At 33.7% G+C, this 72089-nt stretch overlaps 4 protein-coding genes and 1 long non-coding RNA gene across 7 annotated transcripts; 1 reads left to right on the top strand and 4 right to left on the bottom strand.

Moving 5' to 3' along the window:
* Positions 1 to 16053: 16053 nt before the first annotated feature.
* Positions 16054 to 18350, bottom strand: LOC142622225 (uncharacterized). Its single transcript, XR_012841879.1, has 3 exons — positions 18194 to 18350; positions 17204 to 17271; positions 16054 to 16362 (listed from the first exon to the last, which is right to left on the bottom strand). It is a non-coding gene; the product is annotated as an uncharacterized LOC142622225 (long non-coding RNA).
* Positions 18351 to 25895: 7545 nt separating this feature from the next.
* On the bottom strand, positions 25896 to 30833 carry LOC142622492 (mitochondrial dicarboxylate/tricarboxylate transporter DTC-like). Its single transcript, XM_075795974.1, has 6 exons — positions 30447 to 30833; positions 30132 to 30215; positions 29568 to 29629; positions 27264 to 27409; positions 26233 to 26484; positions 25896 to 26118 (listed from the first exon to the last, which is right to left on the bottom strand). Exons 1-4 carry the CDS (start codon positions 30564 to 30566, stop codon positions 27400 to 27402), a joined length of 276 nt encoding a protein of 91 aa, XP_075652089.1. The 5' UTR covers positions 30567 to 30833; the 3' UTR covers positions 25896 to 26118; positions 26233 to 26484; positions 27264 to 27399.
* Positions 30834 to 34810: 3977 nt separating this feature from the next.
* Positions 34811 to 41531, bottom strand: LOC142638198 (uncharacterized). Of its 2 annotated transcripts, none has more exons than XR_012844993.1 (9): positions 41216 to 41531; positions 40784 to 40986; positions 38381 to 38562; positions 37996 to 38280; positions 37848 to 37906; positions 37701 to 37737; positions 37500 to 37571; positions 35580 to 36018; positions 34811 to 35377 (listed from the first exon to the last, which is right to left on the bottom strand). XR_012844993.1 is itself a non-coding variant. In XM_075812217.1 (9 exons), the coding sequence occupies exons 1-9, from the start codon at positions 41451 to 41453 to the stop codon at positions 35018 to 35020; spliced, it is 1761 nt and encodes a 586-aa protein (XP_075668332.1). In that variant the 5' UTR covers positions 41454 to 41526; the 3' UTR covers positions 34811 to 35017. The 2 variants fall into 2 exon arrangements, 1 of the variants encoding a protein (XP_075668332.1); XM_075812217.1 differs by having other exon boundaries at positions 35694 to 36018; positions 41216 to 41526.
* Positions 41532 to 47688: 6157 nt separating this feature from the next.
* LOC142622348 (uncharacterized) lies at positions 47689 to 48264 on the bottom strand. Its single transcript, XM_075795798.1, has one exon. The coding sequence runs from the start codon at positions 48262 to 48264 to the stop codon at positions 47689 to 47691; it is 576 nt and encodes a 191-aa protein (XP_075651913.1).
* Positions 48265 to 53267: 5003 nt separating this feature from the next.
* On the top strand, positions 53268 to 58241 carry LOC142622693 (dynamin-2A-like). 2 transcript variants are annotated; one of them, XM_075796219.1, is made up of 4 exons: positions 53268 to 53400; positions 53542 to 53798; positions 55135 to 55192; positions 57705 to 58241. In XM_075796219.1, the coding sequence occupies exons 2-4, from the start codon at positions 53676 to 53678 to the stop codon at positions 57794 to 57796; spliced, it is 273 nt and encodes a 90-aa protein (XP_075652334.1). In that variant the 5' UTR covers positions 53268 to 53400; positions 53542 to 53675; the 3' UTR covers positions 57797 to 58241. The 2 variants fall into 2 exon arrangements, with proteins under 2 accessions (XP_075652334.1, XP_075652335.1); XM_075796220.1 differs by having other exon boundaries at positions 53514 to 53798.
* Positions 58242 to 72089: the final 13848 nt, after the last annotated feature.

The following is a 72089-nucleotide window of genomic DNA, read 5'->3' as shown; positions in this document are numbered from 1 at the left end:
TGGGCCAGACTCTAAATTAAATGTGGCGAGCCTTTATGCATTCCAGATTTATTATTATTATTATTTTATATTATGGGTCACTTCTTCTCTCTATCAGTACTTTGTCAAAACAAAAAAAATATAATATATATATATATATATATATATATATAATTTAGATACAAAATTAAGTTACAACCTTACTAAATAATTTTTTCAAAATTTTTTATTGAAAGTAAATTTTAATAAATCTATTAATAAATTATATTTTTTCTTATATCTTTCATACTTGTAAAATTTATAGAAAATTATGCCATCAATAAATATTTAAATTGCAAGTTTTTGTAATTTAAAATTTTTCATAAAATATAAGCTTATCTATAATAATATATGATTGATACAAAATTTGATATGTGTATTTGACTGTTAAATTGCAGTATAAAAAACATGCAATTTAACTGTTAAATTTTAAAAATATGTAATAATATTTATTTTATTGAGTAAGATTGGAGCTAAACTTTGTCATATATGTGTGTGTATCTGTGGGTCATGTTAACGAGTGTCATAGAACAACTATTAATAAGCTAGTGTTTTAGAAAAGTTTTAACATTGCTTTTATGTTAAACTATTAACGTCACTTTTAAACTGTTAACGTCACAATATTAGTTGCTTTCTTTTTCTTAAAAAATTTCGAAAAAATATATCTCAATCCAATTCCCTATATGAATATATTTGTTACCATATGAATATATTAAAAAACAATGGAATGAATTTTTCTTTGAATACATTTTTTATTTGAATTGATTGGGAGAAATTTTCTTTGACTTTTTATGTGGTAATTTATAAATTTATTTTTGTATATTATTTTAAGAAGTTACATGACTTATTAAATAGGTTATGGGGCTAAAAATACATATAAATTGAAGATATATTCCACAAATTAATTTGGAGATAGATTTTTTTATTTCTTAAAAAAATTCTTTTCCGTTTTCTTATTTAGGATGATTTATAAGAGTAGGCTATCTAAACTTAATAATATGTCCAATTAAATAAACAGGTTTAATGGGTAAAGACCGTTTTTTTTTATGCCTAGAAGACCAGATTATTAACCATGTTAAAGGACTTGAATCAAACACCATATAATTTTATTCTCAAAAAAAAAAAAATTGCTATATAATATTAAGAATAAAAATTCAAAATTTTAATCATAGAGAAGCAAAATCAAAATGACTTCAAACTTTGAGGCTAAAAGTTGCAATATAATCTAAATTCTACTAATCATTATGTAGTATGCAGTATGCTTGATAAATTTGAAATTTCAAAATGTTCAACTGCTTATTTTAAAAGTAGTTTTGCAATGTTTGTTATGCTGTCGGTTTGAAGCGAGAAAAAAAGTGAATGCCAAATATGGAATCCGAGCATTGAAGCATTTTATTTGAATATATGTTTCTTTTTTATAAGGGAGTGAAATGAGGTAGAAAATTACAGGAAGCTTCCATCATTCACTTCACATGTTTTTACAAGTGAGTTTGTAATTGACTAATTGGTAAGAATGTCTATATTGACTTGCACAACATCATTAGTACAACGTAATGATAGTAATAGCTTAATACATTTTAGGTTTGCAAAACAAAGTCTCATATCTACTTTTCTCCCAATGGCTCAAATGTCACCAAGTTCACAACATGAGGAAGGAATGCACAATTACAAAATTAATAAATTTTGAGTACAAAACATATGCTTAGCTCATAAGCTACAAAATTAGCATCCTTTTTTATCAAACAAAAACAATAACCCACAAAAGAATTAGTCAAAACTAATACACCATTCAACAATGCACTAATATTGATTAATAATTTAATATCTAGGCTTCTCGCACAAGGGTTTAATATTGACTTCAATTTTGTTATTAGAAGAGTTTGTAAGAAAGGCCAAAACTCTTTTTTGCAACAGGCAAGCTGGTAAATCTATAGCAAGTTAGCGACCAACCTCTTAGTATTACATGTTTGTCCGTTTGGCATCAGTTTTAGTTTTTCTTTTTAAACTTATAGTTTTTTGTTTTTATGTACAGCTTTTTAAAAAATCTTACTTTTTTCTCGCATTCTCTCACTTTTCAAAAATTTTCAAGATAACAAATACATTTTAGTACACTTTTAGTAAAAAAAAATTTAGTAAAAAACTAGATAAACTGTTTTCAAACAAACATATTAGCATTCCTAGAAAAGCTTACTTTGCAAAAAAAATAAATATAATAGATACTTTCTCCGGAGATCTGTTGCTTTTTGCTCAATTATCAACAAAAAAAAAAAAATGATATAATTCATCAATGTTTGGGTCATTTGGGATTAGAAGTTAGAAGCTACTCATGATCCATGGACACATCCCAGATGTCTGCAATACAATTTACTAAATCCCATTATGTTCGCATCAAGCTAAAGCTCAAATGGCTGTTTTTTAAAGACCAATTCAAATTAGTCAACGTGTCTTGCAATTAAAGCAGTAGACAAATTACTTATCAAAATTCAAAAGTTTTAGGTTTGACTAATTAATAATTACTTAATCGTACTTTCAATTTGATGACATTTCTAGAGTACTAGTAATTTAATTGCTTTGCTCCATTCCCGTCGGATAGTCTTGGTCAAATGCTCAACACCAGCCGTCACGAACGACCTGAGATTTCAATGTTTCGAAGGGCCAAATGGTATCTGCGTGACACACATGGGTTTTACTCTGCCATAGATCGCAAGCAAACTAATGCAGGCCCCTTGGGGGGTAGGGGAAGGCTCCCCTTCTTTGGTTGTAATCAGTAGCGAAAAGTTATCTGATATTTTAAGGGTATTAGTTTAGAAAGTATTTTTAGAAGCTTTTTATGTGAAAAAAAAAAATAAAGTAATATGGGTTTCAGTTAGTTTAATTGGTAAAATCTTTAATGTGACGTTTAGTACAGGGTAATGTTTTAGGATTCTCAGAAATGTTTAAAAATTCTCATGTTTGGTTGCAAATCACGTTAGGGAATCAGATGCCAAAGGAATGTAGATTCCCTCCTTAAACCCCTCTCAGTAGGAATGTGGATTCCCTTTAAAACAGTTGGGAATCTAAATTCCCAAGTTTAAAGGAAATTATATTTTTTATAAACTGACAATTTTAACCATTTTTTCTTATCATTTAAACAATTAGAATAAAATATAAAACAAATTATTATGGATTAAAATCTTTTAAAAATTATTATTAAGAATAAAAGCATTTGAGAATTTAAATAATTATTTTTGTATTGTACTTGTCATTTTGAAATGTTAAACTATAATTTTAATGAATTTGTCATAATTAATAGTTTATATTTGGTTTTTCATTATTTATTTAGAAGACGATTTTTTTTAAAAGACTTGGTAGTTAACATTCAAATCTAAGGATAAAATGAGAAAAATAAATAATTTATTTAAGATTCCTGGGAATAAATCAAATATTATCATCTCACATTCTTAGGAATCTTAAGAGATTTCCAATGAAACCAAACATAGGAATAGCTACATTTCTAAGAATGTGATTCAAATCTGGATGCCAAGAGTAATGTGGATTCCCCCATATCAAACGCCACAATAGTTAAAAAAAATAGTTAGAGTTCAATCTTTGCCTACACCAAAAATCAATCTAGAACTACTATCAAAAGCGGAAACCATAAATTAAAATCCTTTGACAAAAAAAGTAATTATATCCCCCTCCCCCCTCTCCCTCTCTTTTATTAACAACACTAGATTAATACCTTTCGAACATAAAGATGGTATTTCTTTCTCAGCAAAAGTAAAATCTCCCAAAATTTTGAGATTTGAAAGACAACACCCACTATGGCTGTCATATGGGGAGGGGGGGGGGTGTCTTTTAAGATCAATAGAAAGCTGGTGAGCTACATTGAGATTTCAAATCTCTAAAATTTTCCAACAAGTCTTATTGTTGTTTGATTCCCCCAAACCCTTTTTTAATATGTAGTTGATGGATGAAATTAAAGGATTTTTACTCTTTTTTTTTTATATATTATATATATAAAATTTTCCTAACTAGATGGCTCTCTCGAGATTGGATTGTCCAAAAAAAAAAAAAAAACTGAGGATGGTTTCGCCCATTTTGACTGACAGTAGCGTGTCCAAAACATGGTCAAGTCAAGTGATAGGTGCACTCCAAACCCAACCAACCATTGAGCATTCCTATTTGAATGAAAAAGTAAAAAATAATTATAAACCAAACCTTGGATATCATATATAATACTCGATCTCAAACTATTCATCATTTTTGCTTTCACATTATACTATTTAAAATCGAGGTTCTTAGTTCTTACCTAATAAAAATTATTAATTACAATTTATTTTAACTTAAAATATCTTTTTTTTTTTAATAATAGAAACAAACACATCAAGGGTCTATTTGGTTAGACGTTTTGGGAGATTAAAATAGCATTTTTAAAACCCAAAACTCTGTTTTGTAACAACATCTCCTTCTAGTGTTTTTTTTTTATTTTTTATTTTTACAAACACTTATATCTTGAACTCAAAACACAATTTTCCAACAACTTATACAAATGCACCCAAACAAGAGAGGGGGATGGGATTCTAACAAAATGCCATTTTTTAATTACTTTTATACAAACTTCTTTTTAAAATAAAATCGTATATTTACTATCTAATAAAAATTGGGTCCTAGAAGTTATGGTTGCAACAATTGACTATCTTTTCCCAAAGATGAGTTAAGTTTGTTGGTAGCTGATATTAAAGATCAAGGAAGCAAATGGTACCAGAATATGTTGTTAATAGAACTACCTCAAGAGGCTCCTCTTGAAGAAATTCCCTAACTTGCGAGTAGTGCACATGTATGGGGAAGCTAATCAGTGCGCAAACGCTTTGGCAAGAATTGGTAGCTCTAGCAATGAGCCTTTTATTTTGTTTGCTCTTCCACCTGTTGTGGTGGATCAGCTTTGCACCCTAGATATGGAAGGGGCCTTTTGTAAGAGACTCATTTAGTTTGTAATGCATATTATCCTCCTTTACCAAAAAAAAAAACTATATTTTCCCTGCGACAAGTGACTACACTCTTATTAATTATTAAATTATTATTTTTTTATTATATAACACAACTCTTTTGTTCTTATAAAAAATATTGTAACCAGTACTGGATTCTCTTTCAACTCTTGAGGATAACTTTTGGATAGTTTCAGTTTGTATTTGAGGATATAAAATGATACATAAACATAAAATAAAGCATTTCCTTTTAAATATGATTCAATATTTAATATAGTTTTTTAATTTATTTAATTTATAATATATTAAAAAAGAAAATTTTTTTTAATTTTATATAATCATTAATTAAACCGTGAATCTTATGGATATATTTATTACTAATAATATAACTTGTTCAAAAATAGACGGTAAGTAAAAAAAGAAAACACACCAAAATATTATATGCTAGTAATGAATTAATAATAATTATTGTCACAGCTATCTTTTTTTTATTATAAAAATAAAAAAGATAGTAGTGAGTTGTGACAATGGCCGGTAGGTCGAATATTTTGGTATCATGCATAATTGATGGTATTTTTTTTCCCCGGAAGATTTTGTTTTATAAATTCAAAGGGATAATAATTGATGAAGATGATTGATCTCGACCTTATCTTTTGTACAAGCAAGCTGTTAAAGTCTTTAATTTAAAGAAATTTGTTTGTTTTTTTGAGATTCAAGGTTTATTAGAAAGCAGCAATACTCTTGCATTGAATTTTTAACCTTTTTTTTTCTTTCTTTGATAGCCATTGCATTTTCAACTTATAATCGTATCAGAAACCTTAATCGGCAAGCACTTATCCTATTTGAAGTTTCAACATCAATAATTTTGTAGGCTTCTCTCGAATTTTGGCAAACTATTTTATTCATACAACTTGCAAACTGCTGTCTTTTAACTTTTCTGGCAATGGCAAAGATCAATAAGTTTCCAATCAGAAAACACTAAATTTTTTTAATAAATGTGCCATTCTTTCGCAGAGATCAATACGATACAATTTTTTGGATACCTGGGTGTCTCAGAAAGAATGGAAGATTTCTAATTATCTATATTAGATAGGCCCTAATATTTTAATTAGAGATAATATTTAAGTGAGAGAGGCCAATTAACTTATGCAAAGTGTAATGAGTAATGACAAGGCTTTGCCATTTTTTTTTCTTCTCCTTTTGAATCTTTTACAATGTTCTCAGACAATGCTTTTGGGTCCTGATGCTAGGATTTAGGAATTGTAACAAAGTGCAAGCAGCTCAAACAAGCTCCAGTGCCTTTGTTTAGGATAAGTTAATTGAACTGTATGTTTTGACTTTGTTTCGGGTACTTTGGCTTTAATTCAAGATTTTTTTTTTGTTTGTTTATTCAACGAATGAGTAAAACTCACGTCTAAGTTTAGGCTCTATTATTAAACGAGTCAAACTTAAATATAATAATGTGTTTAAAAACAAACTCATGAGTCATGAGTATGAGACTAAATTTAAGTTTATATATAAAATATCATTATCTTTCTATGTATAAGTGTATATAGATGTACTTCTAAAGGCTTGATATTAAATTATGTAAATTTGTAGATAAGTTAAAAAAATATCAATTTTTTTTTTTGATAATATAAATAAAACAAAATTTGGCTACAAACTTAGTTGTAACCTAAAGATATAATTGCACTCAATATATTTTTATTGCATGTAAATTTGACAAATCCACTATTGAATTACATTTTCTTTTTATATCTTTCACGCTTGTAAATTTTTTAGAAAATTAAATATCAATAATTAGTTACGTTATCAATTGATTGTTTAAATTGCAAGTTTTTTTTTAGAAGGTAAATTGCAAGTTGTTGTAGTCTAAAATTATACATAAAAAATAATTTTATAGATCATATAGTAAATAACATCCAATTTGCACACAATTTGATATGTGTGTTAAGAGTATAAAAAATGTTATCCAATGGTTTGATTTTCAAAATATAGAGCCATATTATTTTTTTTTTAAAAGAAATTGTAGCCAAATTTTTTCCATATAAATATTTTACTTCATATTAAAAATTATATACCAGTTAACAATATAAGGTTGGTGAATCTAATTCTTGTAAGTTTATAAAAAAAAGTCATTTTATCTAATTAACTCAAATAAGAGATAAAAAAACTCAAATAATATCCTTTTAACCATACTTAATTCTTTAATTATTACCATAAATATGTGAACGGTTTAACAATTAGTAGCCATGGTGTTACTATATACAAGGAACGAAAATTAAAAGTGGCTAGTCAATAAGGTCGAGATTATTCAATAAAAAAAAGAATAAAGCTTAAATATGTAATTTAATTTGGTGATAAATTTGAGTTCAATTACAGTTTGGAATAACACAAAATGAATTAATAAAAAATACTTGGTTTTTTTTTTATAAATTATTATTATTATTATTATTTGAGTAAATTATATTTTTTTACTTTTAAAGTATGGAGTTATTTTCATTTTTAATCTTTCAAGTTTGAGATTTTTCATTTTGTCTCACCAATTTTGATTGTTTCTAATACAAGCATACTGCCCATTTCCATGAATAATCTGGCCATTAAGAGTAAAATGAAAAAACATAATAATGCTATTTTAATGGCACTTCTTGGCCAAATCAACTAGGGAGTTCGACAAAAGGAATATTTTGAAAACGAAATCAAACTTCGTGGATTAAAATGAAAAATCTCAAACTTAAAAGAATAAAATGTAAACCCCAAAACTTTAAGGGGCGAATGTATAATATAATCTTATGGTTATTTTTTTTTCATTTGTCTTTTTTAAAATTTGGGAGGTTTAATAGTAATTCAATAATTTTGGAGATTTTGGAGTATTTTAATACTTTTTTAGGATTTCAATGATTTTTTCAGTCATTTAAGTGATTTGTGGATATTTAGGTCTTTTTCTTTTCTTTTTTTTTGGTTGAGATTTTGGGGTGTTTTGTCATGTTACACTTTTTAGGGATATTAGTGCCATTTTGAAGGATTTGAGATTAGGTGATTATGGGACTAGGCTTTAGAACCGGAGAAAATGAAAAAGAAAAGATTAAAAAAAAACAAAAAAAAAGATGGATATATGATGAATGAGAATGAGTCTTCAAAAAATCTTATTTGAAACGAGTAATATATGAGTCTTTACCTGTTAAAACTTTATTTTTTAAGGTTTTAATTAACATAATAATATATTAATTGGCGGATTAATAAGGTGGATCCCCACCCCAACGCCAACTAAACCCAGTCTGTTGTCAGCAATTGGCACTTCAAAATTTTAAAACAGAGAATAGATCAAAACATGATGAGGCGGTGAAGTGGACATAAATATCAAAAGCCCAAATGGACATATATAAATTAGGATACATTCCATCAAAAAAAAAAAAGGATACATGTGGGCCCAAACCCAGTACAAGGTTGTAAAGCCACCGATGTTTTCAAGTACTATACAAACAGTTGAAGTTCAGCTGTTAGCCTACCCACTATCCACTGTCTCTAAATATATATATATTAAAGATAATTTCATCATCGTTTCTTAATAATCATTCTTTATTATTCGACGATAAGAGATTTTAACATCATACTTGTAAGTGCACAATTGCACTTAAGAACGGTTATTGCAAAGAAATTTTAAACAATATGAATTTGTAGAGTGTGAAAACCGGGTTAGAAGTGTGTGAGGATTAAATGACAAGTCAAAGATTGTTAACACTTGAAAACAACAAGGAATATTGTAAATCAACCTCCTCGGACGTAAGCGAGAACATGTTCTTATATTATATCTTTCTCTTAGCCTTTTTTCTTTTTAGGTTACAAAAAGTCCGTCCCCTTTCTGTCTTCGATTCTTCTTTAAATACTACTCTTTTGAATACTTTGTACACGTGTTGCCCCACTTCCCCCTTAGCCTAGATATTTATTTTCTCAGTGCCTTTGAATAGTAACCAGAAGTTTCCCTTCCACTGTTCAAGTGTCACTTCCCCATAAATGCGGCCAGGGTGGTAGGTGCAGGATCTTTAATGTGGAGGCAGCAGCCTTTATCTTTGACATTTCTTCAACACCGGTGCTTCTGGGGCGTTCTAGGGCTCACCCCTCTTAACCATTGGCTTTAACCGTGTCATCCCCTAATCTTTACTATGAAATCCCGAGTTCTTCGGTGTTCATCCGAGGGTAAAGTCACCCTCGGCTGGATCCTCGGATCCTCGGCGTATGGGCCGACCCATAGTACTAACAAATTCTAAACCCAGGATCAGGTCGGCCTTCTTTAACACGACCCAAAAGGCCCATGTTCCCATCAGGATCTTTTTGCCCCACACAATACTTACAAATCACAACCTTATTTTTCATCATTTTTTATACTGTTTTTCAATTGTCTCAATTTATATTTATTGGTTTAAAGTCACAAGTAAAAATATAATGATTTTCTTTAAAATGTCATTTATTTTATGTTACAACCGGAACTACTTTTGATAAAAATATAATTTAAAAAAAAATAAGAATAGAAGAAACCTTTTTTTATAGATATAATAATTGAAACATTTAGCATCTACTCTATGATTATTCTTATTTATTATTAGGTAATGACACTAACCTATTTGTGTAAAAATATTTTTTAATTTGTGAGAAAATGATTTGAGTCCAAATTCTATATTGATGACAATAAATTATACAAATTAGGTTAATTAGAATTCACAATAATAATAGAAGAAATTTAATAAATATTTACATTGTATGTTACAACGAATCTAATGTTTTTTTTTTTTTCCCTTTGAGAAGGTACAGTGAATTTAATGTGAAGTATTTATAAGAGGTTAAACCTTAAGTTAACCATATGTTAAACAATGGATACTAGGCTTGTAGTACAAGAATACAAGAAAGGGTTTATCACTTGTTCCGTGATACAAACTACCGCATGCAGTTTTGGTGTTGGCGTGTGAGGATATTCTCTTATCTCATCCCCTTCCCTTATATATGTGTGTGTGTGTGTTTCTCAAAAAAAAAAAAAAAAAAAAAAGAATACTTTGCTTGCACACCAAATAAAAATGAACTTGGGCCTTCACTTAAAAATAAATGAATAAATATTTTGATTTAAAAAATATGTATTTTATATTAAAGATTTCAAGCCCAATCCAATCTAAACTTGGACGGAGAGAGTTGTACATAATTATTCATGATAAAACATTTTTATCTTTGCATGTAAATTAATATGCCCATATGGTCTAGTAGTATATCACTCATTTGATAGGACTAATACTTAATTGGTTGGTATCTCCTGATATTTCCATTGAAAATATTTGAATTCATTCTTAGCTATCGAATTAATATAAAAAATAAAAACTAAAGGGCTAAATATGTTTGCTTACATTCAACAAAACTTAGCATTATACGTATAAGAAATTATACACATAAGAAATCATAGTTAGTATTCATATAATAATAGTAGATTATAGTTTGTTTATCTAGAGAGAAAAAATTCATCATCGCAATTTTTTTATGTTTTCTTTCATAAATGCTCATTGCCCCAGGAGCTTCTTCCATCAAAAGACTCAAAATTGTAGTTTTAAAAACTGGAATAGAGAAAAAATAAAAGAGGATTGGTTCTTGGTTCTTTGGTTTGACTGGAATCTAACCAATAGTCAAACTGGTGAAATCATAAATATTTTAATTAATAGTTTTAGGAATATATATAATATTAAGTTCATAACAAATAATATGGTCAAAAGAATCAAACAACTGCTAAGTGCTAAATATGATAAAAAGGAAGTTCATTTTAAATTTTAATTAAATGAACAATTTCACTTGCACCTATCACTTGCATTCCGTTATAAAATAAACTCAAATGTTCTAAAAATCAATACATGCATGCGGACTTTTTTTTTTTTTTTTTACAAATTTTTAATAACTATTAACGTGGATTGTTGAGATTGGTACGTAATAAAAGTGATATCAATGATAGATCCATATAAAAATAATATTACTCCAACCATAATTTACCACCTTAACGAATTATTAAAATATAAAATAAAATATTTTGTATCTCTAACCGCAGGGGAAATGGGAAAAATATGATGCAAGAAAACAAAACTTTCTTTAATCATTCTTCATTCTTTTATTATCAAAGTAAGAGTAGTCGTATGTTAAACCCACATTTACATATATTATTCCTTAAAGAATTGTCATTCATGATTATGCGTTGATTTAGGGCCTGGATTGATTAAAATGAACCTGCACATTCAAATGGATCAGAAGACTTAGGTAGCACTAGCGTAATGCTGACCTAAACTTGTTCGATACTTAAGTCAATAATCTCTTATTTTTGTGTGAAATTGAGTTGTAGTAATTGTTTTCACAAGCCTAGGATTGGCAAAGTATAACTAATAATATAGCCTGAACTTGGCTTGTGTCCAGTGGCCAGTTTTACTGGACACGCTAGGATATGCGTATTCGCATTTCAATATATTTAATAAAGCTGGCTACTAGATACAAGCGCAACCCATATAATATAGCTTTCGCTCTTTAGGATGCTTCCCCTTTCTTTACAATTCTTGCCATTTTAGTGTTATTGGGGTTATGGCAATGTTCATGACCTGAGATCATCTTCGAATAATGCGTAGTTCCTCAATCCCATCACTTCACAATTATACTATTTCTCCTAATTGATAAAAGGTTGCACTTGAAAGCAGTTAAGATGCTACTAAGAAAACAATTTAATTTTTTTTTATATTTCCAAATTATTCATGGCTTCAGTCAATCATTCGTACAACTAATTTTTTGATGTCAAAATATAGATAGGCCCTGAAAACTTTTAAATACGGTGTCGCATGTATAAAAATATTCCATAAGCGACTGTATGAGTAGTGGGATTTTTCAGAAATGCCCGTTAAATTTGTGAGTTTGTTCTATCCAGACACCACAGCTGTCATATATAAAAAATGAAAGCTCACCCTTTTAAATAAAAAGAAAAAAGAAAAGCTAATCAAATTTTTAAATAAAATCAACGATTTCACTTATACCGGTGACACTTATTTCAATTTAAAATATGAGTAATGTTACATATAAAAAATAATTAATTTTTTTTTATAGCAATTGAGTTGACAAGTTTTTATTGGTTTTCAATTGAACTTATCATTAACATAACTTTTTACCTATTATTAACAATCTACCATCTAAACATATGTGAAAAATTGTCAATTTTTTTTTGGTCTATAAACTTTACTCTTAAGATATACTCAAGAGTAATGAAGAATGGCTAGACCTGGTTCCGTGACTGATACAAAATTAATACTTAAGATGCTTCTGCAAAGAGTCAATGACATTTTATTTTATTTTTAAAAATAATTATGGCCCTAAACAATCAATAATGGAGTTAGCTAACTAATTTTTTTTAGAAGGGATTTTTCAAAGCCACCCCATCACTGGCTACCATGTTGAGTAGTAATTAATGTTCATCAATAATTCAAATTGCATTTCCAAAGTCCAATATGAAAGGAAATAACTAAAGGGCTAAAGGCATAAGTGGGACACTTATATAGGTGGATACAATATTCGAATAGAAAATTTGTGAACACAATTTTTGTCATTTGATAGGCTGTGAGGGAAAATACTTGGGTACTCCCGAAGCACGGAGAAATGATGCTTCCTCCTCTCACATTTATTGTGGACTCCATCATGAATTTAATGAGCGAACCCCACCATGAATATGGGAGGAGGGAACATCATTCTTTATACTTTGGGAGTACCTAAGAATTACTCGGCTGTGAGTAACAGAGAAAAAAAATTGATGATAGATTCATGTGAATGTGATTGTCAGTCAATCACAATATACCATATTATATCAAAATTGCTATAAAAATTTTGTTTCTAGAAGAACTTTGAATTCAAATTTTGAAGAGTTTATTTTATACATTATAGTTTCACATGGATGCAATGCTGTCAGGGTTTACCAAAAGGGCACCAACAATCAACTTGGGACATGCACTAATAAATTGAAGCACAAAACGCGTTTTGGTCGGCCTAAGCACTAATGTGTCTTTATGTCAACACTATAGTTTAAGTAGCTTAAGCTTCTAACCGTTTGCCTTCTTTTTTTTTTTTTTTTAATAATAAATTTGGCCCACTCCAGCATGTTATAGTGTTGAACAATATATCGATCATTCATAGATGTAACGGTTACTTCTTCTCACCAAAATAATATATTTAAATGTTGCTATTAGCAACCATATAGTAGTATAGGGTTCCTCTAATATATTTAAATAAAAGGGTATTTTTCTTCTATTATTCTAATTATATTTAAAATTATTAAAATATCAATTTAATGGGCATTAGATAATACTTTCTATTTTTTATTGGTGAAGGTTCTTAAATTCTAGTGTACTTTTGATTTTATTAGACTTTTAGTTTTGGTTAATACTCTTCAACAAAGGGTTTATTCCTTGGTCTTATAAAAAAAAATGTTTTATTCCTTGGTGGAAGAATTTGGAAGAAGGCAAAAAAAGGGGGCTATGTTTTAGTTTTATGAGAATAGTAGAGACACAACTATTTTTTATTAATTTTTTCTCAATTTGTACTGACTTTATTTTTTATCAAGTGCCAATTATAACAACTCACATCATTAGTTTTTTTTTAAATTGTCCCTTAACTTATTTATGTTTTATTTACGCTCTTTTGGATATTGCTAGATTAAATTAACTTAGAAGCCTAGGTTCTTGTTCCTGTTTCTGTTACATTAAATTAACACAATCATCCATGCTTAAGCATAATATAACCTATAAAGTACAAACAAGAACCACCAAGAATGGAGGAATGCCATTGAGCTATAAACCCATTCACAATATAGGTTCTTTTGTTTTAAAATTTATGGTCAACAATCAAATTAAGCCTTAAGTATTTTGTTTTTGGGAAAGAGTTTTAACATATGGCGTTTGCTCCTGATGATAGTTTTTTATCATCAGACCAAGACATCAATTAGTTTTTGGTGTAGGTGAGGATTGAACCCCAAATCTCTTATACAACCATCAGAGACTTTACCAGTTCAGTTACTTGGAACCTACAAGCCTTAAGTTTATCTTTTCTTCTTCCGCTCTTTTTCTATACTTCCTTTGAAAATTCTTATGCTTTCTTTCAAGCCCTAGGTTTGTCTTTTCTTCTTCCGCTCTTTTTCTATACTTCCTTTGAAAATTCTTATGCTTTCTTTCAAAAACTAAAAAAATCATTATGGATTCCTATTCACCTTCAGCTTTAGGCCTTTCTTTGAAACTACAAGGATCTTTACATTGAGTTTACTGTAGCAAATTGTTAAGGAGGTTCCTTGGAGTGATGGATGTTCTAATTCATGTGGACATTTTCTTTTTCTCTCTCTCTATCCTTCTAGTGGTCCCCCTTTAAGCTGTGCAGCACACCCATTGGTGCATGCACAACTTCCCTAATCCTTCAGGAAAAATGAGCAATGACATTGAGGCCAAAGAGTATGGATGGACTGAGAGTAGTGATATCAACTATAGTCTAGACATGGCCATGGAGGAACGGGAATCAAATCCGTTGTCCAATGATGACGACAAGGTCCCCTTTGTAAGACATGGCCTTATTATCAACCCTGATCTTGAAGATGTTGCTGCACAATGCAATTTCTGGAGCCACTGTGCTATTGGGTTTCTCTTGGATCATCGAAAATTCTCGATGAGTTACCTACAACACATTATAAATGCTGCATGGAGAATTAGAGGTTCAATCTCTGTCGTAGGGCGAGAATCATACTTCTACGTGCTTCATTTTGAGTACATGGAAAATCTCTCACACATATGCAATGAGGCCCCTAGGCAATAGAAGGGGCTTTGTTTATGCTAGAGAAATGGAGACCAAACCTAGTGTTGAACTGGTTTCAACTAAATTGCATATCTTTGTGGGTCCAGTTACATAGTCTTCCCTTAGAATATCAATACCCTAATCTAGCAAAGCATTTGGTACAACTAATGGGTATTGCGGAGAGGGTTGATTGGGAAGATAAAATACCTAGAAATATACGGTTTATGAGGATTAAGGTGAGAATAGACCTTTGGTCACCAATTCTTGCAGGATTTATGCTATGAACAAAGGAAGGTTCAAGTTTTTGGGTACAAAGTAGATATGAAAGAGTACACAAGTTATGTAGTAGATGTGGGCTAATAGGACATACAAGAAGACAATGCACTCATTGCATGGATGATATTGAGAGAATGCTGTATAGGCAGAGAATGAGAATACAAGAGTTACACCAAGTTCAATTTAGGTTTAATGTTTTAAACCCCCAATTCACTAATGATCTCAAAGCTTTTCACAGGAGAAGGTGGACCACCCAGGTCAGACTTGGCCACATAGACCATAATATAGGACATGCAAGCCCACACAATCCCTCTGTTGAGTACTTTGACCCTAGTACCCTAAGCCCCCCACCCCCCTCATGGCCCTTCCCCTGGAACACTAAACTCCCTCAAAGTAACACTTCCATTCCCACCTTAACTTAGCCACTGAATCCTAACCATTAAACACATAACTCTGAAACCTCTCTCAATGCAGCCATAAATCTTCTAAACCTACACACTAGAAAAATACCCCTTACCCCTGCAAACTCCTTGGCCTCAACAAACCCTACTTTGAATGACTTAGATAACGCCAACAATAGTGAAGCACCTCTTCTTTTTGAACCCAACTCCCCTGTGCAAAATTAGTTAGGTGATATAACACGTACCACCGGCATCTCCACTCGATCTCCCTAGTTAGCATCTGAGGATTCTTCTTTGAAATGGGCTTGGATTGAAGGCCATGTTCCATTTATCTGGAATGGACAAAGCCAACATCCCTACCTTGAAGATTTGGAGATTGAGAGTGACATTACTGCTATTGTCACGACCCAAACCTGTACTTCAGAATTTAGAGCATGACCGGCATGTTAATATCAAGTTTACCTCAATACTAACACGAACCAACCTAAACTAAAGATGCTTATCAAGAATTGTTTCCTGTACACCTGCTTATTTTCTTGCATAAAAGCCATAATATACAAAAATGATGAAAAACTTGAAAATTCATTTCATTTGAACTTTGCAAGATTACCACTTGGCTGAAGCTTCAGGTATTTATGCAATTATTACATAGCTAAACATTTAGCAAAAAGTCTTATTTACAAATCTAACCCCAAAGACATATAACTGGGGTTCAAAATAAACTAAGGTTCCGAATTACATCTGTGCTCAAAGAATCAAGTACATCTTGATTCCTCCTATACAACAAAAAAGACTATACAATCTAACAAACGAGAATCACAGAAGCCTTGCCACCTCTAATACTCTCGCTGCTTCTAGGAAAAACCTGTGCACTGAAATATAATAGGGTGAGCTGCGAAACCCAGTCAGGTTTTAAGCTCCATGGGCCTTTGATAAGAATCCATGTAAATCAAATATTTTATGGATATGACAACTTTGATAAAATAGCCTTCATACTATTCATATTGTAACTTATGAACTTTCAGATGAAAATAATTCATTTTACTTTCATATAATAATAAAAGGACATAGTAAGGAACTTAAACATAATTCAGCATACTTTTCTTATTATCATACTTTTCTTATAACTTCCAAATAGCTTCATAGTTCATCTATAATACATATTAGTCAGTCTAATTGTAAGTCTGTCACAATTTTGGGAAGCTTCCAACACTTAGTGCCAGGCATCTAGCATTCCCCACAATGCTAGGTAATTCCGGAATCATATCATAATACATACTTTCAACCATGGGGGTAGGTTGACATTTCCACAAGTTGGTGGTTACTAACAAGGGCGGGTACAACAGAGCCAGCCCCACTTTTAATGGCCAATTAGAATCTCCATGGAAATACCAGTACTATAATCCCTACTGGCTGAGTTTAGATCATAATAATGGAATAACTGGAAACTATATTTTTCAGATATTAAACTTTTACATAAATACTTCATATCAGTAGCATATCCATTTCATTCTTTAAATATTATGTTTGTGATATGAGTAATAGCATCAATATGCTAAAATTATCATATATATAGGATTCAATAAGTCACAAACATAAATCTTTACTTAAATCATGCTTATATGTAATATCTCTAATTAAAAGGTTTTGATGCATAATAATTTTCTAATTAGTTCTTATACTTATCAAACGCACATGTCACAAATCTCTTACCTGAAAACAGAAGACGCAAGAGCTTTGTACAAGAGGAGCTCAAGTGTCCGTGTTCTCATTCTCATCACCTAAATGAAAGACCAAAACTTATTACTAACAATACTTCCTAAATATATAAACTTATACCTCAAACACAAACTAACTCCCAAACTTAATAAAATCTTAATTCCCATCACATAGAGTTTTCCAAAAAATAAGGTACAATCATCAAACGCGTTACATACCAAAACATAGAGAAACCAAGGCATAAAAATTCATCTATGATCTAAACATACCAAAAGATAAGCACATTAAATTATAGCTCAAAACATTCACCCTAACTTCAAAATTAAATCCACAAAGTCAGAGTTATCCTTCACAGTTCACTGCTCATTTCAGCAGCAAATGCCTCATTTGTAAAATACAAATGGGCTATCTAAACACATCCGAATGTCATGAAATTTTACAGAGCTACTCCCCTGTATTTCTAGTATATACCGTATCAATTTCGAAGTAAAAAAAAACCATAATTTATCAAAAATCGTACAAGGGAACATGCTCAAATATGTCCTGACAGAAATTCATGCAACTTAGAAATTACACCATTATTTTTGTATTAATCCAAATGCAGTGAAACCACTTCCATTACAACCATATGTGTCTTAAGATTCATAAAAACTACTTCTAGCATCCTAATTCACAGCAAATGATTTAATACATATTTTTCTTGTGGTGAACGTCAAATCTGTTACAGTGACAGCTTCAATGCATGTTCTTACAAAATTCATCAACTAAATGCAAATGGTCTTCATTTCATTTGTGTATTTTTATACAAATACTATAAACATTAAAATAACTTATTAAGCATCCAATAGATCATAACACCATCAATCTTTCAACTTACTAAAACAGAATCACAATTTCAGCTTCTAAAACCGGATTAGAGAAAAAGAAGGAAAACAATTAAACTATCAAAATACTCTAAAATCAAATAAGGTTTTAATTACTTACCCACAAATTTGAAGCTGAAACTTTAGTTTTAGGCTCTTAATTCCTTCTTAGAGAGAGGTATTTGTTGTTTGGTGAGAGAGGGAGAGAGAGGTCTAGCTGTGTGAGAACAAAGAGAGAAGAAAACAAAGGACAAAGAAAAGGAGTTGAGAAAGAAGACAAGGGCTGGACTTTCTGATGCAGCCAAGAAGATAAGATAAGGGAATTGACTTTTCTGGGGCACGTGTAATGCTAGGGAAAGAAAAGATCACAATCTACTTTTCTCAACTTTTGGCATTTATACTTTTCACCCCTTATAAGCTTATATTTCAAGAAACGCCCAAAGACAAGATAACTTTGCATATATATATATATATATATATATATATATATATATATATATATATATATATATATATCCTTAGCTTTATAAAACTCCTTTCTAAAACATTAAAAGAGCATATATCTTCTATAAATCACAATATCAAAGATTTTATGCACTTAAAGTAATTAAGATGATAACAAGCATATAAACCCATAAATTAATTATGCAATTAGGTTGGGGTGTTACAGCTATAGTGTTCAACTTGGATAGTCTCAATGAGGAAAGGCCAGAGATTACATAGAATTATCCTTGGAGGAAATGTTGCATTCAAGAATCACCAGACTCTTTTATAGAGACTCTAGTCTAAAGAGTGAATCGCGGGATATTTAGATTTGAATTAGGAGGCCCAAGTGATGGGCCAAGCCTTTTGCCAAACCAAACTAAAGAAGCCCAACCTTTAGCAAATGAATCATGGCTTGTCAAACATCAAAATCAGAATCGTCCACACATTGAACTTGAGCCCAACCAACATGCAGCCTTAGTGGACACAACATAAACAAATAATCTTGGGGGTGGAGTACAAGACTTAAGGCCCTTTGAGCTTCTGACACTTGGCCCAGGCCCACCACTCCCTACAAGTCCTATAACTTCTCCCTCGCGAAGCATCAACCTAAAATCCTTTGATAATACTAATCTCAGGGTGGAGAATGTTACCTGTTTAGACTACTCAAGGAAAGACTCAGATTTGAAATTGGGAAGTTTGGACGCAACATCAAACAAAGACTTTGTTGTGGTCATTTTGAAAGGAACACTACACAAAATGAAGAAATCAACACTAAAGTCTTTCAAGCAAGCGTCTCAACAACTCACTTGGAGGATGAACCAAAAGATAGGCCTCGGGAAGTTGGCCTGCAATAGCTTCCCCAATAGCCATGAGAATTTTAAGTTGGAGCTGTAGAGGGTTGGGCAAACCCTCTGCAGTTCTGCAATGCCAAAAAAAGACCCAAGATTATAAACCAAATATTTTGTTTTTAATGGAAACCAAACTGGAAAAAGATAGGGGTTTTGAAATTTTGAGGAGATGTGGGTTTTGGAATGGATGAGAGGTTCCTCGTGTGGGCCTCAGTGGTGGTTTGTTGCTGGGATGGCTCCCTGATTGAAATCTCCAGATCCAACATAGCTCTAAAAATATGATCCATGCTAATCTTCTGGATCACATAGGTACCCCTCTTTCAGTTACGTCTTTTTATGGTCATCTTGAGCAATCTAAAAGAAGAGAAGTTTGGTTGGAGTTAAAACAACTTTGACACATTGCAAATTCAAATTGGTTGTGAATAGGAGACTTCAACCAAATCTTAATTGATGAGGATAAATTTTCTTTTCATAATAATAGTATTGTTGGAGCAGAGCTATTCCGACAAACTTTGAATGATTTGGAACTGTGTGAACTTGAGGCAAATGGCCAAAAATTCACCTAGATGAATAGAAGGGAAGATGTCTCCTTTGTTATGGAGAGACTTGATAGAGCATTTGCCTATGTGGAATGGATTAATTTATATCCACAATATGCTCTCCATTATCACCCCATCCCTTAGATTTGACCAAGGGTCCATCTTACTAGACTTTGAAGTACACCAACCTTTTAGGAAGAGACCCTTTAGATTTGAAAGAATGTGGAGTACATACAATGAATGTGGTGATGAAGTCCAAAATGCTTATAATGTTAGTACTTTTGACTCTAGAGCTTTCAAATTACAACATAAGATAAACAAAGTTAAGAAGACCTTCACTGAGTGGAGTAGAAGAGTTTATGGTAAAGTGGAAAAGGAGATCAGAAACAAGCAGCAGACTCTTCAAACTCTTCAAAGATTAGTCCAAACTTTATAGGATGTTAGGAAAGAAAAACAACTCAGGGAAGATATAGAAAGTTTGATGAATAGGGAAGAGATCATGCAGGCTCAAAAAGCAAGAAGCAGTTGGATTGTATAGGGTGATAAAAATACCAAATACTTCCAAACTGTAGTTAAATAGAGGAGGGCCAAAAATAGGATTGTACAGCTCAAAACAGAGGATGAAAATATCATTGATAATATTGAGGAGATTGAAGGAATGTTAGTAAGACACTTCAAGGATGGATTTACTGAATCTGATCTCAAACCCTTCGTAACGACCCAAGGAAAAGCGCTATCCACATCTGCGCTATACCTCAAAAGAACTAGTTACAATTGAGACTCATTATAGTTGTTAATAAAACCCATATCTACCCAGTAAATACCCGATGTGGGACTCTTCACACACTCACACACATCACACAATCAATTAAATTGGGGCATCACAATCTCCCGCACTTAAATCTCTAACGTCCTCATTAGGGCCCACTTTGTAGGGTAGCGTCTTTGAGCCCACACGGGGTTACTGGGCCGACTTTGATACTATATGTAACGACAAAAAAAAAAAAAAAAAAGCACTAGCCATATCTGCATTATACCTCAAAAAGACTAGTCACAATTGAGGCTCATTGTAGTTGTTAATAAAGCTCAGATCTACCCAGTAAATACCCGATGTGGAGCTTATCACACACCCACATACATCACACAATCAATCAAATTGGGGTATCACATCCTTTGAATCCATTCTTGAAAATCTAAGTACATTGCCTATTCCCAAATTAAATCAATAGCAAGTAGACCAACTGGATAGACCAATTTCAAATGATGAAATAGAGATGACAGTCTTCCAATTAGGATCTCACAAAGCCCCTAGGTCTAACGGAATTCCAGCTTTTTTCTATCAAGAGTATTAGGTAGTGGTGAAGCAAGATATCCTTAATTCAGTTCATGCTTTCTTCCATTCAAGCTCCTTACTTAAATCTTTCAATAAAACTTTCATCACCCTCATACCTTAGGTAAATGTTCTAGATGAGGTTTCTCAGTTTAGACCCATAAGCCTTTGTAATGTCACATACAAAATTATTACAAAGATTATGTTGACTAGACTGAAACCACTCATGAATACACTCATATCCCCCTTCCAAAATGTCTTCATACAGGGTAGAAACATCACTGATAACATCTTGTTAGCCCATGAAACTTTGGATACTATGAGGAAGAAGAAGGGTTGGGAGAGAGGGTATGGAGCTCTAAAGATTGACATCTCTAAAGATTGACATGTGTAAGACTTATGATAGAGTAAGATGGAGCTTTCTAAAAGCTATTTTGACCTCAATGAAATTTAGTGTTACTTGGAATAACTAAATCATGGAATGTATTTGTTTAGTTCAATATGCTATCCTACTTAATGGAAGCCCCACCCAACCTTTCCATCCGTCTAGAGGGTTAAGGCAAGGGGACCGTATATCCCGATACATGTTCTTACTGTGTACCAACATCCTGTCTATAGCCCTCACCCAAGCTGAGAACCATAAGAAAATCAAAGGTATTACAATTGGAAGAAGAGGTGTTTCTTTTATACATCTCCTTTTTGCTGATGATTCTATCTTCTTTTTTCAGAATGATAGACACTCTCTATCACACCTAAAAGAAATTATTCTTTAGTACTGCTCCCTCTTTGGGCAATGCATTAACTTTGCCAAATCTGACCTTTTTTACTCCTCTAACGTACCTACCAACATTCAGAAATCTTTAGCTGAAAATCTGCAGGTAAACCTAATCCAAATGCCTAGCAGATACCTAGGTACAAATTTTAAGTTAAGAGGTAGGAGAGCGATAGACTTTCAAGATTTGGTGGATAAGATGCAAGCTAAACTTCAAGGTTTGGAAAGCAAGAATTCTGTCTCAAGCAGGAAGAACCACCCTAATTGCATCAATCTTGCAATCAATGCCCCTCAATACTTTCTCATGCTTTGAAGTGCCAGAAGCTATTTGTAACAAATTAGATGCTTTACAATTACATATTTAGACTAAGAACGCACACAGAATCAATTAATCTAATTTGTAAAACTAAAACTACTACTTCTTATTCTTTGAAATAGATATAAATCAAAGCCAAAAACCATAACACGAAAAAGGAAAGAAAAGAAAAGAGAAAGGTCTCTCTCTCTGTCTATAAATTACACCTGTCACCTGTGAGAAGTTTCTGTTCCTGTTGCCAAATCTGATGTCTCAGAGAGACTCTCTCGCTCTATTTGGAATTTTCTCGAGGTTGGTTTTTCCGAGCTCTAATTTTGCTTTGCTTTTTGTTCACTTTTCTTCTTGTTTTTTTTTTTTTTTTTTTTTTTTCAACATCGAAGTATTGTTTTCAATTGTTTATGGCTTTTTTTTCTTCCTTTATTTTTGGTCAATTTTGTTGTTTCTGTGTAGCATAGTTCTTTCGGAACTGAATTGTGGCTTGTTTAGAGAGTGTTATAGTGTAGAAATCGTAGAGAATTGGACCTGTGAGGTTGAGAGTGTTGTAATTCGGAAATTAAGGTTTTTGATGGTGAATTGAAGGTTGTAGCATAGAGAAATGAAAGCCAATTGGACCTCAAAACGCAGTGTTTTGTTTGTTAATGGCAGTTTTACCTAATAATAGTTTTTTTTTTCTTTGGAGAAGATACCTATTAATAGATTGCCTTGTTTATTTGCTCTTGTTTTAAACACATGGTATATTATCCGATAATTTTTTTTAGAAGGGATTTTTCATAGCGACCCCACCTCTGGCTACCATGTTGAGTAGTAATGTTCATCAATGATTCAAATTGCATTTCAAAAGTCCAATATAAAAAGCCATAACTAAAGGGCTAAAGGCACAAGTGGGACACTTATATAGGCGGATACAACATTGGAAGAGAAAATTTGCAAACACAATTTTTGTCGTCTAATAGGCCATGTGTGAAAAAAAAAAAATGATAGATTCGTGTGAAAGTAATAGGCAGTCAATTACAATATAACATATCATAACTGAAGCAAAATTTAGAAGAACTTAGAATTCAAATTTTGAAGAGTATATTTTATACTTTAAGTTTTACATGGATGTAGGGTTTACCAACAGTCAACATGGGACATGCACTAATAAATTGAAGCACAAAACGCGTTTTGGTCGGCCTAAGCACCAATGTGTCTTTATGTTTCAGCAGTCTCGGATTAGAATTCCCACACCAGCTGTTCGCTGTGATCTAAAAACAGCCCCATCAACATTTACTTTATATCTTTGCGTTGGTGGAAGTGTCCAGACTACTGCTTGAGCCTTTGAGGGTGTGTCAGGCCTATCCATTGCTGCATAGAATTCCTCCAGATACTGCTTAGTCCACTGCACTATTTCCTTGCCCGACTTCTGTCTTCCCCCATTTCAGATTTCATTTCTATTGCACCATATTCCCCATGCTATTGTAACCACCATCGCTGCCTTACGTTCATCATATGAGTCCGACATGAGCATATTCCACATTAATTCGAAAAAAGATCGGATTGTAGATGGTTCAAAGCTGAAATGGAATTTTGTACATCTCCATATCTCCTTTGCTCTTTGGCACCTCCAGAAAATATGTCCCGTTGTCTCAGGTTCTTCACATACCTCACATAGCTCATCTTGTATTATTTTAAGCTTCACCAAGTTCCTCTTTATTGGCAGGATTTCGCTACGTGCTCTCCAAGCGAAATGGCGAATCTTTTGTGGGACTGGGATCTTCCATAATAACCTCCAAAATCTCCTCATGTTGCTCCCATCTGAAGAGGATCCCGACTTGACTTGGCGAGGCATGTCTCTTGCTAACCTGTAGGCGCTACTAACGCTGAAAATGCCATTTTTGGTTTATCTTGTCTTCAGGTGGTTTCAAACTCAGAGGGATACTTTTAATTAGTTCAGCTTCATGCGGTAGGAACAGAGCACCAATCACCTGTGTTTTCCACTGTCCAGATTCCTGTGCAATCAGCTCACTCACCTGTGTGTCATTATGCAGGAAAAGTCTAGGAGATACCACCTTATATGTTGATGCAGATGGCAGCCATTTGTCCCCCCAAATTCTGATAGAATTCCCTTTCCCTACATTCCACCGTATCCCCTGTTTTACCAAGTATTGAGCTTCCATGATACTCCTCCATGTATATGAGGGATTATTGCCAAGAGATGCACGAACATAGTCAGTTTGGGGGATAGTGTGTACTGTTGATTTTAATAGACTTTTATTTTTGATTTATACTCTTCAACAAAGGGTTTATTCCTTGGTCTTATATATATAGAAAAAGGGTTTTATTCCTTAGTGGAAGAATTTGGAAGAAGGCAAAAAAAGGGGCTATGTTTTAGTTTTATGAGAATAGTTGAGACAACTATTTTTTATAATAATTTTCTCAATTTGTACTGACATTATTTTTTATTAAGTGCCAATTATAACAACTCACATCATTAGTTTTTTTATTTTATAATTTGTCCCTAAACTTATTTATGTTTTATTTACGCTCTTTTGGATTTTGCTAGATTAAATTAATTTAGAAGCCTAGGTTCTTGTTCCTGTTTCTGTTCCATTAAATTAACACCATCATCCGTGCTTAAGCATAAGTAACCTATAAAGTACAAACAACTGAAACAAGAGCCACTAAGAATGGAGGAATGCCATTGAACTATAAACCCATTCACAATATAGGTTCTTTTGTTTTATAATTTATGGTCAACAATCAAAGCCTTAAGTTTGTCTTTTCTTCTTCCGCTCTTTTTCTATACTTCCTTTGACAAATCTTATTCTTTGTTTCAAAAACTAGAAAAATCATTATGAATTCCTATTCACCTTCAGCTTCATGCCTTTCTTTGAAACTACAAGGATCTTTAGTTTTTACATTGAGTATACTGTAACAAATTGTCAAGGAGGTTCCTTGGAGTGAATTAACACTACAAAAAAAAGGTTCTATAGCCGCGTTTTTTTAGGCCGCGTTTTTACCCATGGCCTAAAATGCGTAACTATAGCCTAGAGGAGTCTATGGCCACGTTTTTTTAGCCGTGGCTCTAGGCCGGGACCAATGGCCACGTTTTTTTAGCCGTGGCCATAGGTCAAATATTGATTGCCTGGAAAAGAGATTAGCCGCGTTTCGAACGCGGCCATAGTTGTGAGCTGAAGCCACGTTTTTAAAAATGCGGCTTCAGCCCATTACTATGGCCCCATTTTAAAAACGCGGCTATAGCCTTGTTTTTTCCTGCTCTCCCTTTGGCCATGAATCTTCAACCCCATTCTTTTCCAGAATGAAAGACATAGCCAAAGGATGTTCTGATTTTTAACACACAGCACCACAACTTCTAAACAACTAGATTTCCAATTAAACCAAAATTTGATTGTAACAAACTCAATTGGAATCTACTTATTTATAGTGATAAGAAAAAGGGTATAGCAAATAAAAAAAGGCAAAAGGGTTCATGTTTTTAGTGTTGCAAAGACAACGAGAGACCCAAAAGGTACTAATAATAGCATTGGCTGTAGGAGAAACTATACTAGCACTGGCAATCACAATATTATCAGATTATCCAACATGCAAAAATACATTACCTCAATAATATCAAATTGCTTGTCAGCTTCAATGTAAATACAACCCTTTATATGATCAAGAGCAAATGCAGATATTATCTGAAGTTTGGTACCTAATGATTTCAAGTCTACATACTTCTGCATAAGACAAAAAGCTGAATTCCTCTCACGTCCAACCTACAGTCAACGAGTTTCAATCAAACACAACACAATGGAAAGCTGAACACAAGGGAAAGAGAAGTTTTAAAATAGGCATTGTGAATTATCAAAACAATACTCCGAGTACCACACCATGCATTTAACTTTCTAGATGGTTGGATCTCTGGCAGAAGGTATAATATTATTTCTATCAATTGCTCTTTTGTTCTCAAAATCATCCTCGCCATATCTGATGAAATTAGAACCATCCTTGTAGCGTTCTTCCATCATTTTATCAAATTCTTCCTCATTCATCTCCTCCTCTTTGGGAAAAAGGGGAAGGCTCTGGGCTTTTCCTGGTTCCTTGTCAATTTTTGACTCTATCAAAATCTTCTTCAGCAAAATCTGTTCCCAATGATTAAGAGAGATGCGGAAGATAAATTAAACATGCCCACATTGATCAAATTGCAACGTTTGAAAAAAAAAAATTTTATTATTATTTTTTGGGTGGGGGTGGGAGGGGTATTAATGAACAATAAACCCAAGTAAAATTGATCAAATTACATTGTGCCATCAGCACTACTGTTCTGGCCAGAAATCAAAATCCAGACTGAATAACCAGCAAGAAGACCATGCTCTTATTTATTTTTTTTGGTAAGTCACACATGCTCTTGGTGGGTCTTGAACCCAAGCCCTCCACCCCAACCCAAGTATTGAGCTTGAAATTATCCCAGAAGTTGATCTCTACAATTAAACCACAACCCAAGTACACAATTAACAAAAACCAAACTTTAAATAACAAATTTGTTAATTCTGTGGTCTAACTTCTTTGTTCTGTCTAGACAGAACAAAGAAGTTAGACCACAGAATTAACAAATTTGACGAATTGTAGGCTCCCTTGAGCATACTTTGCAATAGCTCCACCCTTCCAAAAAATTCACCCTATGTTTGGATGGGCCAGTTCCAAACATACCCTAAAGGATGTGGGCCAATCAAATTAAGGTCCTAGCAATTAAGGTCCCAATGAAAACTGATTCTGGAAAAATAGCTCAAGCAATTGTACTAATTTAAGGAGCACGCACTTTCAACAAGATGCAAGGGTTGAATAAGGTGAAAAGGCAGATGTCCTAGCATTAATTAAATAAAATAAGTAAAGCTTTCATAATAAAATCCTTATGACTTACTTATCACCACCATTCTCTGCACTGCGCTCTATTTCAAACTTTTTAAACCAAGGTAAAATGAGGTACTTCACATACTCCAAGCAAGGATTCCCTTCCACAATACCTGGAAGACAGTATGCTTTCTTTATCTTCAAATTCACTTCAGCCTACAACATGATGGCAGAATAAATCTAAGGTTAACCTAGTTTGATAATTGACTATATCCTTATGCTATGTGCAACTAATAAAAAAACACAATGCAACCCCTAAATGGCAATTTGAAGTGAATTTGTATAATGGTATAATGCATATTCACTTCAGCAGCTTTTCTTATGCAAAGAGAAGTACAATGGTATAAGGTATAATACATATATCCCTCACTTTATTTATTTATATATTTTTAATATAATTTCAATGATGAGTTGTTTTCAGTTCTCTTGTGATTAATTATCTGACACTCTTTGGAAACTCTATTCTGAACTACAATGTGAGAATGCGTGAGTGAATAGGAGACTAAGGATCCACGTAAAAGTCAGAATGTGCGAGGATAACTGCGACTTCAATATCCCACCAATAAGATAAAGAAAATGAACGGAAATAAGATAATTAAAAAAGGGGGAAAATCATAAATTGACAAATACGAAATGGAAGTGAAATGAAATAGAGTAAAAGGTTGGGTGGTTTCATATTCTAATTCCTATAAAAAAAAAAAAAGTCATTAAATTGTTAAATTAAAATAACAGTATAATTTAATGTACAGAATATAATAAGTGGTTATCTTTTATAATATTTAAACTATCTATAACAATGTTTTCATTGATTTGATATATTAACTCTTGTTTTTGTAGTGAGTTAACGGTTGCTATACTTTTGAGGCTATAATAAGCAATGAATTTATTAACATGGTCCCTTAGTTAATTTGGTAAAAGAATATATATGGTACCTTAAACAGTAGGTATGGGACATTATATTTATTAGATTTGTATTTATGGTATACGACATCATATGCATGCATTCTTGTCAATATCTTCTGGCTGTAAGAACTAAGGAAAAATGGTGCAGGTAACTATAGCTAGGGTGAGTAATCACTTTTATAAGGACCACAAAGATATCTACAACCCTAATTCAGAGACTTTATGTATGGTTTAATTAATGACCAAGGGTCATAGAAATTATTAATCTTATATTTAAGGTAACATGATTCTTATACACTATGATACTATTTCATACCCATAGTATAACACTCAAATCAGTGATAGCCATATAATCCATGGAAATGATCCTGTTAGAGATTATTATTCTTTTCTAGGCAACATGATTTTCATAACCAAATGATACTTTTTCATACCTATGTATTATATCACTCAAATAAGTGATAGTCATGTAATCCATGGGGTTGATCTTGTCCATTTAATATCTTCACTAATCTAAAAGGTGATGTTATGATTCTAAAATTATCTTTCATTACTTAATGGAATGAAATTTTTAAATTACATAGCACCGTACACCTTTAGATATATGAAAAAACTAAAGTTTCACAAGGAAATATACCCTTTTTATTTGGAATCAAATGTAGAGTATCCTGATCATGATTTAGGATTAAAGTCATCTGATTAGACACAAGCTATATATATATCGTAGAGTTAGATTGAATGTGGGAAAATAGTATTGATCACTGTATTATACTGAATTTCTTTCTTATTTCAAATTAGATGCTAACCTATCTTCAATTAAAAGTTATTAGTATTTAGACACTAATTTAAAAAAAAAAATCATTTACTGATTTACACACAAATGAAATAATTATGGACCCTTGTTTTCTAGATTTTCAGCTTTTCTTTTCTAATACTTCAAATATTTTATATGTTATCTCTAAGAGGAAGCAACATAGTTAAAAAATATATATTATAAGTTTTAACAAACTAAAAAATAACTAAAACTTCAAAACTTTGATGAGAAGCAATGCTTTTGAAGGAAATAAGTTGGATTAGTCCAACTGGCACCAAGCAAGGTCCTTAAGTAATTGAAGCCTCTGGGGATTAGTACAATAATTTTTTGTTGTGAGTATTACACTTTTTCAAAGATACAAATAGTAACTTTTACGTTTTACCAATTTCTAATAAACATTTTTAAGTTAAAAGATACTTTCTTAATTTTGGTGTAATTTCAAAAGTTAAACCCACTTGAAAAGATCTAGATTCACAAAACCAAATGTTCAAAAAAACCAAGTACCCCAAGAATTTTTATCTTTTAACAAGAATTAGGTAATACTTAAGTTGGTAAGATGTTTTCTAAGTTAAATAGACAGTGCTGCCAAAAACTTACTTGAATGATCCAAGTCGTGCTGTGGTATATGTTGCTTGTCTGAGTAGTCCAGCAGATAGCCCCTGCTCAAAATAATGCAATTAGAATCATTAGACCAACTAATGTGCTTTTGTGTGTGCAATGTGTGTGTTGTCAGACGGGGGTGGGAGGGACCAAATATCAAGACACAACACATAGGTACAATTTGAATCAAACAAATCACAATAATTACGTCCAAATCAAATTACACCATTAAGCATGTAACCCTTCATTAGCCTCTTATTCTGACATTTAAACAAGCACCCTCTACATAAATTCATACACCAAACTAAACAACGGGCAAATACTTAACACAATCCAAACCTTATAGCTCATTTGAAAATAATGAGGATATCACCCTAATGTACACACTATATGATAAACTTAAATCCTCAACTAAATCATTGTAAAGATCCATTTTTTAATACAGATCTTGAATAACAAGCCAAGTTCGATACTTGAAAACACAAACATGTCTTTATAGCTGAGACAAACAAATCATATTGTATAAAAATCCAAACTTTTTATTATTTTGTAGAACCAAACCTTGTAAAAGGCACCAAAGCCCTCCTCCTTAAGCATGTTCCTCGCTACCGAGCCTGCTGATCCCTGACCCAATTGAATCCTCACCTATACCAATCCAAAAACGAGAAACAATAACAAATCCAACATAAATTAGTACCCATTAAACCATACTACACAAATTAGCAAATAAAAAAAAAATCCCTTTAAATCACAGATCTAAAACCCGTCAGAGAAAACAAATATGCAGCACAAAAAGATCAAATTTTTTTTAAACGGTGTCAATGAAAACAGAGAAACAGAAACATGGGTATTGATCTAAACATGAAAAGGACTCACCTTGATCATTTCGATGGGTTGGATGACACAGGTGGCCAGCATACCAGAAGTTCCACCATTAACAAAAGGCTTCACTGTTGGCCACACACCAATGGGCTTGGCTTTCTTCTCATCACCCATTCTTGGATTTGAAAGAATGAGTGGTTTGGGAGCTCAAAAGGCAGCGCCGGTGTGTACGATCGGTGGTGGAGATTCGGTGCCTTGGGGGTTTTTTTTATTTTTTTGAGGGTAAGGCTTTTTTCCGCCGCCTCGGACTTCGGTGCAGGTGAGGGTGGAGGCGGTGAAGCGGCGCTTGGTCTGGAGGTCAGTGATGATGGTTTTGGTTTGGGTTTCGTGGGAACTGGGTTTGAAGGGCTTAGACAGAAGAGAGGAAGGGTCTCGCGTTTTGGGAAGGGGATTTTTTTCTTTCTAATTTATAGTATATAGTTTTTAGCCCCGTTTTTTAAAACGCTGCTTCAAGGATTCTTGAAGCCGCGTTTTAAAAACGTGGCTTTAAGGTGACTATGGCCGCGTTTTTTAATAAACGCGGCTTTAGTATGGGTCTGAAGCCGCGTTTTAAAAACGCGGCTTCAAGACATTTATTAAAAAAAAAAAAAAAAAATTCAGATGGGTCTGAAGCCGCGTTTTTAAAACGCGGCTTCAGCCCATTCCAGAAAAACGCGGCCTAAGACTTGGGCTTGGGCTGCGTTCGTCACACGCGGCCTGAACTACAAGCTGTGGGTGCGTTTTTTAGAAACGGGGCCCAAGTAGGGTCTTAGGCCGCGTTTTTGCAAACGCGGCTGAAAAAAACGCGGCCTAAGACCCGCGTTTTTTGTAGTGTAAGGACGTTCTAATTCATGTGGACAAGGACATCGTCGAGGAAATTCACTTAGGAAGATTCCGGTTTTGGGTTACTATGTATGTGTAAGGCAAGCGAGCCGTTTGCAGGAATTGCGATAGAAAGTCTACCTATACAAAGATTTTGTAATTAAATTATTGTAATTGTTTTTCTTTTAGTATATTTCTTGCGGGACAGGTTTCCAAAGTGGTTTTTCCATTGAAGAGATTTTCCATTGGTTGTTCTCTTTGGTATCAAATCTTGTAAATTGCTTTTATTGCTTTCAACATAGGTATCTAGATCTTAATAATGGGTGTGATTGATAAATAAAACCGTAGACTTCACCCTATTGATCACGTAAATAGAATTTTCACACAAAATATGAGAATATTGTGTTAGTTCTATTCTAAATGAACAATAATAAAAATATTAGAATATTATGTGTTAGTTATATTCTAATTGAAAAATAATTAAATTAATATGAATTATAATATTATAAAAGTTGAAAAGAAATACCAAATATCTTAAATTCTTATAAAATTATACTAAGCATTAGCATCCGATATTTAAAAAATATCTCATTTTATCATCTCAAAAGCTACTTATCTATTATACCATATCATTTTGCAATACACCCAACATCCCAACTTTTATTTTACCACACAACACATTAAAATAATATATTTACACAATAAAATAATATAACCTAATACCCAAATAAAACTCAACACCCAAATAAAACCCAAAACTCAATAAAATATTATTTTTAAATAATACCATCTTGCTACAGTATCATCTTATTTATAAGATAATACTATAGCACAATTGTAATTTTTTTTTTCAATTAGAGTTTTAGATTTCTCAAAAAAAAAAAAAGAAAATTAGAGTTTTAGATAATGCACACTTTTAAGGTTTGGATCCTATAAATTTACTATTCGGAGGGTTTACATATAAGACAGCATCAGCTTCCTACTAAATTGGAATAAATATATATATATATATATATATATATATATATATATATATATATATATCACCAATTTTTCTTTTATATCTATATTATACATATGCATACATGTATTTATGATTGTTTAAAACAAATTTTAATGTTAAAATTTCAACCAAAAAAAAAAAAAATTAACACCTTACTGAATGAACATGTACTTATATCCGATAATATATGTGTGTGTGTATATATATATATATATATATACGGGTGTGTGTGTGTCCTAAATTTTACTAACTATGCTACTGGCAGGGCAGGTTTCAGTTTCACCATCAATTTTCAGCCCATATGGGCTCATGTTATTCACGCCCATTATTGGGTTTATGAAGCCCCAAGACCACAAAAGAAAGTCCACAAGTGAAGCCCAAAGACCAAAACTTGACCGGAAAACGCCCTCTCCTTCATGTACAGACTACAAATCCGTTGTCAGTGTGGATATTTGATTTCCAAACAAACTTTATAAATTTCTCGCGCAAATGAATTGGAGGGGGGATGTTAACGAGAGGGTTTCCTTACCATAGAACGATCACTTTTAATTTTGAATGTGTCTAATAGTGTCAATTTTTAGTTTTGCCATATTATTTAAAGGACTAAAAAGCATTGCTTTAAATTTCAAGGATTAAAATCAATAAATTTTTATTTTAATTATATGAAATTGATAGATTAGTGGAATTTTTTTATACATAGGGTGCTCCTCAAGATGGATGAAGTTTTCATGGTGAGAGGTCATGGGTTTGATTTTGTGGGGAACTCTCCACATACGCCAACACATGTGTTTATATGTGTGTACAATACATGAAGATGGTAATTTCACCATGATTTACCTTGTTTTACACAAGTTTTCCTCACCTCGAAGAGGTGAAAGAAAAAGCACAAGGGAAAATCTTTAACCCACTATTAAAACAAGACAAGGATTGATTTTAATCACCCTCTTCCGAGTATATTTACTAAAATATCATTGTGCTTTCTATTGATTTACAAAATTGCCACATTACCTTTATGGCCTGTTTGGATGTTTAAAAAAGGAGGGGGAGTAGAGTAGAGGGAATGAGAGTAATTCAATTACCTTGTTTGGGAGTTTTTTAAGGAAGGAGGGGGAGGGGTTTGGAGGGGTTTGAACTACTTCCAACCCTCTCATTTTTAATTCTCTCAAATTGGAGAGATTTGGAGGGAGAGTAGAGCACATAAAATTATTGATAAAGTAAATTACCTAATTTACCCTTATTATATTTATAAAATTACAATGTTAAAAACAAGGGGAAGGGCTAATTACTCCCTTCCCCCTTACTAATTATAAAAACATCCAAACAAGGTGGAGGGTAATCATTCTCCTCTACTCTCCTCCCCACTACTCCCCTCCCCTCTACTCCCCTCTACTCTCCTCCTTCTCTAAACTCCCAAATAGGCCATTAGAGACTTTGTAATTTTACTTTATTTTAAGGGAATGTTGGATATATTAGGACTTGGTATTATTATTTTGCCAAACAATTTAGTGTTAAATATTTTATTTTCATTATTGAGTACTAATAATGTACTATTGCTTGATCAAAAATTTGATTTTTGTTATTACGATATTACTTGAGATCTTGTATTATTGTCTAGTTAAATAATATGGTATGATTTATTTATAGATTAGTGTTAAAGATTTGTTTTATATTTTATATTATTAGCATGCTAAATTACACTAACCTCTCTTGAGATTTTACAAAATAACACTACAAAAATTTCAAGAAATGGCACTCTTGTCATTGACTTAAAAAAAATGCAACATATGAATCCATCCTCTCTCACATCATTACTTTTCTAACAAAATATTCTATTGAGATGAGTGGGTATGGACTAATTTGTTGCTTTTAGAAAAGGCATGGCTTCTTTCTTTTCCTTTGTTGAATATTGCTTCAAATTCCTAATTAGTTTTTGTTTGTGATTCCTTGATGTAGAAGGAAAAGTTTTTCCTTGGTGTAGAAAACAATGTTTTTCCTTGGTGTGGAAGACAAGAATTCTCCTTGCCATAAGGAAAAGTATTCCTTATTGAAGGAAAACTATTCCTTATTGAGGAAATAATTGGTATTCCTTGTCTAATATGGAATAAGATTGAAGCCTTATAAATAAGCATTGTTGCAAAGAGTTTGGTGGCTTTTGCCCAAGGTTCCTCCTACATGGAGAGATGAAGAACACCTAGAAGAACATGGTAGGTTTATTTGAAGTGTAGTTAGTAGATTATTTGGGATTGAAAGACCACCCATGGTTGTGTTAAAGGTCGTTTATTTTGTGAGTGTGAGTTGTTGAGTGTATTGGGGCTTTGGGCTTACGAGGTTGTGTTAGTGAGGTTTTGTGAGTATTAATTAATGTCACTAGTAATTCATATCATTGATAGTGGATATTTTTGTTGGCATGAACGTAAGTGTAGAGTTGGTCGAACCACATTAAATGTTGTCTCTTGTTGATATTTTATTTTCTTGTTTGTGCAAATGTGCTTCTGTTAGTCCCAAATCATAATAACCGACAACATTCTTCAATTTAATCAGAATCAGTGTAATGTGACCAGACAAAGTAAAATAAAATTTAAATGATAAGAGTCATAGCATAAAGTGATACAACCCAACAAAAATATGCAAAAGCATAATAACAAAGTAGTTCTTTAAACTACAACAGTACAACTTGATATATACAAAACCTGGAAGCCAAACTGAAGGTAAAAGAAATTGTCCAACCAATACCAGCGATGCAAATAATGTTAAGCCTCTCTTAATTCTCCTTGCCTCTTTCAGGCACTAATTGTTTGGTATAAACACGGTGGCGCCTCTCTCTCCCATATATAAGCCAGAAGATTAGAGAGAGCATAACCGCTATAGAGACCATCACCAATCCTATATAGATCCATCTACTGTATTGCCGAAGACCAGGACAGTGATCACTATATATTTCGCTGAAAGTTTGACGCACAAATGTGCAGTCTTCAAGCTCAACCAGGAAAGGACCATAATTGTACAAGGCAACACCCACATTTACTCCAGCCATCATCTGGTTGAAGAGGGCTGGGGTTAATCGCCCTGTTGTGATGCATATCCCAGTTGTAGAAACCTGGCAGACATAGCTCATCCAAACCTGCATGGATTAAATCAAAGTATTAAGCCTTCTATTTTATGCTGACACCAGAGAATCACTGCCTAATGCTTCACAAAGTTGGCTTGTTAGGTTGCCAATTAAAGTCAAACACTCGGCTGCATTAACTAATGCAGCACATACTCCTACACAAGGACAATTTAATTCAACGCAACCAAGTGTTTGAGTTTAATTGGAGGTGTACCTAAGTTTTTCCCAATTATATGTATGGAAGAGGACCAACTCCAGAAAAGAGTTTCCTGGCTCTCTTTATTTTATTCAAACATTTCCAAGTTCCCTAGTGTTGATAGGTTCTTACTTCAGTTGCATTGCTCGGTTCCACCTCACCATCAGAGCAATCACGATCAGTGAAGTCAGGATAAAATGGATTGCAGAGGATTGGTACCAATGGGCCAGATTGATTCTGATACATTTGCTTGAAGTTGGGAGAGAAGTTTATGTTAGAGACATTGGTAATGACTGAGTTGATCATATCAACAAGTTGAGAAGTGACTTCCTTGCTCCGCAACAACGTTTCCTGTGCAGTTGCATTGTCCACGCAGGGCAGTATATCATCTAAAGCTGTATAAGAAGTTGGGTTTTGAACCCATTCATCCATTGCAACACAAGTGTCTGCAGCTACGCTAGTAGGTCAAAGGGGCCAAAAAAAAAAAACACATTCATAGGTTAAAAGATCAGCAGCAAAAGAACACACTTTCAGAGGAAAAGGAAAAATTTATGTTTTTCTGAGAAAACATAAAAAGAAAAACATGTTAAAATTGCATATAGAATAAACCTGCAAATTATCACAACTGTTGCAGAAAACTAAATTTGAAACTTTTTAAAATTGGTTTTCATTATAAACACAAAACTAGCTTTGAAAATTTTAGCACTTGAGCAAAGGAGATTATGAATTTTCCTTTCTAACTTCTGTGACTGCTATTTCAAACTTCTATCACAAACCACAGATGGCACCTTCTACTTTGAGATATGATGGATAACTCTCTTAATGTGTTTAGGGTACAAGCTTAATGTGATGGCTTGTAACAACTGAGAAAAGATCCATTCTCTTTGTATTAATAGCTTATAATAGAATATGATGATGTATAAGATGATGAAAATACTGCATAACACCATTACCATTATGCTTTGGCCTTTAGTGTCATGGCTTTGCAAGCAACATTGTGAGACAGTCCATCAGTCTTTCGCTATGATAAAATACCTAACGTCCAATGAGCTCTAGCTTCAATGGCACCTCCTCCCCTTGTAAGAGCAAGGTCTAGGGAGAGGTTGTAGGTTCAAGACCCACTAGATGCATGTAACTTTTCCATAAAAAATTATAAATATACCTTATTTTGTACTGTAACAAACCTGCCATCAGTTTATGATAAACTAAATGTCTAGCTTTACCATAAAATTTCAATTAAAAAGTGAATGCAAAAAGCATATGAATAAGACAACACTAAGAATAGACGACTAGGACAATGCCCTTACTCCTCAAAATAGAACCATAAGGAATTGGTAGGGACTCTTTATCATCATTCTTCAAATACTTGCAGTCAAACTGAATGCAAGGTTGCAGATCTAGCCATAGTAATCAATTTGGAAAGTGGTAAGCAACATAGAATATAGAAAAGAGGAACAAAAACATAAACATAGAACAAGACAGGGGAAACAGGATACAAGCAATCTATTGGGATATGACTGAAAATTATAATGAAACTACGTTAAAGAGAATTCCAAGGGTGGGAAATGTCCACTTCAAAACACATATCAAAAGAACACTTTCAGAAATTTTTGGAAATAAGGACAATTGCATGATTCAAAAAACTTAAAACCAGTGGAGGGTTTAATCTTGGGTAAAAGATTTTTCAGTAAGTAAAGCATCTACTTTTCAAAAGAAAATTGAGCTAGACATCATTATCGAGCTAAATTTATACTTTTCCCATGTACAAATGTAACATCTGAGTGAGTTTTCACTATTATGAGAAATGAAAAGTGTCTCTACAAACCATTCTATTATAAATGACTAGTCAAATGAAATAGCCAAAGCTTGCAAATATATAAAGAAAGAAAAACATCTACAAGAAAACTATAAACTTTACACAATATCACAAAAACTTACTTATGGAGAAGAAGGAACGTGCCACACAAAATAAAGGTCCCTGTAACAAGAATCCATCCAGTGATCACCACGCTGCACATATTTAAATTAAACCATTCTGTGAGAAAAGTTCCTAACTAGATGCAGAAATAGTTGAAACATAGAATGAGGAAAACAACATAAAAGGAAAATGAGGTGCTGCACCATAACTATATTACTTACATGTAAACAAGAGACTGCATGCCAAATACAGAAAATACTGAAGCAAAATAGCAGTACAATAATGAATTAGTACCTCTATGGAAGATTTTAGAAGTTATCGAAGATAGAAATAGATGGGATCTTAAAAAATCTATTGAAGGGGCTTACATAATCCAAGAAATGTCAAGACAAGCATAATAGCAGCAATTACAATAAGTGCAAGTCTCCTGCATGAACATAACATACACATTTAATGATCAAGATAGATATCAGAAGCACAAAAATAGAAGAAGCAAGCCTTATAATTCTTCATTACACAGAATCCAAGAGATCATGCATGTCTTCTGAATTCTCCACTGTTCGGCCAGCAAGGGTACTAGCAGAAGAATTAATCTTGGTTTCAATCTGGTCAATATCAGTTTGAACATTTGAAGGTAGAAAAACTTGATCCACTCCAACCTGCTTAGCTGCACCAAGATAATCTGACACGTTCCTGAGCTTCTCAACTGTGAAATCTGCCTGATGTACAACATACTCCAATGTATTTGTTGTACTACGGCGAAACCTCTCCTGACCAGTATATAAAATAACACATCCAATACTGTAACCACAGTACAATACATCAGTTTATTACAAAAGTTCAACTTAACACCAGAGAGAGAGAGAGAGAGAGAGAGAGAGAGAGAGAGAGAGATATGTACATGGTTGTTATCGTGAGAATTATGAGGACAATAAGAGAAAGAACATAAACTGTCTTGGAATAGCCATAAGACTCCTTTTTGCGACAGAAACGAAAGAGACAAATGAGACATAGGCACAGTCCAAAAGCCAGGAACCAGACTGCAGCGATGACAAACAAAGGAACTGCAGTAAAACCCACTGACTGCATTCAAGAGAAATTTGGAGAAAGTTAAGAAAAATAATACAACTATTCAAAAGTAACCAAAAACCAAACTAAGCAGAAATAAAATTTATCAAGTACAAATAGCTAAGATGCAGGAGCGATAACTACTTCAAAATATTTAAGTTACACTGAAATTAGAAGAAAAGAAACCCAAAGGAGAGATTTTTAAGGATCATTGAAAGTCATTCCCATTCAAATCATAATTGATTGCAAATTACAAATATCATTGACATGGGTATGAGACCAAGACCTCAATGAAAATGTGAAAGAAAGAAAAGGCCAAACAGGGATACTTTGTTAGACTTATTTGGTTCAGGGGTGTGACTGCATCCAGAGTTAAACCAAGGTCTGTTATTGATAGAAAATTGGATTATTCTCCTACAATAATTGTGACTGGAACTGGATAGCCTTGGATTACTAATATAATTTTTTTATTTTATTTTATATGCAGTGTATTCAATTTCTGCCACCCCAGCCTCAAACCCCACCCATTTTTTTAATAGTTTGGGCCTTGCTATCAGATTGCAATTTACTTACAGAAGAAAAAGTGACAAAACTGCTAATACTGTACCTCAATAAGTTTCATCATCAGTTCATAAATTTTTTAACCTTGGAAAATATTATGAGGAACCAATTAATGATATTAAAGGTGCAGAATCTTGATAAAAATAGTTAATAGAATGATCAAGAAGTATCAACCCAAACTTCATGATTCTCTACATCCGCATGCATTGCATGATCTAAAAGAGAGCTAATTCAGTCAATGATTATTGATTAATTATCCTCTAAATGCCAGCTTTCTTCTTTTAGACACTTCACTCGTCTCTTTCACACCAGACACATCTAAAATAGCCATGAATTCTACATTTTTTTTTTTTTGACACCCTCCACCAAAGCCATTGCCTCTTAAGAATAATAGCAGAGTCATGTTCCCTTATGTAACAGGAAATATATGTGTATATAATCAAATAGGCCTTAATCCCAATAAATTAGGGTATTGACTGCATAAATTAATTGGGATCAGTCATATGTTTCTGGCATTCTATCCTTTCTAAAACCATACTCTCTACTTCTTTGCACACCCTCAAGTTGAAGTAAAACTCTTTTTTTAACTGGTGCATTAATAGATTATAAATCTCAGTTGCACACAACCAAATCATCTTAAACAACTCTCCCTATTTTCTCTAGAAGACCCGCCCCTACTTTTGAACAAACAACTTCATTCCTCATCTTATCTTTCTTAGTATTCCCACTCTCCACAAAGTTCCTACTATACGTTTTAATAATATATAAAAATAAAAAGTTGTGACTCGATCAACTTAAATGAGACGCCAGCATGTTTCTCAAAAAAAAAAAAAAAGAGACACTAGCATTCTTCTCCAAAAAAAAAGGCTACATCAATTTACCATCTTCTATAACTATGTTGTTTTCTTAATTAAGGTTTTCTCTCTCTCTTTTTTTCTTTTTTTTCTTTTTCTCTTTTAATTTATAAATCCTTCTTAATCTTTAAGCTTCTCATTGAATGTTTCTCATTGATGCAATACTCCTCTCATACTCAGGTGGATGCACACAAGCAGGACCCATCATACATTTAACAATAATGTTGCATATACACACGGGGATGCAATTTGTTTTCTTTTTAACAAGTAACACGTTACATAAGACATCACCTTGCTAAATAGATACTACCTAGTTTGACCAATTTTACTGAATGGCATAATTTCCTAAACCATCCCTCCAACACAAAGTCACAAACAATAATGACAATCTGTCATAAACCACTGAAAATTATTAGGTAGTTTAGGAAAATAGTAATGTGATGCTCCCTTTCACATTCATGGTAGACCTCTCATGAATTTAATTAGTAGGATCCATCCATGAATCACCACGTCACTATACTCCAGAATACTAATAATTACTCATATACCACACTCATGCTTACCAATTAAAAAGAAATCCAACCAAAGTACAAGTGCAACAAGTCTACAAGACATCTAAGTATCGATTAGGATCTTCTAAAGTTCTTAACCTTAAAATTGTATCCATCCATTTTGAAATAAGTGATAAAATAGCAAAGTACTAGATTTTATCAGGTAATCAAAATTTATACTAAAAGTCAGTATCGCCATTTTCTGCAAAATTCAATCCACTCATATCAAACTGCATAAATTTATATGGTAGGGGGGTTTGATAAACTTACAGCCCAGTAATGGCGGTCACGGATATTCCATCCTTTGGTGTATTTTTTGAAGCCATTAAGAGGATCTTTTCTCTGAGTTCTCTCTGAAGCCAAGACAAAATTTGAGTTCACAACAGGTAAAACAGTGGGACCCCCCACAAAATACTTCCGAGACTTCAATGAGTGCTCCTGCTCCACACTATACTTTCCCTCATTTTCCCACCCTGGAAAATAAAAATAAATGATGGAAGGAAAGAAAGAAAGAAACATTAATGTTCTATCCACAAACAGCTTCAATGACAATGTGGTTGGAAAAACAAAAATGTTATGGCTCCTCTGCTTGGTTGTTAGAGAAGTAGGAACTTTGTGGATACAGTGTGATGTAGTAGTCTGTAGTCATACATTATTCTAAGCAACCAAACAGAAAGAAACAGAGTAGTGGAGAGGGAGTACCTGAAGTGGGTGGTGTTGCTAGTGGAAAGTGAGAATAATGGCCGTGTGAAAGGGAAAAGAAAGTAGCAGAGAAAAAGGTGGCTAGAAAGTAAAAGAACAGAGAGCTGTAACATAACATTATGAGAGAGAGAGAGAGAGAGAGAGAGAGAGAGAGCTTTGGTTGTTCAGTACTGGTTTTAGAGAGAGGAAGAGACAGGACCGTTTGGAAAATGGGAAGGGGATGGAGGTAAGTGAGCATAGATTACTCATTACTCACTAGTCATTACACCTAGTTACCTTGCTGGTTCCCACCACCACCTTGTGCCGGGAGATTGTGACGGTATTACCCCCTTTGTGTTTTTGCTTTTTTTACTTTTTAGTGGCTTTTTAAGGGTGGCCTTACTTTTGAGAAATTAGCCAGACATTGTGCGAAAGTCTTGATATTATTTGTGGTCAAATTTTTTTTTATTTTTTTTATAAAATATTTTTTTTAAATAATTCTTAAACTTCGGTTTACTTTTCTATATGTAACAAAGAAAGTTATTTAGAGTGTGCTTGAGAAGTAATAAAATCCACAACTTATTAGAGTTTTTAGTTTATTTTTATTACTATTTATGAGTTCATTACATTTTTTTGTACTATTAATGTGTCTCACTGAATGGCTTTTAGCTTTTTTTTTTTTGTTATTTTTTTTATAGTACTAAACTATTCCCAAACCAACTCTAATATTTTTCCAAACAAAAAACTGCATCACCTTATTTAGGTTTTTTTTTTTTGGGTGAAAGGATGGTTGTACTAAAAAAAAGTGAATTTAAAAATTGCACTTAATCAAATAAGCTAAAAAAATAAAAATAAAAAGTCTTATTGTGTTGCTTTAGAGTATTAGCATCAAGTGTGCCAAATGCTAAGATTTTTAGCATTTAGCACACCAAACACTAAAAATTATACTTAATGAGATGTGTCAAATCCCAATTTTTTACAACATGCCACAATACCCTTCTGTAAAATGTTTTAAACAAAATTTGATCTTGTTTTAATGTGCATAGAGAGGAGAGAGAGAGAGAGAGAGAAGTTTTGAGTTTAGAGAAATTAAATAATTTTTTTATTGGTTGTTTATATTTTTTTAATGTATTGTTATGTTAAAATAAAACATTTGACATAGGGTGTAATGTTAAATGTTATATTAAAGTAGAAAAAGTAGGTTTTGTGTATTATATTAGCATTTGGTATAACACAACACTAGTATTGGATGTGCTAAATGTATTTAGCACACCAAATACCAAAAAAAAAAAAACTAAAATAGATATCTCAAATGCCATACAAATATAGCATTTGTGACCATACAATTCTAATAGTAGAAGGGTACGGACCCAAATGCTAAAATAATCTACAATAGGTGGTTGGTTAGCTGTTGCTTGTGGGGGTGGCGAAAGTTTTTTATTTGTTTGTTTTAAAAAAAAAGTAGGAGTTTTTTTAAGTTATTTAAATGAATAATGTGCTAAAGTAAGAGTTGTGATGTAGGGTGTATTAAAAATATTATGCTATAATAAATAAAGTAAAAGTAACTTTTCTATATGTTATAAAATAATGCTCTTAGGTGTTCTTGTATTTTCAAGTACCATGTGAATGACCACCGTGCACTCTTAGTGCAGTGGTCACTCCATAAGTATAAAAACTTGTGGGATGTGGGGGGTAAGAGTTAAGGTTCAAATTTCTAAGAGGAAGTTTCACACACGTTTACACTTAGATTAAGCTAGAGTAGAATTCTATCTTGTATTAAAAAAAAAAAAAGGTACAATGTGAATGAGTAGACTACTAATAGTGTGACTCTTCCATTCCCAAGTTATTCTTTTTGAGATTAGGGGCCAAAATGGGCAAATGCCCTTTTCGTGCAAAAAAAACAGCATTATGTACTATTTTTCAAACTAATTAGGAAAACGTCATTCTTTTGAAACTCGATTTTCTCAAAATTGAGTTAAGCCCTATAGCGACGTTTTAAGGAGCCTATAGTGACGTTTTTAAAGACCTATAGCAGCGTTTTGTAACTCGAGCTCTATGAACTCGAGTTATATGTAAAAAAAAAAAAAAAAAAAAAAACTTGTATAGAACTCGAGTTTATGGAGCTTGAGTTACAAAACGCTGCTATAGGTCCTTAAAACTAGGGTTGTCCACGGGTCGGTCCGGGTCGGGTTTGTGCCCAACCCGGAACAGACCCGCCGGAATCGGGTGGCCAAAAAATGCACCCGTCGCCGACCGCCGGAATGAACGGATCGGGCAGATCAGACCATCAGATGACGGCGGACGGGTCGGTCGGGGTCGAAAATCTAGAAAACGGCGAGAACAAGTGTGAGAATGGCAAAAAAAGGCGTGAAAACGGCGAAAATCCGGCATGAAAATGGCGAAAATCCGGCGAAATTTTTTGAAGTTTCTCCAGATCTGGCCTGATTTAGGCCATTTTCGGCAAGATCTTGGCCAAATCCGGTGAAATCTTGCCGAGATCTTGACGAAAATGGTTTAAATCTCATCGGATCTACCAAATATCGCCGGTAATCTCACAGATCGGTCGGATCGGTTTTGATCGGATTCTGGAGAAGGAAAACCGACGTTCGACCCGCCAAACTCGGGTTTTGAAGGAACAAACCCGTTTCCGACCGCCGGAGAAGTTGGGTTCGGTCGGCGGCGGGTCAGGTTCGGTCGGCGGCGGCGGATGAGTCGGGTTGGCCGGGTCTCTGGACAACCCTACTTAAAACGTCACTATAGGGTTCCAGAATTTTTTTTTTGAAACTAGATTTTAAGAAAATCGAGTTTTAAAAGAGGGTTTTTACATATAACTCGAGTTCATGGAGCTCGAGTTACAAAACGTCGCTATAAGTCCTTAAAATGTCACTATAGGCTCTTTAAAACGTCGCTATAGAGTTCCAGAAATTTTTTTTTAAACTAGATTTTGAGAAAATCGAGTTTTAAAAGAGGGGTATTTTTCTAATTAGTTTAGGAAAGGGGGCATTTGCCCATTTTCGCCTAAGATTAGGTGACTCAACATGTAAACAAAAAAATATGTGAATAATCAAAAGATCAATATCCAAAGTTTCTAATTTTATTTTTTTAAAATTCTGTAATATTTCTCAGGTGAAAGGCATAATGGAGTTTTCAGAAGGTTATATATACAAAAAGATTGAATTAGATCATTTGATTAGAAATACACTTTTTTTTTCTAGATGATTAAAAGTATACATAAGATGTTATTTGAGTTACCACCTAATCAATCGGAGAAACCTTCCTATAAAATAGTTTGAAGACAAGTGTTGTGATTTCTCCAATTTTAATGGAATGATTGAAAATAGAAAAGCGTATCCTTTTCTTTGCAAGTGAAGAAAAATTAAAACCCTCTTAAGTCAATGATAAGATGATGCTTTGAAAACAAAGTTTAAAAACACAAAATGTTATGATTAGAGTATAATAAAAGTAAAACAATTCATATAAAAAAATAAGAAAAACTCGATTGAAAATAGTATGAACGCATATGTGTTTTTGCGATCAAAAGGTGTACGACGTCGACGACATAATCCAAGGTAAATTATTGGGGGCCAGGAAGGTGGAATTTAAAAACTAAAAAGTGAAGGGAGGGGTCACAAATTCGCAGTGTCTGGTTGTCAAGCAGAGAGCTCTTTCCCCTATAAAATTACACTTTTTGTGATTGTTTGACTCTTATGTCCATTCTGGACCACAATTTCAGGATGTGTTTCTTGTCTTCCCGACGTTCCCGCCTTTCTTATTTGATTATATATAGAGCGAGACTTATGCCTTTGTGTGTTGGTTGAACGTAGAAAAATATTATTTTATTATTTTATTTTTTTAATTTGACTCTTTTTTTTTTGTTTCTGTTTTATGTGTGACTAGATTTTTGATGACTTGCTAAATAAAAAAACAGTTCCCATTTACTTGAAATCTTGAACAGGTTGATATATTGATATTGGACTTGAAAGCCCAATTTTTTATTATTAAAAGAAAAAATAGTTTTTTTTTAATATTTCAAACCGACCAAACCAACTAAACCGACCGCAAAAAACTGCAACGCTATAGGTTGGAAAACTGACCCTAGGCGGTGTGCATCGGTTCCAATTATAAAAAAACCAATCTCTATCAGTTCAGTAATAAATTTGGACAAAAATCGCGCTTACCGAACCGCGCACACCCCTACTTAGGTATAGTATTTAGGTGTTGTTTTTTAGATTCTCCTTTTAAGATTTTGCCATGTAAATTTTTTCTCATGAGATGGAAGTGTATTTTTAAGTTAAGTAGCCACGTGGATGAATCTTAAGAGAGGAACCTAAAGAATAACACCGAAGGTACTGTACCTAAATTTTGTTTATATATATATATATATATATATATATATATATATTCTTTTTAAATGAGGACCCGTTTGGTAATGTTACTCTACTAACGTAGTTTGTATTTTTTGAAAATACGAGTGGGTGAAAAAGTATGTGAAAATACGTATAATGTTCGCTCTATTTGTTTTGAAGTAAAATATTTTCCGTAAAATATTTTCCGTAAAATATTTTCCTATTTTCAAGTATTTGTTTGGATGTAAAATATTGTCAAAGTTATAAAATTTTTTCAATTTGACCAAAGTTTGTGCCTAGAAACTTATAAAATATTTTATCAAAAAATCAACTGTAAAACATTTTACAAAATTCTCTCTCCCTCTCTCCCGATCCTTTCTGCCTTTTCTTCTTAGTTCCTCTCTCCCTCTCTCACACTTCTTCTCTCCCTCTCTCAAACTCTCCCAAGCCAAACTAGCGAGACCAGCGACAACACCCACCAGCAACAGACCATCGGTGGCGCCACACTCCTTACCAAATGCAATCTGGTTCTTCAGCTTTGAAATCACCCTTCAAGACCAAGATTGAAGAGATCAAAATCATTCATCAAATAGTTCTCCAATCTCCACTTGCTCTAAGATTTTCAAGTTGAGTTTCTAGAGGTCAGATTGTGGCGGAGTTGCTTTTGGTGGGTCAAATTGCTGTGGATATGGTGAGTGGATGATTTTTGTGTTGATGGATTTTAGGTATGGTTTGTGTTTGTCGACGGTGGCAGAGGCGAGGTGATGGTGGCTTGGTCGACAGCATGGGCTTTTGATGGATTTCAGGTATGGTTTTTTTTTTTTGTCATGGTGGTGGGTTGACGGTGGATTCACAGATGACTTGGATTGTTTGATGGGTTTCATGTGTAGCTTGGTGGGATGGATCTAATGATTGTTGCTGTTTTTTTCTTGAGTTGTGACTTTGGATTTACCGGTGATGCTTCAATAGCTCCAACTAGACAAAATTTTGCTTTGATTTGGTTGGATTTGCTTTGATCTAGTTGGACTTTGCAGTGATTTGGTGGGTTGTGAGATTGGAAATTTTTTATAAAGTGATTTCCTAAACATTTTAATGTATGCTACCAAACACCGTAAAATGAAGATATTTTATGGAAAATATTTTCAAAATAAAATATTTTACATCAAAATAAATGGAGAGGTTGTTTAAACACTGAAAACTGTTATTTAAACAACGGTAACAAATAGACCCTAAAAATTGCTTTAAATAAAGATTTTGTCATTTTGACATCACTTTTATGGAAAAATATAAAATGTAATTTTAAAAAATTAACTATATTTTATTCTCCTATATAAAAATTTTAAAAATATTTTGTAATTCAATACTCTTGAGATATTCATTAACTTTTCCCTTTAAATAATTCAGGAATAGATGCAAGGTCATGACAATCTATTTTTCATAGTTTTCATGCTCTCTAGAACGAAGAAATAGGGGCCAGTAACTCATGTTTCTTAACAAATTTAGGATCTAAGGCGGTCATATGCTTAAGCCCGTAGTTTTAAAAATCGAATAGGACCAATTGATTCAATTGGGAAAAAAACTTAAAGTGCGCTTGGGTAAACTCTTAGAAAATATTTTAAGATGTATTTAAAAAATAAAATAAAACAATCAATCAAATTAGAATTTTATTTGAATTTCACTGTAGTTTGTTTTTAAATGATAGAAACAATGTTAAAAAAGCTAACGAAACAAGCTCTTAATATCATTAATCTATTTGAGTTGTGATCGCTTTTGAACTATCGAGAATACCTCAAAATTGGTGGTTGACATTCATCAAGCTCCTCAAATTTTGTTTCCTTAGATGATAGGGTGGGTTCTTACATTAAAACATGGTTTTCTTTATATATATCAAGCACACTTTATTTTCCATAAAATCTCAAAAATATATAAAACAAGTGCTAGTTAGGGTTTATTTGATTAGTTATCACATGTCATTTCGATTTATTGTGTTCTTAATTTTACGATTTAACTGTATTTTATGTTGTTTTTGTGCCATAATCATTATATTCATGCATCACAACTTTTCATGATTCTTTTTTTTTTTTGTTGAGAAACCAGACTCCAAGTCTGGGCATTTACTGAAAAAACACAAACCAAAATACAAAGGGTTTAATGAACATCAAAGTTAGCCAAGGGAGCAATGTTAGATGACAGGTCTTCAATCCATGCCTGAAAAACATCTCCAATTTTGGCTTTTTTAGCTAGAGAATCCGCTACTCTATTACAAGATCGTTTAACATGCTTAAATTCAACTTTGGAAAGGTGAGAGGCAAGAAATATAATGTCATCAATCAGATTGCCATATGGGGCCTCACTTGCACCACCATTGTTTAAAGCTTGGATCACTGTCAACGAGTCGCCCTCAAAAATAGCTTCTTGAATACCAACTACAGATGCAAACTTCACCACTCGTTTGCACGCCATTTCTTCAACCTCCAACATTGAGTTAGGAAGAGGGATGTGCTTAGACATGGTTGCAATCACCTCACCACTTACATCGGGGATGACCACTCCCACACCAGCCGAGTGAGCATTGTTGAAGACAGCACCGTCGAAGTTTGCCTTGAAACTTAGGGAGCTCGGGGGGCACCAGGAGTTTGTGGGAGCTGTAGGATTGCAGGTGGGCTGGTCTTCCTGTGCATTGAGGAAATCTTGCAGAAACTTGGTGACTTGTGGTCCAACCATGTTCAGCGGTGGAAATGGTAGTCCAATCCTTAGGGAGTTTCACCGATGCCAAAGACTCCGTGCCATGCAAATGAATAATTCGGCCCTGTTATCTTCTGATACTTGTAAAAATCTAGACAATAGATCAGTAAAATAAGCCAGTAGGGAGGAAATAGCTTGGCTGAACCAACCATGCTCCCTCCACACCTGTTCCACCTCGGGGCAGCCCAAGACCACATGCAAAGGGTCTTCAGCACCAGTTTTGCATATTGGGCACAGTTCAAATCAACAATGTGGCGCCTGACTAGATTATCCATTGTGGGCAATGCTTTGTTTCAGGCTCTCCAAGCAAATACCTTCACCTTATTTGGAACTTGTAGTTTCCAAAGACCTCTCCAAAATTGCTTCTGGGGGTTTGGATTAGAGCTACTAGCATTATTGGCCATAGCTGAATTGGCTAACATTTTATTGGCACTGCGAGTAGTAAACACACCTGTGGGCATTTGTGACCAGATTAGACGATCTAGGGGGAGTCTAGCACTAAGGGGAATGCTAAGGATCAACATGGCAACAAGAGGCATGAACAATTGCTGCACTTGATCCACCTTCCAAGTGGCTGACTCAGGATCAATGAGGAGGCTGACTTTGGCATCAGGTGGGAGAGAGGGGGGAGGAATCATCACAGATTTGCATATTTGGCCAGGCAGCCACTTATCCTCCCTAATGCACACAGATTGCCCATTCCTAACCTGCCACACCAAGCCTTTTCTCACAACATCTCTTGCACTTAGTATGCTCTTCCAAGTGTATGAACCAACCGTGGAATCTTTGGCCTTTAATATGGAGCAATCGGGGAAAAATCTCGCCTTGAACACCTTATAACATAGGGAATCCAGGTTGTGCATCATGCGCCATACTTGCTTTGCTAATAAAGCATCATTAAACTTTTCAATCTTTTAACCCCATACCACCATTTCCTTTTGCCTCACACAAACGTTCCCAATTCACCCAATGAATTTTCCTTCCCTCATTGCCGTACCCCCACCAAAATTTACGGATCATGTCTCCAACTCATGAATCAACCCCTTTGGGAGCTTGAAACAACTCATGGAATAGGTTGGAATGGCTTGTATCATGGGCTTGATTGGCACCTCCTTACCTGCTTGGGAAATGAGCTTCTCCTTCCACCCTTGAAGCTTTTTCCACACATGCTCCTTAATGTAAAAGAAGCTTTGTTTTTTCCCTCTACCCACAAGGGCCGGAAGGCCCAAATATTTTTCAAAGTTTCTTATGGAAGGCACACCAAGGAGTTGTTCGATTCGGTCTTGCACATCTTGGGGAGTATTGGAGCTGAAGAAAAGGTTGGTTTTATCCTTGTTGATTTTCTACCCACTACCTCTTTCATAAATAGCCAATAGGTTTAAAATAACTTGGCACTCCGCTTCCTTTGCTCGGCAAAAAAGAACACTATCATCTACAAAGAAAATGTGAGATACACGTGGCCCACTACGACAAATGGATAGCCCTCGGATTGCACCTTCTGATTTAGCTTTTTGGAGGAGCCCTTGAAGGCCAATAGCACACCAAAGGAACATATATGGGGACAAATGATCTCCTTGGCGAAGCCCCCTAGTTGGTTTGATATGCCCCATAGGTTCCCCATTGAAAAGCACTTCATTGGAAATAGATTTAATGCAAGGCATAATAATAGACACAAAGCTACCCGAGAATCCTAAATGAAGCATTATCTTCTCTAAAAATTGTCATTCAACTCTATCATAAACTTTTCTCATTTCATGTTTAAGAGCCATATAACCTGATTTACCTTGTGTTTTCCTTTTAAAGTAGTGTAAGGTTTCAAAGGCAACGAGCACATTATCAATAATCAGTCTACCTAATAGGAAAGCACTTTGAGATTTAAAGACAACATGAGGTAATATTGACTTTAAATGGTTAACCAACACCTTAGCAATAATTTTATAAAAAACATTGCAAAGACTAATAGGCCTAAACTCAGAAACTTTTTTGGGGTTTTTTACTTTTGGGATCAAAGAGATGAAAGTTGAATTTATAGATTTAGGAATAGTACCTTCATTCAGAATAACAAGGGCTGCCTTGGTGACATCCTCTCCTACAATGTGCCAAAATGACTTGTAGAAGATAGGAGAAATGCCATCGGGTCCAGGGGCTGAAAGGGGTGCCATTTGGTGCATGGCTGATTGAACTTCCTAAGCCATAAAGTGTTGAGTAAGGCCTAAATTCATTTCCTCTGAGACCTTAGGTAGAATGCCCTCTAGAATATCATCAATACCTGTCAAGTTTGAGGTTGTAAACAGGTTGGAGAAATAATCTTCAATTAATTTACCCATTTGGCCATCCTCTTCCACCCACACTCCATTATCATCCTCCAAGCCCATGATGTAGTTTTGCTTATTCCGTTGGGTAGCCCTACTATGAAAAATTTTGGTGTTGTTATCTCCATCCTTCAGCCAATTGTTACAAGACCTCTGCTTCCACATTGTTTCTTCTTTAAGTTTAAGAGCTTGAATATCATCCCGAAGCTGCCCAATACAATCAGGATCTGTACTATACAGCCCTATCTCTTCGGCCCTGTGCAACTCCTTCAAGTTTTTCTCTAGATTAATGCGGACATGCCCAAAGGTCTGACGGTTCCATACTCAGTGGTTAACTTGGCAGAGATTAATTTTTTTTGATAAGTTAGCAACCAGAGATGAGCCCAACGGAATTTCCCAAGAAATTTTAACCACAGTTTCACAAGATTTGTCCTTCAATCACATTGCTTCAAATCTGAAAAGACGACCCTTTCGGTAAAATCTCCTAAGCTCGGAATTTGAGGCCAATAAGATTGGTCTATGATTAGAATGAAAAGCCTCCAAGTGGTGCACATGGGTAGTGGGGAACTTTAATAACCAATCCGTTGAAGCTACTCCTCTATCTAGTCTCACCCAAACAAAATGATTTCCAAGTCTACGGTTGCACCATGTGAAGGGGAAACCATTATACCCAATGTCTCTAAGGCCACAATAGTCTAAAGCATCTCGAAATCCATGCATTTTGGTGCTCTGGTCGATCAAGCCACCCTTGTTTTTCTTCCGCTCTCAGAATTTCATTAAAATGCCCAATACATACCCATGGTTAGGAGAAACGATGGCTCAAGTCATGAAGTAGAGACCAGGAATCTTCCTGGCTGGCTATCAGGGTTGCCATAAAAACCCGTGATCTGCCAGGCGTCATTCATTCCTAAGTCAACTACAGCATCTATATGGCTGTCTGATGAGGTCTGAATATCAACCTTAATCTCTTCTTTCCAAAGTAGAGCCAACCCGCCACCTTGGTTAGGATGTGGAACTACAAACATGTGAACAAACTGAATTTTCCTACGAACTTTCTCTATGACTTCTCTATTTGCTTTGGTTTCCATGAGGAACACCAATTTGGGATCTTTTTTACCGACTAAGGTAACCAATTTGTCATCTGTCTGTGGGTTCTCAAGCTCATGATAATTCCATCTTAAACAACTCATTGGCCCTAGCGGTGCTAGGACCTGGCAGCTACCTGATAATTTTCCTTCATGATCACCTTTCTCGGTTGCAAGCAACTCTTCTTCACTGATTGTGGCTCATCCAACTCCATCAAGGGCCTACGTTCCAAGGTAAGTAGGGAATAATGGGTTTTCTTGGTGGAGACTAACCTCACTGGCTAATTTTTTCTTCTTTCTTATTGATGCCGATTCAGATGGAGTGTTAAGTGTATTAGAGAGGTCTCACAAAGGTGTTCTGTCAACAGCCTGATCAACCTCGACTCCCTGAGAGATTGCAGGATTCCCAAACACTTGACCCAGCTTAGGAGGAATACAAAGATCATGAACTGTCTTTGGTGCCCCTCTTCCTAGTTTTGCTACCCCATCAGATAACCCCTCAATCACTAGTTCTTTCTCAGGACTCCTACTCAGTGCCAAGTGTAAATTGATGAAGTTGAGATAGAGAATAATTGCTCCAATGGTGGATCAGAATCCATAACAAAAATCGAATGTACGTCTGGGGAAGTAGGTCTTACCACAGACGGGTCGAAAGCTTGCTCCTTTGGCACTGAAGGGCCTTTCTTCCACTTTGAAGGGTCGAAAGCTTCCATTAACAGGGCGACTTTACCTTAAGGCTAGGGGGTTCAAATGAACCCCCTGACCTAGCCATAATTATATATATAATTTTTAATAAATTTTTTTTGCCCCTAAAATATAATTTTGAACCCCCTAACTCTAAATTTTGTTTAAACCTAGCTAATATAAGTTTGATTATGATCATTTTAATGCTACTTTCACAATATTTTCACGATAATTTAATTAAATATGTTAAGTGACAAGTTGTAACTGGTTTTTATTAGGACCCACAACTAACATTACTTTTTTCCTACCTTTAACAACTTGCCAAATGGGTTTTGTTGTGAAAGTGTTGTGTCAATAATACTACTTTTAAAATATTTAATTTTATAAGAAAGAAAAAAAATGTTTCAAATTTTTGCTCATTCGTTAAAAAAAAAAAAAAAAATCCAAGACTTTGGCTTACACTACAAAACACGTGGGTCTTAGGCCGCGTTTATTTAGGCTGCGTTTTCAAAAACGCGGCTACAAACGGGATAAAGCCGCGTTTTATACGTGCGGCTATAGCCCATGTCTAGAGCCACGTTTTTAGTGTGTATGACCGCGTTTTTCTGAGCAGAGCGATTGCCACGTTTATAAAACGCGGCTATAGGACCTTCCTTTTTTTTTTTTTTTTAATCTTAACTATGGCCGTGTTTAAAAAACCCCAGCTCCAGCTTGCCTAAAGCCGCGTTTTATAGACGCAGATTTAAATTTACTCTTAAGCCGCGTGTTTAAAATGCAGCTTTAGTTTGGGATGGGGCCACGTTTTTTAAATGTGGCTTTAGATTTTGCCTATAGCCGCAGGTTAAAAACGCGACTTTAGGCTTTGTATAAATAGTAGAGTAAAAAATTTACAATCTCTCCCATCGCACATCATCAGCCTCCATCTCTTAAGCTAGCCCTCACCCACCATCTCCGATCTCAACCCTCACCCTCCAAGCCTCCATCTCTCAAGCCCTCACCCTCCACCTGTCCAATCTTGAATCGGCTTTCCCAAGGTTCGTTACTGGTCTTCATCGATCAAGCTATTTTGGTTTCTATTTGTGTGTATTTGTGTCTCTTTGATCGATCTGCATTTTTGAATGGAAGATCTTTGTATGTATTGTTTTAGGTTTCTGATTTGGTTGTTTGGCTAGTAGAATCGTTGGAAAACGACGAAGCAGTACCCAGCCGTGAGCGCTGAGTACCAGAAGACCATCAAGAAGGCGAGGAGGAAGCTAAGGAGGATCTGAAGAGCTTCCATGGCTGAGTGATCCTCCCTCCACCGCCGCCGATGAAGCGAAACCTCGCCATGCTCACATCCACCAAGCCGTCGTTCGTCCCTCCCGACGATTACCACCGCTTCTCCTCTGTCGTCGCCGATCGTGATGCCGAAGCTCTTGTCGTTAGATCTCCCGTAAGTTTGTTATAATATTGTTTTTTATTATTATTTTTTAATTTTTGTTCCTCTTTTATTTGAGTTTATGTTTAGGTGCTTTGCTTGGCATATAGTAGCGTAATTGTTGGCTGATAATCTGAAATAAATTAATTGTAAAATTGCTTTGGTTTTGATTCTAATTTTTGGTGGCTGATAGTGATTGCAACAAATTCAAGCTTGTTTGGTGCGTTTCTCGCACTATGGGACACTGTCAAACTTTTAGAGCGAGACTTGATTTTTTTTTTTTAAGTTTGATTTTAATTTTTGCTATGATGTAGTGCTGTATGGAAAATTTGAATTTGGAGTGGACTATTGTAGTTGAATTTAGTTTGGCAGCTTGAAGGGTTTGCTATTAATTCTTCAGCAATTTAGTCAAATTTTATGGTGAGAATTTGTCACTAGGGGATTGTAAAGCTGTCTTTAGACTATGTTGAAGAATTTGTTTGGATATGTAAGTCAAACAAAGGGAAGGTTTAAAAAGATATTTCTAATAGAATTGATGGGTACACGAAGTACTGTCTTTTTTAACATCAGGGCGTGTAACTAAAGGCTCGTTTTGAATGTTAACGTTTGCCATGGAAGATAATGGGGCTGTTGTAGCTGCTAATATTGTCACATTTTGTGAAACCCGTAATTTGTGAAAAGCTTTAAGGTGGATGAATAAATGGAACCTTAAGTAGCATGTGGTGGGGACTGCATGTAGGTGTGTATTGCTATTATGTATGTGGTGTTTTAGATTGATTCTGATGACTGCATCCTTGTTGTTTGGCATGGGGCGAGTGGCTGCCTGTTTGTGTTGGGCAGGCTGCTGGTTCAAGCAAAAGTTGCCACTGACCTCTAGAAGTTGTTGTGGATATATTGTTTTCACTCATCGACAATATGAAGAAAGCTCAAATGTTCATGATAGTTCTATATTGTTCACTACAAACATACAGTTCCTAGAATTGATTTGTTAGAATATGTTAGGGACTCAAATCAATTCTCAACAATGAGTTAGAATTGATAAGCTAGGGACTCATTGCTGAGAAGTACTGACAATTAATGTCAAGTCTAGAGGATAATAATCTAGGATTTTTTTTTAATACGTATAATTTAGGATTTTTTAAATTTATTTATAAGTATAATAATCTAGGAAGTTAAATAAAAGGGGCAAAAAAAAAAGTAAAAAGGTTGTCTCCATACGATGTATATGATTAAAGCTTGCATGCATTTATTTTGTTTTTAATATGTTACATTGTGTGGGCAAAGGTGCAATGAAACCAGCAATTTTGTCATCTTTGAAGGCTACTGCATGTGAGTTTACCTTCTTTGTCAGGCACTTGGATCCCATCAAAGAACAATTGCCCACTCTATCTTACGCCGATTTCTACCAGGTACTCCTTATTTTTTTTATATAATTTAAATTTTTAGATTTTTAATTAATCTTAATTGGGTTTTATTTATTTATTTATTTTTTTTGTCAAAGAATTATCCCTCCTTTTAAAAGCAAGTACCAGTAGTTTCTTAAATACCAAGGGCCAGTGGTCTAGATTGGGCCTTCTTAGAAAAAAAGGATGCTTGAAAGGTTGAAGTTTCTGATATCTATGTCTTAAATGTGTCATGTTACCATCCAAGTTGTGAATCCACATGGTTTGTTGCGTAGTGATAAATACATGACTCACCATAAATGTCCTTTAGGTTTTTATTCATTTGATTCATCAACAGTGGGAGCACAAGTGCCTATGAAAGGCCGTGACACTGTAGAGAGAAAGAACAGCAAACTATTCATCCTATGGATCAAACTTAAACAGTTTTGGACATGTTTGAACCTTGCATGAGAAAAAACGAGTACATCTATTTGCAATTGGATTTGACATGCATCCTTCAGTCATTTCTTGAAAATTTAGAAAATTTTCCTTTAGTGCAACAAAATTGGCATATTTCATATGTTCACTAAATCAAAATAAACTCAAATCATATGCTATGTAAAAAAGAATAGAACAATATTATAAGTAATAAGGATTTAAATTGTCTTTCAGTCAAAGAGAACTCCAGCCAAAAATGTAGATCTATTAAAATGAGACATGAATGTATGTAAGCTTATCTCGTATAGTGAAGATTTTTTTCTTCTCTTTGGATGTTGCAGTTATATATTAAAAAGTATCAGCTCGGTATTTGCATCATGTGTGCTTTTTTGAGCTGCTTCAGCTTGAAGAAGAATAAGCAAAAACCTCAGTATCAGGAGGCTATCATTCTTGCTTCTGAAACATCTTGTAGAAAATTTGAGCTGACTTGATCAATTTTGCCTTACAGATGCAATAATCAGATCAAGGATAGACAGCTTTAAGTTATCAAATTTATTTCTTTTATATATCCTAATTAGGTCCTGCTTCAGTTTTTCTTCTTTGTGGCCTTAAGTTCTATACTTGCTCTCAGCTACACAAACAAGTGGAAATATGAAACTGAAACAGAAAGCATATTTATTCAGAGTAATGAAGTCTATATTCTAGCCTATCTAGGAAAAGATTTTTCAACTAGCTTTTCATTTGCTATGCTGTCAAGTGTCTTGGTAGTTATTCTCAGCTACCTGTAGGATATGTCTCCTTTTATTAGTTAGTTAACCTGCAAGGCTAGGACAGCCACATATGCCATGCAATGCCCCGCATTGCATCGGCCAATCAGTCCATGCATTTTGAATCAATGCTACTTTACTCGATAATGGTTGGTCCATGTAAGTGCTAGCTAAAAGCTTAGCTCACTTGATTTTTTTTAAGTACTTAGCTCACTTGATAGGTTTATGTATGTAAAGGTGTATATATATGTTGGTTTTTTGAAATAATTTTTTGGGTAATTGATAGGTTGCTGAGATGGTGTGGGGAAGCCGTTGGATTTGTATATTTTCATGATTTCTTGTATGTATAGGTGTGGCAGCTAAGGCTTTATGTGCTGCACTGGTGTGGTAGCTAAGGCATTATGTGCTGCACTGGTGTGGCAGCTAAGGCACTATCTGCTGCACTAAGCTGTAGCAGCTAAGGCACTATCGGCTGCAGTGTGTTGCAGCTTGGGCTGCACTGGTATGGCAGCTAAGGCACTATCTGCTGCACTAAGTTGCAGTAGCTAAGGCTGATATATATATATATATATATAAATATATATATATATATATATAAATATATATATATATATATATATTCTTTTTTTTTTGTTCATCTTGACTTGAAAGTTGATTGTGCTAAGAATATTAAGACACTCACCTATGAAAGAATGAGAAGGTTATGATGATACAGAAAAGTTGGATTTTGGGATGGTTTGGTTATGTTGTGATAAGGGCATTGGCCAAAGGTCAAGTTTTTGGTGGTTTGAGAGAAGGACTTGGGTTTTGTGTTTTTGATTCTAGCTTGCTTTGTTGGTTTGTCGTAGGTTTGAGACATTTGTGGTTAGTAGTTTTTCAATTCTCATTGGGGTGCAGTGGCATATCTATGTGTTTTACTGCTTTAAAAAATAAATTAATGGTTTTTGCTTCTTTTTTCTAGGTTTAGATAGTTTATCTTTTTATGGTTCATTTGACTAATAGAAATTAATTGTTTCTTTTAATTTTTTGCCTTTTAAGTTAGAAGCTATTAAAGTTTGTTGAAAAAGTTGATGATGATCATTGTAATTGAATAATTTCTTATTAAATCTAAAGTAAATGAGTGTAGGATTGTGTTTTATGTTAATATGAGATTTCCATTTGAATAAGAAAATTATTTTACCCAAGTAGTGTTAAGGTATTGATGAATGCAAATGTGTAACACCACGTTTTCATGCGCTCTGTTTCCCCTCATTCCCAAATGCATTGACCTCTTTCTCTTTGTTAATCATTTGATTCTATAAGTAATTAAGTGGGGAATTGTATGTTGATTACAGGTACCAAAACCATTTGTGTAATTAGTAAAATAGATCAAGCTGCATCAAACCAGAAAGCTCTGGCTGCTGTTCAGGCTCTCCTGTTAAATTAGGGGCCCTCAAGAGCATTTGATATGCCATGGGTTGCTTTAATAGGTCAATCGGTTGCAATAATTCTGGTAATGACTAATGTTTTTACTTACAACAAATGTGACTTTATTTCCTTATTTTTGCTATAATTCTTGAGGAGTTTGGATTTTGGAGTTTTGTGACGTATGAGGAAGTTTTCAAATGCTAACTTATTATTAGGTTACTCATACAAATTTCTCCTAATTTTTAGCTCTGTAAATTGGTCATAGTTTGCGCTTCCATCTACTACTGACATGTAGGTTGTATTTAGCGAATAAATCTAGTTTATTAATTTGGTTTACATGTGAATAAATCTAGCATTATTGTTGTGATGTAGGCAAATAAATTTTTGGAATTTCAATGTATAGATGCTTTGTGGAAACTAGAAAGTTTCTCTATTTTTTGAAATATTGTTGTTATTATGATTGATATATCCTGCTGTTTGAACTGTGGGCATCAATTTTGTGTTTCATTGCTGAGAAAGTGTAGGAAAGTCGAAGGAAAAAAATGTTCCTAGTGTAGAGCAGAAGGGGGATGAGGGTGTAGAGCAGACTGTTGTGTGCTAAGGCCGCGTTTTTAAAACGCGGCTATAGTCCTAGCCTAAAGCCGCGTTTTTAAAACGGGGCTATAGTGATGGGCTGAAGCTGCGGTTTTAAAATGCGGCTTTAGCTCTCAACTATGGCCGCGTTTAAAAAATGTGGCCATAGACCCCTCAAGCCTATAGTGACGCATTTTAGGTCACGGTTAAAAACGTGGCCTAAAAAAACGCCGCTATAGACCAAATTGTTCTATAGCCACGTTTTTCTGAGCTATAGCCACGTTTTAAAAACGTGGCCTTTGAACCTTTTTTTTTGTAGTGTTACTTTTCCATTGACAGCATAAAAGAGTTGTTTTTCCTTGCGTTTTTTCTCTTCATCAACAAAAAAAATACACCATTGTTACAGCCAACAAATCTGTATCTATATATGTGATTCTTTCCTCATTCTCTCTATCTTTCTTCTTCCCTTCTATGTTTTCTTAGTTTTTCTCTCTATTTGATAAAGTAATTTGATAAATAATCTATAGATTTCCAAATCCAAAAAGTCTTTTAATGCTTACTCCAATTTCAAGAGACTAACCACGTGTATGATTAAGAAGTCATACACTTCAAAAGTTAAAACTTATATAAGTTACTATATTTTTTCTTCTTAGTTTCACATTTGCCGTTAGTCTAATTCCAAGAGACTAATGACGTGTATTATTAGTTATTTAATTATATTTGTTTATGCATTCAATGGTTGTTTTCTTATCGATATTTATACTAAATTATATTTAGAATTCTATTTTAGATTATTATATAATGTATATAATATGGAAGTTGCACATGTAAAAAAAAAAATTAATTATTATTATTTTTTTGTTTGCCCCTATGATAAATTTCTAGTTCCACCACTGTTGACCCTCCTAGAAAAAAATCCTGGAGCCGCTAATGTTAATTAGAAGTTTAGAACAATGTACCTAATCATATGAGCATGATTTTCGTGTATATCTCATGTAGATACGTAAATTTATGAGTCTAGGTTAGTTTTATGAGCTAGATATGTCATAAATCATGAATTCAGCCCATAAAATATATAACATGTTCATGAATTGTTCATCAATTTTTCAACATGTGTTTTAATTTGCATCATCTAAACTCATCGAAAAACCAAATAAAATGATGTTTTCTTAGATTAATATCATTAGGATATAATCTTGGACAGATATACTCATATACGTGTCCTCTTTGCATAAAATGATAGTGTTTCGCATGACACAATTTGAAATAAGTTAGATTATTACATTTCTAGATTTGAAATTTAATTTGAATTTTTGCTAATCTATGTGAAAATGCTCATTCAACATGCAATAACAATTTCTAGGACATGAGTTTTTGCATGCTTATATATTCATGCACTTTCATGCATTAATTGTATGTGTCAAAATAGTTTACATGCATGTTTTTGTTTCTTGCTTATATTTGTTTAACATGTTATCAATTGTCATGTTAATGACTAACTTGTTTATATCTAGGTTTTTTTAGTTGTTATTTTCAATCATGCAAGACATGCATGAGTTATTTTTCATTTTGATTAATTCTCTTGTTGTGCTTTTATCATTTAATGTATGATAAATAGATGAACTATGTTGTATTGGTCATTGACTCATCGCAGCCTAGACCAATATTAGATTGGTCGGGGTAGCTGCATACATCCCACTGGTAACTTAATCTCTGAAGTTATTCTATTAAATGTAGATTAGGTATTTCCACATAAATTTCTTTTTTATTGATCTGTATCTAGGATTAAAACTGATGATGCCTAAGAGATCACCAGTAAGCTGCTAGTACTCCACCGATTTGAAGCAACACCTGCGAAGAAAAAGTAGGTGGTCGACAGAGAGCACCGGTGTGGTGCCGGCCAAAGACCCTCCGACGATCAAGTTAGAATCTTTAAACAACCCTAGAGTGCCAGAGTTGAGGTAATTGTGCGTACCTTTGGGTCATGAGGGTCTTGGGGTATATATAGTGGTGTGTGGCCGAAATTTGCGCTTTGGTGAAGAAGTACTTTCCTTTTTAAAAGAGTAATTCGCGGATCTTTGCCTATTGTATTGAGCCCTTTCCTTATAGGAATCTTCTTAACTAAGTCGAACGCGTAGCGCAAGGACTTTCCTTATATTCACATAAGCAGAGGTCCAGATAGGCTAAAAATGAAAGTTGGATTATTCCTTCAGCCTTCACCTGCCAAGGTCGTCAGCCCACGTGTAACTCCTATACTGTCGTCAGCTTACGTACGCCAACGTGGTCCGTCAGCCAAAGACCTCACAGCCAAGGTCGTCACCCCTGACTCGTCCACGTGATCCGTCAGCTTAACGTTGCTGCGTAAGGGGCATGGCTATGAATGCTAAAGAGGCGTCAATGACAGTAGTTGACGGATAGCGTATTGTCGTCAGCTTCTTAACGTGCATTCAGTATCACCTTGTAATAACGTCACTATCAAAAACCTTATAATTTGTTTCTTCAAAAAAAAAAAAACCTTATAATTTGTTTTGTTTCGACATTTTATGTAATTTTCAGTATTTATTAATTTATAAGAGTTTCTTTATTTTTTTTTGTAATTAATTAATGATTCCATGTAAGTCCCTAAATTATTGGAAAACAATATTGGCAATTAAATCTCCACCTTGAAATTCATAATTAGAGTATCCATTCTCTTGTCTAAGCGGCCTTATTAGGTTGCAGATCTTAGGTCGTCCCAACCAATTATAAAAACAAATAAATCTTACAAAAATTAAATTATAAAACTATGGATATAGTATGCAGATGCAATCGAATCTCCTAATATACTCGTCTCATTAATCGATTGCAAGAAACAAATTTCTCTACTCTAGTAAAGTTTGCCATCGAATTGAATGCGAACCAGTATGCTGGTGTGTTTGTTGCCATGCGTGAAAGTGAAACTTAACATTGACTTCATTTTTTTTTATTGAAAAAACTTAACATTGACTTCTTATTGCTCATTGATTTTGTTGCTTATTGAAATAAATTTCTTATTGCTCATTGACTAGTTACTTATTACAAATTTCTCATTTCTCATTCTTTATTGCTCATTGAATAATTTTTTGGACTAGAAGCTTATTGTTCATTAGTTATTATAGCTAATAAAAACCATCTATTATATGTGCATGTCTCGATAAGAAAGCTTTCAAGCCATCAGGTATGAAAATTTTTATGGTTCATTGGGAGAAAAACATTTATAATCTTAATGCTTAGCTTTGTTATTGGATTGAGCTTTGCCTAGTATGGTGAGTGTATGCATGACATGCCACACGTGAATTTTAACTAAATAATTCAATTTTGTACCAGAAGCCGTTTTTGTTTGGTAAGATGAACGACATATTTTAGTATTAGTTATACAAGTCTACAATTTTGAGATTATCGCTATTTATATATTTCTATACATGTATATATGTTTGTGTTTGTTTATGTAAGCATGAATTTATTTATTTTTAAGTTTATATTTATCAACAAAAACTTTTAAATCCACATATTTTATAAGCCTAAATATTAGCTTAGGCACATTAACCTAATATATTAGCTTAACTAACATAACTTTTTTTTTCTTTCAATTTTTTATATTGTGCAGGCTAAAACACTCAATATTTCTGGTATAGATTGTTACAACCCAATATTTTATTTGATACATTTTAGAGGAGTACCGGTAACTGATTTAATAGCCAGTATAATATATTTTCCTAGTAAGACCAGTACTAAGTACAATATCATTGATCTTAACATATTCAACTTTCACATTATATTGGACAATAAAAGCATATTGGTCATTGGTAAAAGGCTAAGATTTCTCATTCCCTTGGATGTATATTCCTAATATATCTCCCCTAAAACATATTATGAACCCAAGAGGGGGTTAAGACTTCCTAATTCCACAAAGTTACATTTTTCATAGTTCTCCCTTAAGAACAACTATGGACCCAAGAGGGGACCCAAGCCCCTCCTGGCCCAAAAAAGAAGCTATATTTTGTCTTTTTTTTTATTATTATTTTTACTTGGAGTCCTTCTCTTCAAAAACCTTAGCCCCCATTAGCCAACCCAAGCCATTTTGGTAGTGGTTGAAATCAGTGTACTGTTTCGAGATTTTTGCTACTTATATATTTTTATACATGTATAGATGTTTGTATTTATTCATGTAAGCTTAAAGTTATTAATTTTTATGTCTATGTTTACCGACATAAAATTTAAATCCACATATGTTATAAGCCTAAATATTAGCTAGGCACATTAACCAAATATATTAGCTTAAGTAACATAAAATTTTGTTTTACAATTTTTAAAATTTTTTTATATTTTACAAGTTGAAACACCCAAAATATTCATAATACAGGCTAATACAACTCGATATTTTATTCGATACATTTTAAAGGAGTCTCGGTAACTGGTTTAATAGCTAGTACAAATATTTTCCTAGTACAACTGGACTAGTACAGTAAGTTTGATCTTAACATATTCAACTCGCACATTATATTGGACAAGGAGAGCATACTGATCACTGGCTAAGACTTTCTGAACCCACAAAGTTACATTTTTCATGCATCCCCCTTGAGACCAACGACGAACCTAGGGGGCCAAAAATATAAAAGCTATATTTTGTCTTTATATATATATTTTTTTTTTATAGTTGGGCTCCCTCTCTTCCAAAACCTTAACCCCCATTAGCGAACCCAACCTAGTCCAACCCAAGCAATTTTAATACTATATGAATATTTATTTGAAGTTATTTATTTATTTTGCTTATACTCTAGCCCTCCTAGCTTGAAATTCTAGGTCTGTCCCTATTTGAGACCCACCGCAAACGTACACATTTTTAAGTTGGAGAAATTCAAGAGTCAACCACTGAGGTACAATTTAAAAATGCTGAAAAAATATAATGCAACAAAATTTTTTTATGCTTTTTTTGGGGGTGAATAATACAACAAAAATGTCACTCATTTTGCTTGTCTAAATAACAATAGCCGACGTATAAATAAATTTAGATTATTCAGCAAAAAAAGAAAAAGACAAAATCGGATTCATGTTCTTTAATTAGTTCTAAGTGTACTAACTTAGAAAATCGGAATCTGTTATCCATAGTAAAATTAGAATCTAATTGGCAATTTATTTTTGCTTTTTTTGAATAAATGATTTCATTGAAGCAAAAGAAATAAAACACAGACCAAATACAAGGATAAGAGCTAAAAAGGGTCTAGCGAGAAGGCATTTAATATCAAATGATACCATATCTGCAGTATTAAAATCTAATAAGTGTGAGACACATTAGTAAAAAATAATTACCCCATTAACATATGAAAGACATGTGTTAGTGGGTAGTTATTTTTACACACATGTCACTCATTTATTGGGTTTGGATACAGATGATGTGATATCATTTTATACAAAATATTTTTTCCTAGCAAACATCTGTCTATGTTATTTCATTATATATGGTCATGGGTATTGCATAGTGTAATATTATTGAAGGGTCTAGATTGAAAGTTACAAAAGCAACTTTCAATCTAAATTCTTGAATAAAAAAAATTGAAAAGAGTAAAAAATATATAATTTAAAACTGTGATCGAATTGCACTATGCAATACTAATCTCAGTTAGATTTGGCAAACAAATGGCTGGGTCAAACAGGTTGCGGGTCAAAAACATGTCATTTTTAAGCGATCAAAAGTGGATTGGCTCAATCGGGTTGCAGGTCAGGTTGGGTTGGATTTGCCCATATTTTTCACATGAATTTTTTTAAAGAAAACAATATATATTTTCCATTTGAAAAGTCATGCAGCAAATTACTTGATGTAAAATGCATCATTACTTTGCATTAATTTAGCACTCATCTCAAGAATGAGCTCAATTAAGCAAATTAATACTTGTTTAATAATTTGAAAATTATATGAATCCCAATATTACTAACCAAAACAAAATAGCACAAAGGATAAGTAAAACAAATACATAAGTTTGTTATCATGAGAATTGTGAGGGAGATAAGAGGAAGATCATAAGCTGTCTTGAAATAGCCATAAGGCTCCCTTTTGCGACAGAAATGACAGAGACAAATGAGACATAAGCACAGTCCAAAAGCCAAGAACCAGAATGCAGTGATGACAAACAAAGGAATTGTGGTAAAACCCATTGATTGCAATCTAGAGAAATTTGGAGAATGTTAAGAAAAAGAATACAACTATTCAAAAACCAAAAACCAAACTAAGGCTGTGTTTGGCAACATGTAAAAAAATTTCCGAGTGAAAAATATTTTCATTTGAAAATATTTTATGGAAAGGAAAACATTTTTATCTGTTTGGTTGTGTTATGTTGTTGACACCCCATTTTGCAACCCGCATTTAACCTCACATGGAGGGTAAAAGGGTAATTTTGCCTTAGAAATAGGCATCTTAATTGTGGCCATTATATCCTTAATCTCATTTTACCAAAATGATCTTGATATTGTAATGATCAAATCAACTGGTCATAAGCCCTAATCGGATCATCGGATTGAAAGTTATCATCAAATCAAATTTTAATGGCCAAGATGCACTATCATAAATTGAGTCCGACTATATATGATTATGAACAATTTATTTCAATTGGTTATAATTATAATCAATTTGAGATTAATGACGTGTCATAATTTGATTGGCTAAGAATACATTTTATGGTAAGGTTACACACACCTAATTAATTAGATAGTCAAACATTAATTATTCGATGAGTAATTTGTGCAATTATCTTTTAATTAGGGTAAATTTGGAACTAATTAAGTCTGAAATGGGAGTGATTGGAGCCTATTAATGTTAATTGGAAATTAATTTGGGACCTAATAATGTTAATTATGTTGAAATTATTTCTAACAAATGACCATTGCTCACGATTTCGTTGAGATCTCTCAGAATATTTTGAATCTGTGAATGAGGTTAATTTTTCCAAAAACTAAACATCCGAGGCTTCAATTTGAGCATAAGAAATAGATAATTCCAATTAGAATTGAGTAAGATAGATTTTTTGAATTTGACTCTACAAGTTGTTTAGTAGTTATGGGAAAACCGAATTTTGCTTACTCCTCAATCCCACCAATCTCTACATTTAATGCACCCGATTTCCCCAAAAGCTAAAATAAGGTCTAGGTTCATGATTCTTTGTCAACCCTCATTAAATGATCTTCCATTCATATTTTCTCCACCACTAATATATAAATCCCCCATCTCCTCCATTCCAAAGCACACAAAAGCCCCCTCTCTTCTCTTTTCTTGAGTTCTAGTGAAGTTGAGTAGTCTTGTCATATCTTGATCTTCCTGAGACTCAAGGTATTGAGTGAGACTCACTCTCCCTCTCCTAGCTCTTCTTTTCCTCCACCATTAGGACTTCTATCAAGAGTCTCCTCCTCCACCATATGGATCTTGCATGAAGGTATAATCCCCTTCCCTAACTGTTTTTTTTTATTTTTTTTATGTTGCCATGATGAGAATTTAAGATTAAAACATGATAGTAATTATTTAAATTCCCTTGAATATGTTTGAATGTTCTTATGTGTTCTTCACATGTTCTTGGTTGTTCATCACATGTTCATGCATAATCTTAAATTCACATAAAAAATATGAAAAAAACATGTTTGCTTCATAATTTTTTCAAACTCTTGAATCTAGGATATCACCATCCACACACATTCACTAGAATTTATATTTCAAATCCAAATGCAATGCTTAATAAATTGAATTAGGGTTTATCACATGCACACACATTAAATTCAACATGCAAATTAATTGATAACATATTGGATGATGTGATATGAATGTTGGCCACCATAGTCTAGAAGACCGGTTTCACTGGGCAAGGTGGGTGCCTAACACCTTCCCACCTTGTAACATAGCCTCCGAGCTTAGATCAAAGGTTAGTAGATCAAATACTTATCCTTGTAATTTTCCATTTCTAGATTGTAACTAGAAAATAAAGTTATGTACTTTATCTTAGATTGTATCTAGACCAAAGCCATGTAATTTCCTATGATTAATGTAAATTCAATTTCAAATAAATAAAATGAGGAATTTTTTAATAGTTTTCTTATTTATTCCAATAATTAAATAAGTGGCGACTCCATTGTAAAACCCTTAATCTAAAGGGGAAAATATAATTAGTCAAACCTTCTTTTTGAGAGGTAATAACATGACTCCACCCATTCACGTGGGTTTGGCCCAACGACCTAAGAACGGGGCCATGGGCGTGGTCTCTCACAGTGGCGACTCCACTGGGGATATTGAGGGCTAAGCTTCAATTAGGTTATGGTGGTCAACCATGTCAGTGTTTGTTTATTGCTTTTTGTATATAATATGTTTAATATGTCATTATATTGCATGTCATGTATCATTTGTTTGAATAAAATTTATTTTATTTGTGTACAAGCCCGGAAGCTCGGTAGTATTAGCCGTGGATTATGGTCTTCCTGAGACTTACATACCCACAGCGGTGAACCTACCACCCATGGTGGTTCATAGGAACAAATTGTACTGTTCGGACCAACACGGTGCTCCTGGCGTTACAAGTTGGGAGGTACAACGTCCTAGCTTGTGGGGACCTTTAACCTACCTTCTACCCATGTTGTAATGACCAATAGAACCTACCTTTAGGTCGGTCCATGTAAATTGCATTGCATTATGCATGTGTTTGGTCATTGTTTGAACCATGATGAGCCCAATCCAACGCTTGAACCCATCATAATTGTTTGAACCTTGTATTCTACGAATGAACTCAAGCCTAATAGCCTATGATTGAACTCTACTTGGCACGAAGCCCAAATTTTTTTCTTAAATTAGTCAAAGCCCAGCACTTGAGCCCATCAAAGGAGTACACACATGATCAACATCAAAGGCCATAAGCCACAAGATGCTTGCCTTCCAAGTGTAAGGTCAAGCCATTTCAAGCAAATACCAAAAAATTATAATCAAGGTTCAAGCCTTCCAAGTGCAAACCCAAGCCATTTCAAGTAAGACCAAAAGATAATAATCAAGGACCAAGAAGAAGTAAGCGGCCCAACTTTGCCTCATTCCACATCTAGTTTGCAACATCATGGTTAAGCTTAAAGTTTGTTTGTTTATTCCATGTTTCTATGTTTCTTTGAATTCTAAAAATCCATGTAGTATTTGATGTACTTTGTTCATGTATATGTTTAAAAAAAATTCAAAAAAAAAAAAAAAATCAAGATTCCCAAAACTTTCCTAAAAAAGAGAAAAATTTTCAAATGAAAAAAGTCTTTGGACTAAGGGCATTGGGCCCTTGAGTCATTTAAAAAAAAAAAATTCTTTGAACTAGGGGCATTGGACTTCCCAGTGGCTTTTTCAAAAAGGCCCATTTTTTCTTTCAAAGATTTCAAGATTCTTAAAGTCTTCTTTACAAAATGGTACATGAGGATCCCTTGAACAAAACTTTTTCTAAATTGTGATGTTTAAAAGCTTGAACAATCAACTTGTATTGAGAAAGGATTAATTTTATTTGATCTGTGTAAACACTTTTGCTAAATTACTTTGAATAAAAGAAGAAATGGTCTTTAAAATGCAATAAAAAAGAATCCATCCATCGAAAAATCCTTAGAATCCATGCACTCAATCCAATTTTCAAAAGTCTTTTGTTTCACATCGTTAGAGCATTCATACTTTTTCTTTTAAGATGAATTTATTAAAAGAGCTTGAATCACTGTGCCTACAAGCAAACAATACTATGGATAGGAGGCCATCTTTGGTTAAACCAAATTATTTCCTATTACCTAGAATGTTTATCATCCATTGCTAGCCCATTTGAACCTTCAATCATTTAGTCTTTTTTTGCATGAACCCACTAAAATCTAAACTTGGGGTGGAAAAAATCAAGATATGCATACTTAAATCTCATGTTGACGAGAACTCAGCCTTGTAGCTTTGAAGCTAATTGATAAAGCTCTCCTAGAAACATGAGAGACTAGTATAGAATTCATTAAGCTAAAGATAAAAGATCACGAAATTCTATCAATGTAAGAGGAAAAAAAGTGTGCATCAAGTTTGAAGAGCCTAAAATTCATCATGCCAAGAGGAATACAAGATTCATCTAAAAGAGATTTCATCAAAAAAGAAAAGATTCATCAAGCATAGAAAGGTGCAAGTGCATCGAGGCAAGAAAGAAGTCTAGAGAGTGCATCAAAATGACCAAAAATCATTGAGCTGAGAAAAACAAGGAGGGCAAAACGTCCACAAAAGTTCATTCAATCAAGAGATGAAAGACAAAAAAAATGAAAAAAAAAAAGAAAAGAAAAGAAAGCCTGCTAGGTTGAAAACCCAAAAGGGCAGTCTAGGCAAAAGTTAGGGCCAAAGAAAAGAAGAAGAAGAAAAGAAAAAAATTGGAAAATCCTACCAAGTTGGAAACTCGAGGATGCAACCTAAAAAGGGAAGAATTTTACAAGATGAAAGTCTAGAGGTATGATTCAAGATGAATGATCATAAAAACAAATGTTGATACAAGTGACCAATGAAGACTAGTGAGAAGATGACAAAGAAGAAATGGAAAAACTCCTCCAATACTTGATTTTTGAGTAATGCATACATGGGAGAAACATCATAGGGAATTTTGAGCCTTTTATATCTTTCATTTCATAACCCAAACCCGGCCTATGTTACAACCCATGAGTGAAGACCTCCTTGAAGTCTTGCTAGTTGTAGGCACGTCTTAAACTCTAATATTATTTTCTCTTGAATTAAAAATGAAAAATGCTTAAAATTTTCAAACCCCACTGGATGATATGTCCAAGGAGAAAATTTCTCAAATTCTCAAATCCTCAAAAGAGCTTTCAAACTTGGAGCACTCTCCTTGTTTGCACCCAACAATGTGATTCCTAAATATTATCACATTTCATTTCTTGATTGCCTTTGGAGACTTAATCTAACAATGCTCAAAAGAAAGAAGCAAATTTTGATTACATGAGTTTAATGATCTTGATCCTTCATAATCAAAGAGATTTGTTTGGTTCTTAAACATTATGATTTTCCGAAATGGTTGTTCAAAAGATCACATCTTGTTCCAAAAAAAAAATGGAAATTTGTTTTAAAAAAAAAAGAAAAAGAAAAAGAAAAGTGAAATCTCATTTAAAAAAAAAAAAAATTCTCTTCTAAAATCCAATCCTCTTGAACTATGTCTTGACCCGATCCTCTATTAAAGAGTTACGTAGGCAGCCTTTCAAAGGCTCGATCCTAATCATCCAAACAACCTTGGGAAGCAAAGTAAAAACAATGTGACAAAATTGTTTGGGTGCATGTTAGGCTAAGCCCATTTGTTTTGCATCAAGCATGCTTAAACTTGGGGCATTGGCCTATTTATATTGTATGCGGATATGTTCTTCTAGCATGAAAGCATGTTTTCATTTGAGGCATCAATACATTTTTTTGTAATCATGTCAACACTAAGGGCAATGGCCAAAAATGTTTTCATGATAACTGGTTTCTAACAAGCTAGAGAAAGAAAGCCATTTTGCAGGAACCAATGATGGCGGACTGTGATCTTCTTTCATGTTCCCTAATGATTGCAACATCAAATGAACTCAGGTTCAATCTAAGCATGGAATATGCCCAAACTAGAGGCATGGGCTAAGTGCTTCCAATTCATTTCAAAAAAAAAAAAAAAAATCCATTGCTAATTGAAACTATCTTTTTACAGGAACTAAGCAAGGACTTATCCAGTAATCCACATCAACTTCCAGCCAAAGTTATTCTCATTCAAATGATAGGTTTTTCAACAAAAAAAAAAAAATCATCATGAATAAATCTTCATCACTTTTACTCCATCTTCATCTTCATCTTCTTCACTTTTTCATAATGAACAAATCTTCATATCTCAAAAAAACAAAAAAGATAAAATTTTCAACAAAAAAAAAAAAGATTTTCAATTTTTCTAAAAATAAAAATAAAATAAAAGAAAAGATTTCCATATCTTTCAAAAAAGAGAAGAAAAAAAAAAGAAAAAAATTTCAAGAAAGCCTAGGGGCATTGGGTTACTAGTTTGCTCTAAAAAAAAAAAAAAAAATCAATCAAGATTTTCAATTCTTTCCAAATCTTCAAAAAGCCTTGGGACTAGGGGCATTGGGTTCTTAGTTTTGCTTTAAAAAAAAAATCATCAACCAAAATTTTCAATTCCTTCAAAAAGTTCAAGATTTCCAAATTTTTCGGAAAAAAAAGGAATTTCCAAAAAAGCCTTGGGACTAGGGGCATTGGGCTTGTACTTCTTAGGTTGCTTTCAAAAAGTATCATCAATCAAAGTTTCCAATTCCTTCAAAAAATTCAAGATTTCCAAATTTTTCAAAAAAGAAAAGGGGAATTTTCAAAAAAGCTTTGGGACTAGGGGCATTGGGCTCATACTTTTTAGGTTGCTTTCAAAAAAAAAAAAATTCATCAATCAAAATTTTCAATTCCTTCAAAAAAATTCAAGATTTCCAAATAAAAAAAAAAAAAAAAACCTTCTATCAAAATTTTCAATTCCCTCAAACAATTTCAAGATTTCCAAATTTTTCAAAAAAAAAAATCATCAATCAAAATTTTCAATTCCTTAAAAAAAAAAAATTCAAGATTTCCAATTTTTTCAAAAAAAAAAGGAAAAAAAAATTCAAAAGTCCCAGAAAATATCTTCATTAAATTCTTCTTAAGAAATAGAAAGCTATGATCCTCTTCCATATTCTCTAGTGGTGCAATATCAAGTCAACTGTCCACCCTCAACATTCATCGAAACATGGAATTTGTCCCAAACTAGGGACATTCACTAGGTATGCTGAATTATTTTCAATGAATAACTCTGCTACTAATTGAAAATATTTATTTTGCAGATACTAGGATAAAAGACCCACACACATCAGCATGAGCCAAAGCCCAAAAAAAAAAAAAAATTTGGTCCTCTAAAAACATGAGCCAAAACCCAAAAAATCATTGGTCCTCTAAAAATATGAGTTAGGATCCAAAACCTTTGGTCCTCTGAAAACATGAGCCAAAGCTTAAAAACCCTTGGTCCTCTGAAAACATGAGCCAAAGCCCAAAAACCCTTGGTCCTTTGAAAACATGAGCCAAAATCCAGAACCTTTGGTCCTCTAACAACATGAGCCAAAGCCCAAAAATCCTTGGTCCTTTAAAAACATGAGCCAAGATCCCAAACCTTTAGTCCTCTAAAAATATGAGCCAAAGCCCAAAAACCCTTGGTTCTCTAAAAACATAAGCCAAGATCAAGAACCTTTGGTCCTCTGAAAAACACGAGCCAAAGCCCAAAAACCCTTAGTCCTCTGAAAACATGAGCTAAGATCCAGAACCTTTGGTACTCTAAAAACATGAGTTGAAGCCCAAAAATCCTTGGTCCTCTGAAAACATGAGTCGGGATCTAGAACATTTGGTCCTCGAAAAACATGAGCCAAAGCCCAAAAACCCTTGGTCCTCTGAAAACATGAGCTAAGATCCAGAACATTTGGTCCTCTGAAAACATGAGACAAAGCCCAAAAATTCTTGGTCCTCTGAAAACATGAGCCAGGATCTAGAACCTTGGTCCTCTGAAAACATGAGCCAAACTCCAAAAACCCTTGTTCCTTTGAAAACATGAGTCAAAGCCCAAAAATCCTTAGTTTTCTAAAAACATGAGCTAAGATCTAAAACCTTTGGTTCTCTGAAAACATGAGTCAAAGCCCAAAAACCCTTGGTCCTCTGAAAACATGAGCCA

The sequence above is a fragment of the Castanea sativa genome, chromosome 1 (assembly GCF_040712315.1).
Source record: "Castanea sativa cultivar Marrone di Chiusa Pesio chromosome 1, ASM4071231v1".
Lineage (NCBI taxonomy): Eukaryota > Viridiplantae > Streptophyta > Magnoliopsida > Fagales > Fagaceae > Castanea > Castanea sativa.
Note: the sequence above shows the minus strand (reverse complement) of the source record. Positions and strands in the feature narration are given on the sequence as shown.

What these genes read in the sequence shown, in the direction of transcription:
- LOC142622693 (XM_075796219.1), top strand. Translation starts at nt 53,676, where the DNA reads ATGAAGCGAAACCTCGCCATGCTCACATCCACCAAGCCGTCGTTCGTC. An exon ending in CTCTTGTCGTTAGATCTCCC is followed by an intron (nt 53,799 to 55,134) that starts GTAAGTTTGTTA and finishes CTTCTTTGTCAG; the next exon opens with GCACTTGGATCCCATCAAAG. An exon ending in CTTACGCCGATTTCTACCAG is followed by an intron (nt 55,193 to 57,704) that starts GTACTCCTTATT and finishes TGTTGATTACAG; the next exon opens with GTACCAAAACCATTTGTGTA.
- LOC142622492 (XM_075795974.1), bottom strand. Translation starts at nt 30,566, where the DNA reads ATGGGTGATGAGAAGAAAGCCAAGCCCATTGGTGTGTGGCCAACAGTG. An exon ending in AACCCATCGAAATGATCAAG is followed by an intron (nt 30,216 to 30,446) that starts GTGAGTCCTTTT and finishes GGATTGGTATAG; the next exon opens with GTGAGGATTCAATTGGGTCA. An exon ending in GCTTTGGTGCCTTTTACAAG is followed by an intron (nt 29,630 to 30,131) that starts GTTTGGTTCTAC and finishes TATTTTGAGCAG; the next exon opens with GGGCTATCTGCTGGACTACT.
- LOC142638198 (XM_075812217.1), bottom strand. Translation starts at nt 41,453, where the DNA reads ATGCTCACTTACCTCCATCCCCTTCCCATTTTCCAAACGGTCCTGTCT. An exon ending in CTTGACATTTCTTGGATTAT is followed by an intron (nt 37,738 to 37,847) that starts GTAAGCCCCTTC and finishes ATTTTGCTTCAG; the next exon opens with TATTTTCTGTATTTGGCATG. An exon ending in AACCGAGCAATGCAACTGAA is followed by an intron (nt 35,378 to 35,693) that starts GTAAGAACCTAT and finishes TAATCCATGCAG; the next exon opens with GTTTGGATGAGCTATGTCTG.
- LOC142622348 (XM_075795798.1), bottom strand. Translation starts at nt 48,264, where the DNA reads ATGGTTGGACCACAAGTCACCAAGTTTCTGCAAGATTTCCTCAATGCA.